We start from the raw sequence: 70,535 nt of genomic DNA on the forward strand, positions 1-70,535 counted from the left end.
CGCGCAAACAGAGGAACTACTGACATGGTCTTTGCCCTCAGACAGCTCCAAGAAAAGTGCAGAGAACAAAACAAAGGACTCTACATCACCTTTGTTGACCTCACCAAAGCCTTCGACACCGTGAGCAGGAAAGAGCTTTGGCAAATACTAGAGCGCATCGGATGTCCCCCAAAGTTCCTCAACATGATTATCCAACTGCACGAAAACCAACAAGGTCGGGTCAGATACAGCAATGAGCTCTCTGAACCCTTCTCCATTAACAATGGCGTGAAGCAAGGCTGTGTTCTCGCACCAACCCTCTTTTCAATCTTCTTCAGCATGATGCTGAACCAAGCCATGAAAGACCCCAACAATGAAGACGCTGTTTACATCCGGTACCGCACGGATGGCAGTCTCTTCAATCTGAGGCGCCTGCAAGCTCACACCAAGACACAAGAGAAACTTGTCCGTGAACTACTCTTTGCAGATGATGCCGCTTTAGTTGCCCATTCAGAGCCAGCTCTTCAGCGCTTGACGTCCTGCTTTGCGGAAACTGCCAAAATGTTTGGCCTGGAAGTCAGCCTGAAGAAAACTGAGGTCCTCCATCAGCCAGCTCCCCACCATGACTACCAGCCCCCCCACATCTCCATCGGGCACACAAAACTCAAAACGGTCAACCAGTTTACCTATCTCGGCTGCACCATTTCATCAGATGCAAGGATCGACAATGAGATAGACAACAGACTCGCCAAGGCAAATAGCGCCTTTGGAAGACTACACAAAAGAGTCTGGAAAAACAACCAACTGAAAAACCTCACAAAGATAAGCGTATACAGAGCCGTTGTCATACCCACACTCCTGTTCGGCTCCGAATCATGGGTCCTCTACCGGCACCACCTACGGCTCCTAGAACGCTTCCACCAGCGTTGTCTCCGCTCCATCCTCAACATCCATTGGAGCGCTCACACCCCTAACGTCGAGGTACTCGAGATGGCAGAGGTCGACAGCATCGAGTCCACGCTGCTGAAGATCCAGCTGCGCTGGATGGGTCACGTCTCCAGAATGGAGGACCATCGCCTTCCCAAGATCGTATTATATGGCGAGCTCTCCACTGGCCACCGTGACAGAGGTGCACCAAAGAAAAGGTACAAGGACTGCCTAAAGAAATCTCTTGGTGCCTGCCACATTGACCACTGCCAGTGGGCTGATAACGCCTCAAACCGTGCATCTTGGCGCCTCACAGTTTGGCGGGCAGCAGCCTCCTTTGAAGAAGACCGCAGAGCCCACCTCACTGACAAAAGGCAAAGGAGGAAAAACCCAACACCCAACCCCAACCAACCAATTTTCCCTTGCAACCGCTGAAATCGTGTCTGCCTGTCCCGCATCGGACTGGTCAGCCACAAACGAGCCTGCAGCTGACGTGGACTTTTTACCCCCTCCATAAATCTTCGTCCGCGAAGCCAAGCCAAAGAAAAAAAAAGTCCAATAGTGTTATGGGCAGAGGACATCTGTTCAGGTCCTCTCTTTCCCAGCAAAGGGGTGTAATTTAATTTGTACAAATTATTTAAATTATCTATTCTAACTCCTAAATATTTGATCCCACTTAGTGGGGGTCTCTGTCCAGGATTTGTTTTTGGAAGGGGGGGAGGATTGGTTGGCCCTCTCTACCTCTACTTTTTCACCCAGCAGATCCCTGCCCAGTATTTCAGGGATTCAGGTCTGGAAAAGATTAACTGGATTTATCCCTTCAATAACCTCTTTTAACCTGACTATCTTAATGTTGTTTCTACGGTTAAAGTTTTCCAGGGTGTCTAACTTGGTCCAGATGTATTCCCTCTCTCTCATCTTGGACTTCCAATTTCTCCTCTACTCATTTTGTCTTCATTAGCACCACTCTGTCCTCAGCCTCATTCATTCTCACCATTAGACCCTTAACATATAAAGAAATATAAACAGATAAAGAAATGTAAATAAATGGCAAAACAGAAAAAAAACCAAAGTGCAAAAGTAGAAGTCCTTAAATGAGTCCCTGATTGAGTTTGTCATTGAGGAGTCTGATAGTGGAGGGGTAGCAGCTGTTCCTGAACCTGATGGTGCAAGTCTTTTGGCACCTATACCTCTTTCCTGATGGGGGCAGTGTAAACAGTGTGTGCTGGGTGGTGTGGATCCTTGATGATGGCTGCTGCTCTCTGACGGCAGCGTTCCCTGTAGATGTTCTTGATGGTGGGCAGAGATTTAACCTGTGATGCCCTGGGTTGATCCCCCAATGATCACTGGATCATACACTTCTGGTTTTCCCTTCCTGAAGTCAACAATCAGCTCCTTAGTTTTGGTGACATTGAGTGCAAGGCTGTTTTGGTGCACCATTTGGCCAACTTTTTATTCCCCCTCCTGTAGGCTGATTAATTGCCCCTTATATAACCAATTACTGTGGTATTGTCAGCAAATTTGTAGATGGTGTTGTAGTACTGAGCTGCATAGTCATAGGGGTTTGCGAGTAAAGAAGGAGACTAAGATCGCAGCCCCATGGTGCCTCAGTACTGATGGAGATTGTGGAGGAGATGTTTTATTAATCCTCACTGATTCTGGGTCTGGAGGTGAGGAAATCCAGGATTCAATTACACAGTGGGGTGTTGAGTCCCAGGTCTTGGAGTATGCTGATCAGTTTTGAGGGGATGGTTGCGTTGTATGCTGAACTGTAGTTGATGAAAAGCATCTTTGCTGTCCTGGTGTTCCAGCGCTTTGTGTAGAGCCAATGAGTTGGTCTATTTACAAATAGACCTGTTTTTATTAACCACAAAATAAACTTTATTTGCAATAAATTGTGTTCAAGACCAAAAGCTGTTCCAAACTTTACATTCATAGTTTCAATCCTATTGCACAAGATATTTACAAAACTTGTGTAATTTAGTCGCTATAGACCTGTTGCTATGATAGGCATATTTGGAACGGATGCATGTCGCTGCTCAGACAGCTAATTTTCTTCAATACCAGTATTTCAAAACGTGTCATGACTGTTGATTGAGTGGCACTGGTTGATGATCATGTAGGCAGGCTACCACACTCTTTTTGGGCACCGCTACAATTGATGCCCATTTGAAACATGTGGGTACCCCACCTTGCTGGAGTGAGATGGTGAAGATATCCATGAATACATTAGCAAGTGGGTCAGCACAGATTTTTCATACTTGGCTAGGTACTCCGTCCAGACTGGATGCTTTCCTCAGATTTATTCTCCTGAAGACAGCACGCGTGTCACCCTCAAGAACATTAGAGGATCATCATGGGACACGGGAGTGCACGGCAGTGGTTCTTCCTTTTTCATATGGTCGAATCGAGCATAGAAGGGAGTTCATCTGGGTGTTAGTTTTGCCATCTCCTCCTGGGTTTGTTGCAGATTGTCATTAGGACCTTGTCACAGCTGTTGGGTATCCTTTGTTGTTCCCATTTTTGTTCAGAAACGCCATTTCACCCTGGAGATGGCTTTCTGAAGGTCATACCTTCTCCTTCTGTTGTGATCTCCAGAGTTAAATGCCTGTGATTCTGCCTGACATTGTTGGTTCTGCCTTTGCATCACTAATACCACCCTGTTGATTTCATCACGCTTCTCTAACACTATTGGTTCTGGCTCTCTTACATCACTGATTTTTCCACTCTGACTACACTGGGGGAATGTCATTGATTATAGCGATCAATGTCATGTGATGGGTGCTATTTATGATGTCACAATAATTTAGAAGCTGAACCAACCAATGAGAGCAGCTGCTGAATGGTTGCACGGAAAGTATTTTGGTTGAAGCTTTCAAAAACAGTGGCAGATTGTGGGCATTCGCAGGAGGTGACGGTGAGTGAATCCATGTCCTGTTTTAGAAACAAGTGGAGCAGCATCACCAATGGACATGTCCATAGTAGGTTTAGCAATGCGTAATAAATATGAGTTGAGGATCATGTTATGGATACAAAGACCTTTGGGTGAAGAGAAGAGTTGCCAGGATAGTCCCAGAAAAATTTGGTGGGTGGAGTGAGTGGTGGTACTTGCATAAAACTAGGAGACTGCAGAAGCTGGGGAGGTGAATGGGAATAGGGAATGGATTGGTGTGGTTTGAAGGAGATTTAACAAAGACATTTGAAATATCCAGTGCAGGTTTATTGAAAAAAACATTTGTACAATGCAAATGTACCCAAGTTCTTATTTGATGTTTCCAAATAGCTATGGAAAGTTCACTGCTAACTGCAATAGTAAATTCCACAAATACAAGGGAGAAAAAAGACAACAAATATCAAAGGAAAGATGAATACATATTCCCAGTTAAAGTTAGTGAAAGATAAATAGTATTACTTCTTTTGTGTAGAGATATTTTGGTGGTCCTGGGGTATTATAGGGTTAGGGTTAAGGTAGAACAGGGAGATTCAAGAACCTGATAGCTGCTGGATTAAAGACACCTTGAACCTGGAGGTGCCTTAGACTTCGGTATCTTCCACCTGAAGTGAGCAGCAAGAAGAGATTGTGACCAGGGTGAGGGGGTCCTTTATGATGTTGACAACCCTCTTGAGGCAGTGCCTCACATAGGTGCTTTGAATGGACATCTCTGGTCATGAAAGACTTGACTAGGTTTGCTGATATTCTGTGATCCTGGGTTCTTGAGTTTCAAAATCAGGTCATGATAGAACAAGTCACTAAACATTTCACTGTATACCTGCAGACATCTGATAGAGTGTTCAATGACAAGACAAATCTCCTCAGACTTCATCTGAGCTCCTGATACCTTAAACAACACAAGTATGACCCATCTAAAAGTTGACCCCCCCCCCCTCCCCAACAATTTGACCTGAAAAATTGGTTCAAAAAATTTGCTAACTTCAAAGTGTATGGATCAATGAGAAATTGTAAAAACAGGAGCACGAGTAGTCCCTGAGTGCCTGATGTTTTCATTCCATAAAGTTACCAAAGGGATTGCATGAGTGGGACAATACTGTTCGAAGTTTATGATTTGAAAGTTGTCAACTTTGAGACTTTCTAATGTCATTCCAATATTGAAGAAAGGTGGAACAGAAAAATAAGGCCTTTCAGCATAAACATTGTTTTTAGAGAATTCTTCTTAAATCAGTTCTTATGGACAGAGTGAATGAGCACAAGAATGTATACATAACTAATAGAAAAAAAAGGATTAGGCCATTAAGCCCCTCAGGACTGCTGTAACATATTACTCCCTGGAACAGTCTTCTCATTTCAGTCCTAAATGCTTAACCCAGTGGTTCTCAACCTTTTTCTTTCCACTCACATACCACTTTGAGAGGGAGCAGAAGAGATGTACCAGGATATTTCCTGGATTGGAAAACATTTCTTATGAGGCAAGATTTATCAAGCTAGGGTTTGGGCCAGAATGACTTAGGCCACGGAAGTGACCGCCATCCTATGTAAACACTGTTGGGACTAACTGCCCTGGGGCATTGGCAAGTGAACCGGCGTGGACTTGAAGGGCCGACATGGCCTGTTTCCACGCCGTAAACAGTTATATGGTTATATCTTTACCTCCTATGGACGGTGGGAGACCAGGTGAGTTCTCCAGTGTTTCGGAGTTTTCATTACAATCACAGCATCTGCAGACTCTCGTGTTTCACACAGGTGTAGGGTTTTTTTTTACACAGAGTAGTGGGTGCCTGGAATGTATTGCCAGGGGTGGTGGTGGTGGAGGCTCTTACAAAAGGGACATTGAAAAGAATATTTGACAGGCACATGATTGCAGGAAAAATAGAGGGGTTATAGATGTGAGATAGGAAAGGTTTAGTTTGTTCAGTAGCTTTTTGTAGGTAGGCACAACATCGAGGGCTATAATGTTCTAATATCACCCTGGACTCTGTCAGCACCCTTATCTCCACTCATTAACTATTATCACAGAATTCTGTTCCTGCAGGCCATGAGCATGTCCAAGAGGTTCACTGCTTGAAGTTCACAGGAGTTGGTCTGGGTAGTGCCAACCCTCTGTACCACACCTCTGTGCGCATTTTAATTAAAAATCAACATCAATGAATGAAACGTCCACACCTCATCCCATCCTCAAATTTTTCCCTTCCTGCTCGCTTTGGCGAGCCTCAGATCACCGCTGCGAGCGCACACTGCCTATTGGGACAGGTCTTAATGTGCAAAGATCATGTCATGGCTGTGCAGATGTGTAATGGCGCATGTCATGTGAGTGCAATTATGAGAGGATGTGTGTGTATGGAGGTGCATACCGTGTATGTTCAAGGTGTGGACTGGTGCCTACCGTGTGAGTATGTGTAGGTGTGTGTACTGGTGCATACTGTGTGTATGTTGGTCTGTGTATAGGAAAATACCGTGTATGTACAGGTGTGTGTACTGGTGCATACCGTGTAAGTGCAGGCGTGTAAGGCTGAAAACCTTCTGTCGTGCATCTGCCCACGAGTGAACGTTGACGACACAACTTGAGTCCAGTGACTGGCGGGGATTATCCAGTGATGGGTGGAAGGCGAGGGCATTAGCGGATGGTGGTCCCCTTCCTCTGCAAAGTCTTAAAATTCTCAGTCCCACGCTGGCCGCTCCTTCTCCACGGTGAAGAGAGCCGATAGGAATGTTGCTCTTCTTCAAGGACAGTTTGAACACATCCTTGAACCTTTTCCTTTCTCCAAGGACTGAACTCAGAACAAAATGTTCCCGTAAACGTTCGCTGACATTTACAAATGTTTCTATTTTGTAGATCCTAATTTCCGCGTGAATCGCCAGATCTTTGACTCCCTCAATGAAAACTGCAAGGCCCATTCCCCTCCCCGTAAATCGGGGTCCGAGGGCGGCCAGACCCATCGCCCCGCTGGGCCAGCGCAGCAGGCAAGCCGTGCCCACAACTCAGTGCAACGCCGAGCAGGAGAAGATCATGGCTGAGGAGCTATTGAAAGTCATGAACTTTGCAGCGTCGAAGATCCAGGCCTTGTGGCGTGGCTACTGCACCAGAAAGCAGCTGTACATCGAGCAGGGCGCCGCCATTCTCCTCCAAGCCCTCTGGCGGGGTTACCAAGTGAGGCGAAGGCTGCAGGAACCGGTGAGTAGACCGCTACGCATCCACTGCCAATACCTGCTCTGGGACCCGGGCAGCTCGGAGTCACTGAGCGGCCCTAAGCGCGACATCAAGCGGGCGCAGGCAGCGGACAAGCACCCGACGCCGCAGCAGCTACCTGCCAGACGGGATCCCCAAGTAGCCGGCGATTTCCCCAGCCAGACCCCGCTCCCCATCAAGCCGCTGTGCCGCCTGCCCTATCCGATCCGCCAAGCGCCTGCCCACCGGCTGAGCCACAGGCAGCTTAGGAATCAAGCTGCCACCACTCTCCAGGCGCACTGGAAGGGGTACCTGGCACGAAGAGACCTGGCCATCAAAATTGGAGCTGCCATCTACATCCAGTCATTCTTCAGGGCGTACCGGGTCCGAAGAAATCTCAACCCCACCCCCGAACCCCAGCCCGAACCACTGGACGAGGAGTCGGAGATGGTCTCCTTCAACATGTCCTTCACCCCAGGTCACCCGGCCGCTAAGGTTCCCATCCCCGGGAGCCATCAAAGCCACGGCAGCTCATTTTGGATCTGCCCCGACAACGGCCCCAGCCGCGGTTTTCGGACCTCCTCGGTCTCACGTCCCGAATACACGCTGTCGGGCAAAAGCCACACCTTTCAGGCGACCAGAGCGCGGTACGTACCGGCCTGGCCCCCGGGCTCCCGAGAGGAGAACGGTCACCGGCCACCCCCCTCGACCACGCAACGTGCCCAAAACTCCAAGAGGGACGACTTCGTTCCCGATTACTTTACACAAGGGGCAGGTGACAGCCGGTTTGGCGTGGACATGGTCTTCTGCTCAGTCCCGGCCACTCTGCGCTCTGCTCGGGCACTCAAGGAACATGGGATGAACCTGGAGTCAAGGTTCCTTTGCGAGGAGGAGATGAGCCGACCAGAGTGCATGGTAACCAGGCCGAGGTTCGCCTACGGAGAACCGGTGGCCGAGCCCACGACACCGGCTCCAGTTTCTCGGTACTTTCTGCCCTCCAGCCCCTATACTTCGGGAACCCGCAAACTCATCCTCGACAGGGAACCGGTGGACAGCCAGCTCAGATCGGTGCAGGAGACCGACATCTCCTGCCGCAGAGCCCTCGAGGACTTCGACCAGTCCAATCTGGAGGTGCCGGGAGAAGCAGCGGTGGGGCCGCCCGAGGCGTACCCCTCGAAGCGGTTGCGGGAGGAGAGCGCAGCGGCCGGAACCATCCAAGAGGCCTTTAAAGGGCTCCGCACCCACAGGAAGCTGCAGAAACATGACACGGCCGCATCTAAAGACCAGGCCATTATCAGGAGCTCCCCAACCATGAAGGAGAACGAAAAGGAAGGCATTTCCCCTCTGGTCAGCGCCAAGGCGCCGATCCTGGAACCGGGCGCACAAGCTGCACCGGACAACCCCTGCTCCTCTCCCGACGTTGTGACGGGGCCATGGAAGCGGGAGAGGACGGGTAACATCGTTCAGGCTCCACCCGCCGCCGGAGTATACGAACAAGAAGCGCCTGTCCTTGCGCCGCTCTGCAGCGCTGGAGTCCCGGTGCACGGGTCGGCCTCCAGCACCCCTGGCTGCAGGGACGGTCGTTCAAATCACATCGACCACTGGGCTCGACGCTGCCTCCGAACCAGGCGGCAGCAGCAAGAGAGAACCAGAGCCGCCAGCATTATTCAAGCGGCTTGGAGAGGTCACCAAGCACGGCATGAAATCGCCGGCCAGGCGCGGGCTGCGGCGAAGATCCAGGCTTTGTTCCGAGGTGACCAGATCAGGAAGTTATTAGGGAGCATTGGCAAGCACCCGGAGGTGGAGGAGGGTGGCAGCTCCGAGGGGGATCCACAGACGCTGTCGGGGGATAACCCCGAGAATGTCCACCTGCACAGGAGCGTGGCGCGGGATCTCAGAACCGGAGAGGTGGCGAGCCGGAGAGCGCAGCTCAAGGCCGAGGGACCAGCAATTTGGATGAAGCGCAATGCTTGCTACAACCCCCGCAAAGTGACCATACACGTGAAGGCATCGGCGGCAGAGATAGGCACCTTATAAGCACCGTCAAAGCATATCGCCAGCCAGAGATAAACAGGGAGATCTGCACTGTCCTTAGAATAAACAAAAAGATAACAGCCTACAAATACACCGGGTCGGTGGCTGCTTATTGTTGAGAAGGACTAACACCATGGCCTGTTATCCTCCCCGTCTCCTCCAGAGCTGTCCTTACTGCAACCTCGCCACCAATTTAATTTCCACTCATACACCCCCGAGTTTGCTAACTCGGGCAGAGGTTAATTTACAAGGTGCCGGTGTATCTCCTCTCACACTATTACACGTCAAATTAAAACTGGCTAATCACCATCAACTACACACGCGATCCCTGGGGTGGGGGGGGGGGGAACACCACACCTTGAAACGTCACCTCCATTCAAGAACTCCCTTCAATCCCTCAAAACCATCTCTGTCATTTCTCTCCCTGAGAAATCCACATTTTCCCCATTCTCGGAAGAAATAAATTTCACCCAATCTTCCTGCAAAAGTTACACTCAAGTTACCCCAATTTAGAGTTGCCTCTATTGTCCCGCGCTCCTTGCAATTAAAGGTTGACGCCCCACTCCCAAAGTGTTCATCCATTCCGACAATGAAAATTCTTTGCTTGGGTTTGGTGTGGGAGGTGGGATTCCAGTGACGGGAGAGCGAGGAACCTGACTACCTCTGCTGGGACATGAGTTCATAGAATTGCTTAAACCTCCACTGCAGTGGGTCAGAAACAGAATCACACGGATGAAGAAATTCTGAAATAAAACCAGAAGTTGTTGGAAACAATGGGCAGGTCAGGCTGCATAATATTTCAAGTCTGTGACCTTTCACCAGAATTCATTAGACCCCAGAGGACTAGGCTCTGGAACGGGTGCAATCAAATGAGTAATGATGTCCAGAATAACTAGCAGTTCACATTTTATTCCCTCTTATTTCTGATATTTTTGCCCAGAGTTTAATTAGCTCTCAGTGCAAATTCCATCAATCTCATTTACACCACACTTTCCTGCCATCCTTTCTCTCTCACTAGGCTTTTTCAGGTGCATTCTACACTAAGAATGTGCCTGAAGAAGCAGAAGCATCCCTTTAATGCGCAACGCTGGGCACCTGAAGGACACAGCCGCTCAGGATGCAGTTCTGAGCACACTCCGGCTCCTGGCCAGTGACAGCTGTGATCAGCAGCCTGACCCTGAGCTGAGCTGATTACCTCTCTCAGAGGAGGGTTAAGTAGCTCGCCTCAAGAGTGCCACCTGCACATTCAGGTGGCCTCAAAACAGCCACATATTGCCTAAACATGCGGCTTTACACGTGGGGCAATTGGCCACCTGAAAGTGCCTACTATTAACTCCACCCTGGTAACAGGCCCACAAGCCCTTGCTGCCTAATTGCACCCAATTGACATACAACTCCTTGTACATTTTCGGAGGGTGGGAAGAAACCAAACCACCTGGAGGAAACCCACGCAGACATGGGGAGAAAATGCAAACTGCTCACAGACAGTGGCAGATTCGAACAGATTCGGGGTAATAACGTTGCCCTAACCGCTACACTAACTGTGTTGCCCTATTGGGATGTGGGAAGAAACTAGAGAACCCCACAAGAAACCCATGCAGTCACAGGGAGGATGTGCAAACTCCACGAGGACAGCAGCTGGGCCCAGTCGCTGTGGGCCTGCCTTCCCACAGACTCAGATCCTTCTGAAAGATTGTTGAAGTGAAGGGCACGTGGCAGAAGAATCGTGTGAGCAGCTTTGTGAAGTGAGTAAAATTCAGGAGTAAAATGCCCTCTTACACTTCCTGCAATTGTACCACAAGATCCCACCTGGGGGAACCCTTCAGAAGTGACCAGATCTGAACGTTGGTAATTTATGAAAATTACTCTGGTTCTGGGGAACTCAGGTGCCATTCCAGGTATCAGTCTTGCAAACATGTCCTGCATGCCTTTCTATCCTTCCTTCAATAACAAGATCAATATGGATGAGATAATGTCTCATCATACTGAAATAACAAAAATGTAACCCTTCTACTTTTGTACTTGTTTCCTCTTGTAATTAATAGTAACATTCTGTTAGCTTTCCCAATTAATTGATGTCACCCACCTCCCTTTCCCACCATCTTCTTATTGTAGTAAATTAGATACAAACATAATGGTAAACTGCTCCAGAGGAGAATGATTAAGAGAAGTTGTAAGATTTAGAACTAGTTTTACAGACTTTTGCATCAGCAGCGTACTTGCAATAGTGTGGATGACTGGAAAACTGAATCACATTCAGCCCTGAGGAAAAATTGGGGCCCAGTGACTAGGTGCTTGGTTGAGGTATAAGACCAGAGAGACAAGGCAACAAATCTAATGCACCACATGACACTGCAGATATAGGACTCTGAAGCTAAACACAATCTGCTGGAGGAACTCAGCAGATGAAGCAACATCAATGGGGTGGTGGGGGGGGGGGGGGGGTGGTGGGGGAAATGATTGGTTTTGAGCCAAAACTAACAAGACTGGGGATATAAGATAAGCCAGTATACAGAGGACAGGGAATCTCCATGAAGGATTTTGGCTTGAAGTGACAACCCACTGATGATACCTCAAATGCTGAGTTGCCCAGCAGATTGTGTTTAGCTAACACATCAACTGTTCAACTATTTGCATAAGTGCTTGAAGAGAACAATGGGCCTCATTCCTGCAAACAATAGTTTCAAGGATTTAAATTAGATACACAAAAGTCTGCAGACGCTATTGCAATTGTAGTAAAAACACAGAAATGCTGGAGGAACTCAGCCGGTCCCGTAATGTCTATAGGAGTAAAGATATATTCTCAATGTTTCGAGTCTGAATCCTTCCTCAGGGGTTCAGGCCCGGAATATTGGTAATATATCATTAAATTGGGAGCTCTCACTTGCTTTCCTTGAGTTTTGGTTACAGGCTTCAGTGTTTTGACCAAGAGAGAATAAAGGCTCCTTTTTTTTGTACAAACATTCCTTTCAAGAACAAGACACAATTTAAAGATGACTGCCAGGCTTTTAAGGGATGATTTTCAAATGGAAATCTGGAATTTTCTCCCTTGCAAAACCTTTTGAGGGTCAGAGTTTAATTGGAGATTTCAAGTTTGAAATCATTAAGTTTTATTGGATAAGAGGATTGAGGAATGAGGAACAAAGGCAGGGAGATAGAGGGAAGGTACGTATCACCCATTCTTTGATAGAGGGGTGTGCAATTAATTGCCCCTCATTCTCCACTTGGGTCTGACGAGACAGTCTCATTACAAATTTCATTTGTTTCTTAATCTCATCTTCGAGTTATTAACATAGTAATAGCCAGCTATTCTGTTCACCACCGAGGCCCTATGTATCCTGAGTTATTCTGGAGAGCATTTATTGGAGAAACTTTGGAATAGATTTGGGGACTTGAGGAGGACATTTTTACCCTGAGAGTGATGAGTACCTGGAATGAAATGCCAAAGAGAATGGTGCAAGCAGAGTCACTGACAGAATTTAATGTCCAGACGAGCACCTAAATCACTTGGGCCTGGTGCTGGAAGAAGGGATTAATTACAGATGGATCCCAACTGGTCCTAATGTCTGCTGATGGCTCTGTACAGACTTTAAATGGTCTATTACAGGAGCCAATAGTGTTTTTAACAAAAAATCCTATAACCACAGGGTCTGTGCCCAAGATGATGGTATCTGTGCTGGGCAGCATACCGTGAGGGATTACAGACTCTGGGGGAGCAGGGTACCAGAAATGGGAAGAACACCCCACGTTGAGAAGGAAAACAACCCACACAGGCCTTCAGTGGCTGAGACTTGAAGTTGAAGTTATTACACAAGCTGTGACCTGCTGAAGACTTACAGTCAAAGGACCCACACAGGCTACGGGGTGCTGAAGATTGGGTCATGGGAATCGTGTATCGGAACCTGAGTTCAAGAGGGTGCTGAGGGCAAGAAAGACTCCCATAGGGCCTCGGGTGCTGAAGGCTTCTTTATTGTGTTGGAAGGTTGGATAGGAAGCTCAGGTTCCAGAACTGGAGCCTGAAACTGCAGAAGTCCTGGAGGGAGAATCCTTGGACTCTCTTTTGCTTTTCCTTCTCCCATTGTTAAGGGGAGTGGACAATGATCATAGTGACTCTTTGTTTGCCTTATGGCAGTGTGTTAGTACAGATTCTATCACCCATGTGTATATGTACAGGTAGGATGACTGTGATTGGCTGAGAGTGTAGCCACATCTACTGGCAGGTCTTAAAGGATTGCTCTAAGCCAGACCAGGTCATTCCGGACTGGTCGACCTACTTGTAATACGCTCCAGTCTTTTAGTTAATAAAAGCCTCGGTTTGGATCAACAAGTCTTTGGTTCTTTCGGCGCCCTCTACAGGCAGGCAAAAGTTCAAGTATATCATGTACATAACATTTTTCTTTTTTTTTTGTGAGCATCTTTTGAGGGGGAAGGCGTGGAGGGAGAGGACGTGGAGGGGAAGGACGTGGAGGGGGAGGACGTGGAGGGGGAGGACGTGGAGGGGGAGGACGTGGGGGGGAGGACGTGGAGGGGAAGGACGTGGAGGGGGAGGACGTGGAGGGGGAGGACGTGGACCTGTCCTCGGGCCTGCGCAAAGGAGCTTTTAGGTGGAGTGCAGTGCGCGCAGTACTGGCCCCACCCTTTACACCCATGGTTCGTGTGCCGTGGCCAAGCAAGCTGGGACGTGGCAGCGAGGTCCGGGCGAAGGGTAGATAACATTTTTAATGTATTATTATTTGACAATAAAAGGAACCTTTGACCTTTGGTGAGTATGGATAGTCTGTTTCCATGTTGCATGACTGACAGCAGAATAGGGTTAGAGACTGATTAGCCTCCTAAATATCCTGTGTATGTAATCACAGACATAGAGGGTTAACACATCATCAGAGAATGGGCAGTGTGTTCAGTTTTAACTTATATCTGGAAGTCATACAAGACTGATTAATAGTCTGTGATGTTCTCTGAGAATGTAAAGAAATAAAAGGAAATAAATTGTTTATGAATTAATCAAAGGAGTGAATTTCCAGGTTTGATTGATGAGATGATTTGGAATCAAGAATTAATTTGAGAATCTATTTATGGCAATTAAGAATGTGAAATAAACAAAACTAAATTAGAATGAGACTGGGGATGAGGTAAGGGACCACACTTACTGTCACATTCTCTCAGCTTCTCTGACTAGTCAAGTTCAAAGTTTATTGCCAGAATATATACATGACATCACATACCACCCTGAGATTCCTTTCCCTTCGGGCCAGGCAGTATTTCTTATCGGTAGTTGTAAACTGTACTCCAGAAAAAAGATACATCTACAAATGAGAGAAATGTTAACAAAGAAAGAAATGTAAACAGATTGTCTGTGCAATGCAGAAAAATATAAATATTCAGTAATAAATGATGAGAAAAGTAAGTCTTTAAATGAGACTCTGAGTCAGCACAACTTCCACTTCACATTTGTAGAAGTTTTCCAGGGTTTCTGGTGTCATACTGAACCTCCACAACTCCTGAGGAAGTAGAGGCACTGACGTGCTTTCTTCACAATGACATTAGTTTGTTGGGACCAGGAAAGGTCATCCGAGATAGTGACTCCTTGGAATTTAAATTTGTTCATCCTCTCCACCTCTGATCCCCAACGATCACTGGATCGTACACCTCTGGTGTTCCCTTTCCAAGGTCTACATCAGCTCATTAGTTTTTGGGGACATTGAATGGGAGGTTGTTAGTGCAGCATTCAGCCAAGTTTTAAATTTCCCCCTGTATTCTGACTCCATCCCCTTTTTTATACAGCCCACTACTGGGGCATTGTTGACAAATTTATAAATGGTGTTGTTGTTCATACTAAAACATGCAGTCATAGGTGTAAAGCAAGTAGAGCTGGGGTCTTAGAACAGAGCCCTGTGGTTCTCCAATGCTGATGAAGATGTTCTTGCCAATCTGCACTGATTGGAGTCTGGAGGTGAGGAAGTCCAGGATCCAATGGTGGTGGTGGGGGTAGGGGTAGGGTTGGGACCCAGGTGTTGAAGTTTGCTGATTAGTTGAGGGGATGATGGTGTTGAATGCCAAACTGTAGTCAATAAAGAGCATCTGGTAGTAAGTCCCTAGAAATCATACACTTAGAACATAAAATATTTGGCTTGCTTTCCTAAGAAAGGCCTAATCACTTGAAAGCAATGAGATTGTAACAATGAATCTGACTGTTGTGAGATAAGTATAAAACTAGTCCTCTTATCTCCAATGGCATCCAGGCATATGGCAGAATAGCTGTCCGTTACTATGGTAATGAGATAACGCAAGAGCTAGATTACGACACAGAAATTCCAAAGTGATGAGGCTTGCTCATCATTCTGAAGTGGAGAATTGTCGAGACCACTTCAAATTGCAATTACACCCTCCTCTGCTCCTGATTGGTTCAGTAGCAATAACTAGGTTGAAAATGGGAGTAATAGAGTGGTAACTAATAGTCCAGTTGCACTGGTCATGGCTGACCCAACTGGAGCAGACCTGGAATGAACAACTGATGTGGTACCATATCACTGGAGGAGACTGAAAGGAACAGGAGGGAGACAGATGCTGGAAACTTGGATTTTTTTTGTTTAGAGATACATCATAGACCCTTTTATCCCTCAAGCCTATGCCTCCCAAAATATACCCAATCAACCTACAAACCCATACGCTTTTGGAGGGGAGGAGAAAACTGGAGCACCTAGAGGAAACCCACATAGGTCATGGGGAAAACAAACAAACGATGCAGGCAGCACCATTCTCGAACCTAGTTCACTGATGCCATAATAGCATTGTGTAAACCGTGCAGCCCACTGCTCTCTTCAATTTATCTATTCACTAATCACAAGAACCTGGGATTACAAGGAGACCCCAGGACAACACTAGCAAGGAGAGACCTTGAGTCTGGAACTCATGAGAACAAAAGATTGACCATGAATGATCACCTTGTGTCTTGATAGTTGAATGATGCTCAAGATATGAGAGCTTGTAATGGTCATAGAGAGATACAGCACAGAAACAGGCTAATTTTATCATAGAGTCTGTGCCAACCATCAACCACCGGATGGTATTAGCATCAACTTCGGTTTCTGCTAGCCATCAGTACTGCAGCACCTCAGGCCTTGGTCTTCGACCCTGCACTACTCACTTTACATCTATGACTGTGCAGAATGGTATGACAATAACACCATCTACAAATTTGCCGATGACACCACGGTAGTGGGTTGTATAAAGAAAGGTGATGAATCAGGATACGGGTGGGGGGGGGGGGTAGATTTAAAACTTGGCTGAATGGTGCACCATTCAGCCTTGCCCTCAATCTCACCAAATCCAAGGGGACTTCCGAGGGACTATTGACTTCAGGAAGGGAAAGCCAGAGCTCTACAATCCAGCGATCATTGGGGTTCAGAGGTGGAGAGGGTAAGCAAATTTTAGTTCTTGGGAGTCACTACCTCAGAGGATCCTGGACTCAACACACTAATGGCATCATTAAAAAAACCGCGACAGCACCTCTACTACCTAAGGAGTTTGCGGATATTTTGAAATCGTGACAAATTTCTACAGATGTGTGGTATAAAGTGTACTGAGTGGCTGCTTCACAGTCTGGTATGGGGATACCAATACCCCTGAGCATAAAGACCTGCAAAAGGTAATGGACACAGCCCGGAACATCATAGTCAAAACCCTCCCCACTGTTGAGAACATCTACAGGGAAAGCTGCCATCAGAGAGCAGCAGCCATCATCAAGGATCAACACCACCCAGCACACGCTCTGTTCTTGCTGCTACCATCAGCAAAGAGGTATAGGTGCCACAAGACTCAAACCACCAGGTTGAAGAACAGCTGCTACCCCTTCACCATCAGACTCCTCAATGACAAATTCAATCAGGGACTTGTTTAAGGACTCTTGTGCACTTTATTGATTTTTAAAAATTCTCTCTTTATTGCACAGTCAGTTTGTTTACATTTGATATTTGTTTACAGTTCTCTATTTACATGTATATAAAGTATATACTGTGTACACTACCAATAAGTGGTAATTCTGCCTTGACTGCAGAAAAAAGAATCTCGGGGTTGTATGTGATGTCACATATGTACCCTGACAATAAATCTGAAATCTTAATCTAGCCTATTCTCAGTTCTCCCTCCATTCCCATTCCCTTTGTCTTCTTTCTTCTAGCTCTCCACACCTTTCCCTCTCCATTCACAAAGCTATCCCCTCCTCCCCCTGCTTGCTGGTGTGCTTTCCCTTCCCTTATTCACCTTATTAATAAGGTGTGCTTATTCGGACACCTGCCTACATTTTGCTCATCCCTTGATGAAGGGCTCAAGCCTGAAATGTTGGTTATGTATCTTTATCTTTGCGATATGAAGCCCACTGTTTCTACAGCATTGTGTTCTATGAATCCTAATCTCTTTTTTTCTCCACATATTCTCTTTGTAATAGTCTTTATAATTAACAGTTTCAATAAAGCTAAGTATATCATTTTGCCAGTTGTCACAAATACAGGTGCAAATTTGGTGGAGAAAAATTACGAGGAACAAAATCTTGTAAAAATGGAATAACAGTCGGGGTCACCCAAGATTTACTCACAAAAAATAACATTCAAATATTCTCCAAAGAGCCAGGTCACAAAAAGAATAAGAAATATATTTTTAATGTAGCAAATATTTGATAAAAACATTCTGACACACAATCTAGTCTGTTTACTTGGGAAGGATGGGTGAGCTTTGAACTTAATACCTGTAAAATTTATCTGATGGCTTGTTAATGACAGTGTCAGTGTCAATAAAGAGCGCTTCATTTAGACTCAATGACAGGAGAAAGCTTAATGTCATTTTAGTATGAGGCCATTGCCTAGTGATCTCCATTTGTTAAGACCTAATGGACAGACATGGTGCAACAACATGGGGAAAATATAGTAGATAAAAAAGTCTAGCTGGTTCATATCCCAGGTCTCAGTCTGTGCCAACAGTGCAATAATATGGATTTATTTAAATTAAGGACTAGTTTTCTAGCTGACCTTGGGTAAAGCAATGGTTGTAATGACACACTTCATGGTCTTTGTGTTCTCATCGTATGTCACAATCTGTCACCTTGTGATGTCAGCTTGACATGTGCTGATAGTAGCCAGCAAAGCGCAAGTTATTTTGTGAGAGGAGGACAGGAATACAAGGTATTCAATGATCTTCTCTAGATCCGTTTCTGTCACAACTTTTCTCAACAAGCTGCAACCCCACTGAAAGACTCCTGAACTTGGACAGTTGACTTCAGAAAGCACCCAAAGAGGAGATGTCTTGTATCAAGAGACAGCCATCAAACCCCAACCTTATGCAGCTCCAGGCTTAGACAACTCAGTCGTATTTGCTATCATAGTCCTTGCTTGTTTGAACCAAGTGGTTTGGAACGGGCTGTTCACTGCCCTCTTCCCCCTGCCCTTCAAACCCTTCATTGGAACATAGAAGATGTAGACTCACCAATTTCAGGTTGGTGAAAATTAGTGGATAGCAGTGTCTTAACTTTTTCTAGATAACTAAGACTCCACCAAAAACATCAATGGTGCAATGCTTTGCCTTGAACATGAGATTAGGATTCTCCACCCCATCAATTACTGATTAACTGTTCTCTCTTCTTGGTTTCCAGGAAAGTTATGGGGAGATCTGCAGCTCAGTTCATATAAAACAATGGTGAAAACTGGAATGTTAATAATGATTGACTTAGATGCTGAATACAGTACTTAAGAATTATACAAATTTCTCTTTATTGGAAAAAAAAACTTCATAAAGCAAGATGGAAGAAGAGTATTCTGCAGAAATATATCTCAACATAATAAATGATAAAAGGAATGATCAAAAAAGAGAACAAAATTCAAAGAAAAACAGAAATGAAGAAAGGCAACGAAGCAAACATAAACAGAACAGGAAAGCAGAAAGAAGAGAGAGTACGGAAAAAGAAGAGAATATTCAGAGACAAGGAACAGGAGAGGATGTTGGAATAGTCAAAGGGGAAGAGGAATCAAAGAGGAATGACAATGAAGGTATTTATTTTCCAAAATGTTGATCAGAAATATAAAATATAAAAGTAGAAATCATGTGAGGTCAGGAGGTTAGGATACTGGGATCAAATAAAGTAATTTAACTCCAGAAAAATTTGATAGTTGGCAATAAATTAAAGGCAGGATTCTAAATTATGAGTTTGCAAGCTTTTTATATTAAATAACTGGTGTAAGTTCCTGCCTGGAATTTATTTGAGAAGTTTGTAGCCTTTACTTGTGGATTAACTGTTAGCCGGGAATTGTGATAAAGGATGGAATCTGAACAGAGGATTCAATGCAAGTTTAATTTTCAATAAGGGATATCCAGGGTTGTATTGCAGATCTGAATGTTATTGAGACTCCCTGGGCTTTTACAGACCAGAGTTCATATTTATAAAATAAATTTCTTAGTGAGTTCGAATATGGAATCTAATCTAAGATAGAAAAGCAACAACAAAAAAAATCCAGATGCTGCAAAATCTGGAAATACTCAATAGGTCAGGCAGCAGTGGAGAGAGAAAGAGAGTTAATGTTTCAGCTTGATCACCTGTTGTCAGTTCTATCCATAAATTTTTGGATATTTTCAACGTTTTAAAATTTCTGAATAACAAAATGAGTTTGAAGCTTCAATTTAACAAGGTGTATTGGTACCCTTGCATATTGACTGGGTATGGATTACTGACTGGAATATCATGAGGGAGAGAAAGAATAGGTATAGAGGAATAAGCAGTTTGGCATTTAATATCAAGTGAGATGAGTGTTTTCTTTCATTTTATGGGGTTGCTGCCAATGCCAATCTATAATTCCAGCCTTAGGTGCAGGATAAAATTGGGGAATGAGACAATCAAGATCATCAAAACACCCTCCTTGATTCCACATGATTCCATCTGCCCATAACCCTCTCTCCACCTGCTTCCATCTGCCAGCTCCTGCCCCTTGCCTTCTCCAATCTGTTGCACCATGGCAATTTTTCCTCTTCCCTTTCTGACCAGATACAGGGTCTCAACCACATCAGAAACATGGTCCATTTGCTTCTTTGCTGATTGTTTTCCTATTGCAGGAATTTTGTATTTCTATTCTTTGCAACAGTTCATCTAGTTTATGCAAGATTAAATGTACTTTGAACATTATTTTTTCCCCCCGCTAATAACAGCGCTGTGTATCTGTAGGCCTTGCTCTGATGACCACCTTCAACCTCCATGTAGTGCTGCAGGCACCCAGCGCTGATCACTAGGGTGGCTTTTCTCCCTCTCAACTGAGGATGGGTGGCCGCAACATTCAACCCAATCCAGAAATGGGAATAGGCGTCACCAACCTAGACACTGCCCCTCAACAGCAAGGTGGGCTGGCTTCCCCAGACCCCTACAAGAAATACATCAAGACAATGGTTACCTAAACAAAAATATCTTTAATTTTCGTCAAACCTAATATTTAACTTAATGCTCTTAACTTAACCCCCTTCTAATACCATGCACCCGTGTGTGTGTTCAGGAAAGTTCTTCATTTCACTGTCCAATTTCACTGGGATCAGGCAATTTTTCATACTGTGCACAGAACTTAGCATTTGTAATTTTCACCAGGCTCTGGTGCTTTAACTTAAATTGTTATCACTCAGGAAGGTTCTTATTGATTTCAGAGAGAGATTCGTTGTTCGTTGGGGACACACACAAGGCTTTTTCAGATGCATTCTCCGCAGAAGCGTCCTTTTAAATTGCAGTGCTGGTGGCAGCGTTGAAAGCGCAGCGCTGGCCATTTGAAAGGACAGCTGCGCCGGGATGCGTGTCTGAGTACATTCCAGTTCCTGTCCCTTGGGCTGTCAATTCAGGATGTCTGGGACAGCCAGCATGGGCTATCAGCGTCCCCACACTGATCCCGCTGCCCCACTCACATGGCTGCAGCACCGGCGGGTGAGTGCGGGGGCTGGAGCGGCCGTCGGGGGAGGAAGCTGGAGGACCAACGGGTGAGTACGGGGGCTGGAACGGCCAGCGGGGGAGAAGGAGGCGCTCGAGTCGGGTACCGGCATTGTTTCGGCCATCCCCCTTCTTCCCTGCCGGCCGCTCCAGCCCCCTTCTCCCTACTCCCGAAATCAGTCACGACAGTATGGGGACTAATTTCGGGAGTGGGGAGAGAGCGGGGCAGTGGGATCAGTGTGAGGACGTCCCCGCGCTTACAGCCCACGCCGACCGCCCGTCCGGTTTTAGGCGGCTGCATTCAGATGGCTGGGGAGGCCACTGTGCTGCGGGGATTCTCCCTCTCAGAGGGAGGTTACCAAACTCGCCTTGCAGGCGCCTCCTGCACATTCACGTGGTCTTCCCACAGCCGTATTTTGCCAAAATACAAGGGGGCCAATTGGGCACCTGAAAATGTCTACAAACTGATCTCCTTCAATCAGCCACTTCAGTGTCTTGCCGAAGAAACTTGACCCCTTAGGGGTTTTCCAAAAGATAACCTCTTCCTCCAGGTGACCACTTCTTTTTCCCCTATTTCTGGAGAAACACATCTTTTTGAAATTGACTACAAGGGTTTAGAGCCATATGCTGAACTCAAAACCCGTCTTCAATTGCTGGAACTGCTGCAGTAAACTGACTCCCACCCCCCTCACACTTTTTTTCTCTCTGCAAAATCGCAGCTCTCAGTCAACAATTTAAAATTCCCTGCATCACTTAAAAAATAGCACAAGATTTTCAATGCACTGCGTAAACATGGTGATCCATTAACACCTACTTGTAAAACTGTCACGAGTACTCTTCCATTGTCTCATCAAAGCCAATTGGGGACTTGAAGTCTCCACCTAGGCATAAGCTCTTACATTTGAAATGAGATGTCTGTGACATAAACAAAAATCTCCTTTTTTAAAGAATAAAAAAATAATTTTATTAATAATAATTTTATTAACCCGTTACTGACAATAAATCTGAAAAATCTATTCTGTGAGAGGTAGGGAAGAATTCAACAGCATATTGATGGGATGCTTTTGTGTGTGTTCTCAGGAGAAGTTGTGAACCATGTTAATTCGGTGAACGTCGTTCAAACGCCACCGAGCTCCCAGGAGAATTGGATTATTAAGAAAGAGAAAACCGGGAAATCCATTAAATTTGCAGTGGCCCATAACAGATGGGACTCACTCGACCCAGGGTCGAAGGTGAGGTCGCGGAATGACCAGCATGACACGGATCACGGCCAGTTCAGGGGCAAGAGAGACAGCAGGGGTGGTGGGGAGAAGATCCTCGACCGGTCAGAGAAGGTGGTCCTTGCAGACACGCACCCAAAGTTGAAAAAGGGAGGGTCGGAAAAGCACCGAAATGCCTCCGAGGAGTGGACAAACTGGGTGGATCCTTACATCAGCCTCTCGTCACACCCCCCGAGGTACAGTCCGGAGAAAGAAGAGGTCACTGAACATCACCAATACTGCGCCTCGCCGGAATCCTTCACGGAACGGAACAGTAGAATCGCCCACATCATGCGGTCGAATCTCAGCGACCCAGAGCTGAAAGTAAATCAGCGCAGAGTAGAGAAACCACAGTGGGCCGAAGCCCCCGTGACGCGCTCCGAGAGGCAGAGGTTCCCCGACGTCCACCTTGACATGCCGGAGTTGGCTCCTCATCCCTCCTTGGAGAGCGAGAGCCTCGGCCCCACCCTACAGACGGCCACCTGGCCATCGGCTGGGCACACCGGGAGGAAATCGAGATCGAGAGAAGACATTGGGGATGGCCATAGCGCGCCCGCGTTCCCCGCCGAGAACCTGAACACCACGTCCGAGACTCCCAGAGGGACGGCAAAGGAGGTGGGCTCCAACCGGGGGTCCAGGGAAGACCAATGTTCCAGCGGTCGTCGGGGGGAGAGAGATCACAAGTGGGGAGGAGAGGAGATTCTCGGCAGGCGGGAGAAGGGTGCGGACCAAGAGTCCAGGGAAGGAAGGTCGGAAGAACGCCTAGCTGAGAGTTGGGGAGATCTCTATACCAACCCTTCTTCGCGCCTGCCGAAACACAGTGACCTGGTCGGCCCGGAATGCGGGGAGCAGATGAGGTGCGTCCCGGAGAAAGACTCGGACCCCAGCGGCAAACCCACCGAACCCAAGCTGAACACTTCGCCGAAGTCGGGGGGCACCGCAAGTCGCGAGGTCAGGAGGAAGCATCTCAAGAACAGGGGACTGTCAGCCGCCCAAGAACGGAGTGACATCCAGCCGGAGGCCCCGCAGAGAATGGACGCCGAGCTCACCATATCCAGGACACATGGCACGACCGTGGCCGCGGAGCAGGGACCCCACGCTCTCGGCGACGCCCTTCTCCCTCCCGAGTCTCTTGCGAGAAAACCACGAAAAGGCTCGAGGCATAAAAACACCGTGGTCGCCGGCGCTCCAGGGTCTTGGGGCGGTGGAGAAACGGGGAGCGCTGCGGTGCAGGGGAGCGACGGATACGGTGAGGGGAACATCAGAGCAGAAGGACCGAGTGGCGCGGAGAATTGGGAGCAGAAGTTCTCCCCGGTGATCCAATCTCAAGCAAAACACCGAGACCGGTGTCCCGAGAACGCGGAAAAGGAGAATAATCACCGAAGCAGGCGACCCAGATTCAGTCATAACGGCGAGAACCCCAGTGTCAGCCCTTATTCTCATGTCTTTACAGTCACCACCAAGTCCAACGGAACTGAAGTCATCAGCTCTCTGCAGGAACAACGGCTGGATTTTTCGGAAACTGCCCTATCAAGGCAGCCGGTGTCCGCCTACGGATCCCCAAACCAACTGAGTTTGAGTTCAGCGGCTCCAATCAAAGACAGCCAACAGGACATCTCCGATGGCCCAGACTCTGATGGCATCGCTTTAACATGCAAGGCACCCGACCCCGACGATCATGCGGAACCGAGCGACGCCGACAACTCGCGGCAAAGGTCCCGCAGACAAAGCCAGAGAGACCTTCACTGTGATCCCGAGGATGATGGAGAACGAGAGGTGGACGCCAACCCGACCTCTGCCCACTCCAGTTCATCGAGGCGCCAGGGGGCGACGACGCCTTCGCAGGGAATGGTGGCCTTGTCAGACGTCCTGAGACCAGTCGTCTTGGCATCTTGGACCCGCGGTGCTGCGGTGGTCTCCAGCGGGATTTCGGCCACCTCAGGCAACTTTGCGCACCAACCTCGGAAGAGGATATGGCGAACTCGGAAACGCTACCAAGAGGAAGCCAGGGCCGCTGTAAGGATTCAGGCTGCCTGGAAAGGACATCAAACTCGGGCACAGTTCCAGAAGCAGAAAGAAGCTGCGGTCATCATCCAAGCCGCATACCGTGGCTACCGGATCAGAAAGATTTTCACAGATTTTAGCTGGGCGATTGAGAACGAAATGCAAGTCATGAGGAGGCTCGGCTGGGGGTATTCGGTGATCTTCTTGCAAGAAAGAACGCATGGAGATGAGAGCCAAGCAGATTCAGAAGAGGACAGGCTTGAGTCATCGGACAGAATGATAACGGGCAGCCGGACAGTCACCGAGTAAGCGATGCCAACGACGAAGACTTTACCACCTACGTGCATTCGCCAAACCCTTTGCTGCAACATGGAAGTTGCAACTGGGACGGATTTAGAGTGAACCTCCCTTAGACTTTATTCCCTGCCAAAGGTAGCAATGCAAGTTTACATTAAGAACAACATTTGGAATAAACAAGCACCGTAAATAACCAAAGTTTTGTTGTTGAGACAACTGGACCCTCGGGGAGATGGTGCGACACCGGACAATGAAAATAGTCGGGATTGAGTTAAAAAGGAAATACTGGGGGAAATATTCTAAAAGAGAGGGCGAGAATTGGATAATGGCATAATGAGATCGTCGAAGGAACGGTGTGAAAGGAAGGAAGCGAGATGAGGAATTAAGGAGGGTTTGGAGGCTGAGAGAGGGGGCGATGGAGAATTGAAATGGGGATGGGGTTGATGGGGAAAACGGAATTGGGACTGAGGGATGGGTGATGGAGTGAAAGCTGGAGTCAATAACATTAAGGTAGGAATGAGAAGTGAGGGTGGGCAATGGAGACTGAGATGGGAAACGGAATCAGAATTGATTGTCAGGAACTGAAATTCGATGTTTTATTTCAGGTGCGAATGTTGCTATAAATTACATTTTCAAAAATTATAGGGCAAAAAGAAGAGAAAGCGAGGTGGTGTCTGTGGTTCATTGAGGAATCTGATGGCGGAGGGGAAGAAGCTGTCCTTGTGCCGCTGGGTGTTCGTCCTCAGGCTCCGGTAGCTTCTTCCCGATGGTAGCAGTGTACAGAAGGCGTGGCCTATGTGATGGTGGTCCTTGAGGTTAAAGGCTGTTTTGTTAAGACACCATCTCAAACTCCTCACAAGTACATCTGCTGGGCAGCCTTCTCTGTGATTGCATGACATCGGGGCCCCAGGACAGATCTTCAGAGATGTTGATACCTAGGAATTTGAAGTTGTTAACCTTTTCCACTGCTGACCCCTCGATGGTGGGGGGGGGTTTCCTCAGAGTGATCTATTGATCTCCCCCCCCCCACCCAATTGGGTCCTTAGTTTCGCTAACGATGTTATGGTGGCACCACTCAACTAACAGATGTATCTCCATCCTGTACACTTCCTCATGCCACCTGTGAATCTGCTGTCAACTGTGCTGTCAATGGCAATTTTGAAGATGGCATTTGAAGTGTGCCAAGCGGGTAGAGCAGTGAGTTAAGCATTGAGCAATTCAGGAGAGGGGGTAAAATGGGGATTGGAACAGAAATGGGGATTGTTCAGGCAGAAACAGGATTGAGGGGCATTGCTGGAAATTGCTGTATGTGTAAATATTTTAAAAAAGGGGAAAAGTTAAAAATGATTTTGGCTTTGTGAAAGGAGGCAGAGGGAAAAGAAACCTAGAGGAAAGGAGATGGGATGATGAAAATGGGGGGGGGGGGTGTTAGATGGGGGTTTGTGGATAATAGAAACACGGAAACCAGAGAAGTTTATGTTCATGCCATTGGGTTGGAGGGTGCCCAGATGGAAGTTGGCAGCAAAGTGGATGAAGTCATGAGGAAACACCAAAGTAGTGGGAAAGAGATGAGGGGCCTTGCCTGAGTTGGGTTGTAGCATGGATTGCTCCATGTAGGCACCAAAAAGGCAGGCATATCTGGAGCCCATGTGGGTACCTATGGCTACTTCTTGAACCTGGAGAAAGTGCAATGAGTTGAAGAAGAAATTATTGAGGATAAGGACAAGTTCTGCCAGCTGTAGGAGGGTGATGGTGGAGGGACAACTGGTTGATTCTATTGTCCGGAAAGAAACAAAGGACTTTGAGGCCTTCATTACAGGAAATGGAGGTGTATAGGTATTGGATATCCATGCTAAATATGAGGCAATCGAGTTCAGGGAATTGGAAGTTGTTGAAGTGATGGAGTTCATGTGAAGTGACCTGGATATAGGTGGGGAGGGACTGGACCCGGGGGGACAACACAGAGTCAGGGGAAGCGGAGACCAATTCAGTGGGGAAAGAGCACGGAGACACCATGTGTCTGGTAGGACAATTGTGAGGTAGAAACAGGCAGTACGGGGTTGGGAAACAACAAGGTTAGAGGCTGTGCCAAGGAATGATGAGTTCAAAAATGGTTTGTGATACAGTGGTTTGATGAATTTTGGTGGGGTTCAGTTGGAGGAGGTGTCTGAGAGTTGTCTGGCTTCGGCCAGATAGTCAGCATGCCAGACCAGAACAGCATCACTCTTGTCTGCAGGTTTGATGGTGAGTCGGATTGTGCAGAGGGCCAGGCATTCTGAAGGACATTCCCAGAATGTGGAGATGTTTAATTTGAGGGATAGTTATTCCTGCCATCACCACAGGAGAACGGGACCATACCACACCCCAATTAGTCCTTGTGTATGCTCCGGAGCCAGTTTTTTAATACAAACTTTGTTCAAACTACTGCTACAACATATCAAGGCACAGAATAAACATAAGAGCTACAACTAAAAACCACCAGTAATGTGGCAAAAAAAAAAATCAGGAGAAGCAGTAATCGCTTCCGCCTCTGTATTACACAGCAATTGAATTAAAGCATGATTTTCCCTATGGCGGGCGCACACGTGATACCCTGGGGGACCCACTGTTTCAGCCACTATCCTCTTAGACAGCGCACACTACTGCTCCAACACCGCATGGACCCAGATGTAACCCCGAAATAGGGGCAGGCAGTCAGTTTGTCCCAAACCCTTGACCACCCACTGCTTCCACCAGAGTCAGTATTAGAATAAATCGATTCGAGGAACATTTGGATTCTTTCAGCAGGATCTGACCGGATGGCTGGCGGCAGCATGGGGGGCTAGGGTGGGTGGCAGCGTTGGACAGGTGGTGGTGTTAGCACCAGGGGGGGCGGGTTTGATGGCAGCATCAGATGGGGGCGGTGGTGTTGGGGGAGGAGGTGGAGATGGTGGCATTATTGGACCAGGGGAGGGTGGGGGTGTGGCAGTGGAAGCGTTGGACTGGGGGGCACGATAACTCTTTGGGGGGGGCATGACCCACAAATGCTCCCCCATGATTGCTGACCCTCAACCAGTGAATCTGAATGGCAGCGCTGCCTCTGGTGTAGACCCACAGCAGGCGGAGATGCAGCACTCCTGTGAACAGCCCGTAGCCAATGGAGGTATTTGTTGCAATTCTGTGACCGTGGATCTGCACCCAAAATGGCGGCACCTATTAATTGGCAGCAGTCATGAGGGACACCAGGGGATGGGAAGACACCCCCGCCTGAGAAGGAGAAGCGGAGGAAACAACCCGTTGGGATGGTGACCACAGTGGTGGGCCAGTGAGGGGGCTCTGTGGCTGAGGGACCAGTGCACGCGGCGGGCTGCTGGTGACTCGCGGCGAGGATGACTGCTGTCAGGAGACTCATGCCAGGCTGCGGGCTGCTGGAGACTGGGTCGAAACTGGCTGAAGGGGTACCAGGTTTTGGAACCGGGATGCGACGAGGTACCGAGGGTGCTGAAGGGTTCCTGACTGTGTTGGAGGTTCGGATCTGGAGCTCGGATCGCCAATGATTTGGACTGGACTCTGCAGGGCTGTGGGGGTAAATCTACAGACAGTCGGTAACTCAGGGGCGGGGGGAGGGTAGGACTCCAATTTGCTTCTCTCTCGCACTGTAAATCTGCCCGTAAGAACTGTAGGCAATGCTGGATTTACGTGTGGGCTGTGCAGGCTGCCTCGGAATTCTGCCAAAAAACAATTTTTAGATTGTTTCTGAGTTTAATGTTTATTAACTGTATTGGTGAAAGATCATTTTCCCGACTAAAAAGGATTAAGAATAATCTACGGTCAAATTTGCAGAACAACTACAAAACAGACAGAGAGAGGAAGATATGTAACGAAAACAAAAATGACCACAGGCTATATGTATGCGTGTATGTATATATATAAAAAAATAGAATATAGGTAAGAATTAAGGAAGGAAAGAAAGGGAAGAAAGGAAGTATGGGGGGAATTAAGAGAGTGACCTTTGTTTTATATGAAAATTAAAATCTTTTCTGGGGGGGGCTGGGTGGGGAAGAGTTACGGTCACTGCAAAATCAGTTGACGCTTGCGAGTAAATTCGCAAATCCAAATGGAGAGGGGAGATGTGGTTGCCCGGCAAGGGATAAAGGGCAACTCAGGAAGGGGAGGGGATAGTGGGATTAAAGGAATTTTAGATAGGAGAATAAGGGAAATGTTTTATGTTTTAGAAATGTTGTCTTATAAAGTGTTCAAAAAAAGAAAGCAGAAATGGATAAGAAGGAAAGGTGATGATGAGAAAACGGAAAGGAAAGATAAACAAAATATTAAATGGCTATGTTGAACTAAATGACTTTAAATATTAATGGAATACATAACCAAATCAAAAGGAAGAAACTGCTAAATTTACTGAAAAAAGAAAAAATTGATATAGCATTCGTACAAGAAACACACTTAACTGAAGTGGAACACAAGAAATTAAAGAGAGATTGGATAGGACATGTAACAGCAGCGTCATATAATTCAAAAGCTAGAGGAGTAGTTATATTAATCAGTAAAAATGTACCAATCAAAATAGAAGAGGAAATAATAGATCCAGCAGGGAGATATGTAATGATAAAATGTCAGATATATTCGGAGTTTTGGAATTTATTCAATGTATATTCACCTAACGAAGAAGATCAAACATTTATGCAAGATATTTTTTTGAAGATAGCAGATACGCAAGGGAACATACTAATAGGAGGGAATTTCAACCTTAATTTGGATTCAAACATAGATAAAACTGGGAAAAAAATTAACAGAAAGAACAAAGAACCAAATTTATAATTAAATCGAGGCAAGAAATGCAACTTTTGGATATATGGAGGAAACAACACCCAAAGGAAAAGGAATATTCATATTATTCAGGTAGACATAAAACATACTGAAGAATGGACCTATTCCTGTTATCAGCTCGCATGCAAGACAGAGTTAGGAAAATAGAATATAAAGCTAGATTATTATCGGACCACTCACCCCTGATATTGACAATAGAGTTAGAGGACATCCCACCAAGAATGTATAGATGGAGATTAAACTCCATGCTACTTAAAAGGCAGGATTTTAGAGAATTAATTGAACGAAAAATTAAAATGTACTTTGAAATAAATACGGAATCAGTGAAAGATAAGTTTATACTATGGGACGCAATGAAAGCGGTCATCAGAGGGCAAATAATAAGTTATGTAACTAAGATGAAGAAGGACTACAATCAGGAAACAGAGCAGTTGGAAAGGGAAATAGCAAATATAGAAAAAGAATTAGCAATGAAGGAAGACACAACTAAAAGAAGAGAATTGGCAGATAAAAAAATAAAATATGAAACACTACAAACATATAAGGTGGAGAAGAACATAATGAAGACAAAACAAATATTATGAACTAGGAGAAAAAACGCACAAAATTCTAGCATGGCAGCTTAAGACAGAACAAACTAAGAGAATGGTATTGGCATTAAGGAAAAAAGACAAGCAAATCATATATAATCCAACGGAGATTAATGAAAACTTTAGAGAATTCTAAAAACAATTATATCAAACTGAAAACGAAGGGAAAGAAGAAAAAAAAGATGAATTTTTAACTAAAATTGAACTACCGAAATTACAAACAGAGGAACAAAATAAATTAATAGAACCATTTGAAATAGAAGAAATACAAGAGATAATAAAAAAACTACCAAATAATAAAACACCAGGAGAGGATGGATTCCCATTAGAATTGTATAAAACATTTAAAGATTTATTAATTCCTCCCCTTCTGGAAGTAATCAACCAGATTGACAAAAGACAAAGCTTACCAGATTCATGCAAAACAGCAATAATTACAGTAATACCAAAGCAAGGGAAAGATCCACTCGCACCAGCGTCATATAGACCAGTATCTTTACTTAACACAGATTATAAGATAATAGCTAAACTATTAGCAAACAGACTAGCCGACTATGTACCAAAAATAGTAAATCTAGACCAAACTGGATTTATTAAAAAAAGACGAACAACAGACAATATCTGTAAATTTATTAACTTAATTCATGCAGTAGAAGGAAATAAAGCTCCATCAGTAGCGGTTGCTTTAGACGCAGAGAAGGCCTTTGACAGAGTAGAATGGAATTATTTATTCAAAGTACTACAAAAATTCAGCTTACCAGAGAAATATATTAATTGGATTAAAGCATTATATAAGGGGCCATTGCGAAAGTGACAGTAAATGGATATATATCAAAACAATTTAACTTAAGCAGATCAACAAGGCAGGGATGCCCACTATCTCCCTTATTGTTCGCGTTAGCCACAGAACCACTAGCAGAACTGATAAGAACAGAAAATAAAATAAAAGGGATAAAAATAAAAGAGAAGGAATATAAAATCAGTCTATTTGCAGATGACGTTATAGTTGTAGAGCTCGTCGAAAGAACCAAAGACTTGTTGATCCAAACCAAGGCTTTTATTAGCAAAAGACCGGAGCTCTTCACAGGTGGCCGACCAGTCCGGAATGATCCGACCTGGCTAGGGACACAACCCTTTAAGGCCCAGACAATAGGTGTGGCTTAGCTCTCAGCCAATCGCTGTAAGCACAGTCTAGATACAGTAACTATATACACTATGTACATTGGTGATAGATCTGTACTATCACAATAGTATACTTAGCAGAACCAGAAATATCAATAAAAGAATTACATAAGAAATTGAAGGAATATGGAGAAGTGTCGGGGTACAAGATCAACGCAAATAAAAGTGAAGCAATGCCAATGAATAATGCCCTGGCGAACACTCATTCTGGCACTGACCCTGCTTCCAGTTGCATTAATCTGGCACTGACTGTATGTAAGGCAGACTGCAAGACTGAAGGGTTGACTGTAAGGCAAGACTGTAAGGTTGACTAAGTCAGACTGTAATGGGTGACTGTAATGGCTGACTGTAAGGTAGACTGTAATGAATGACTGTAAGGCAGTCTGGAAGTGTTGACAGTGAGGGTTGTCTGCTGGGTTGACTGTAAGGCATGAATGTAAGGGTTGACTGTAAGCCTGGGTGTAAAAGGGTTGACTGTTAGGGTTGGCAGTAAGTCTGACTGTTAGGGTTGACTGTAAGTCTGACTGTTAGGGTTGACTGTAAGTTGGGTGTGGGGGGGAGGTTGAAGGGCGACCAGAACTTGGAGGAGCAGCCCCTTCAGTAGTAGGGGTGGGGGCCGCAACCACTCGGCCCGTCCCGAGCGGACCCGGGCTCCGGAAGCCCCCGGGCCCGGCCGCGGTTGTGCGGGGCGGGGGATGAGAGCCGCGGCCTGCCCCGGGATGTGCCCCGAACGGGAAGGCTCCGAGCGCCGGCTGCACCGGCTGGAGCGGCGGACGGGCGCGGCGGTGAAGGAGTGGAGGCGGCCGGCGGCGGGCGGCGGAGGCCCGGGGGCCGCGGCCGAGTTGCGGCCTCCCGCGGTGCTACTGCGGACCGTGCGGCACCTGCTGGAGGCCGTGGTGCCGCTGGCCGAGGCCGAGGCCGAACCCGAGCCCTGGGCCCTCGTCCACCCCTTCGTGGCCGACCGGCTCCGCAGCGTCCGCCAGGATTTGGCCGCCCAGCGCCTCGGGGGCCGCCCGGCCGCCGCCATCCTGGAGCCGAGCCTTCGCTTCCTGCTCGCCGGGCCTCTCTGGCTCGAACGGCCGCCGCCCCGCCGCTCCCGGCCCGGGGAACCCGGCTCCGTCGACGCCCAGGCCCGCGAGTGCTTCAGCCGCCTGTTCGCCGCCTACACTGAGGGGGGCGACGAGAACCAGGCCGAGTTCCAGGCTCTGGCGCTGCTCTTTGAGCTGGGTAGGTCGCGGAGGGGGGAAGGGTGGAGGGTGGTAAGGGTAGTGGAGGGAGGGGAGTGGAGGGTGGAGAGGGGAGTGGAGGGAGGTGAGGGGAGGGGAGGTGGGGGGGAGGGAGGGAGGTGAGGGGAGTGGAGGGAGGTGAGGGGAGTGGAGGGAGGGAGGTGAGGGGAGTGGAGGGAGGGAGGTGAGGGAAGTAGGGGGAGGGAGGTGAGGGGAGAGGAGGGAGGTGAGGGGAGTGGAGGGAGGTGAGGGGAGTGAGGGGGAGGGGAGTGGAGGGAGGGTGGTGCAGGAGGCAGAGGGGAGGGAGGATGGGGGTGTGAAGGGGATGGAGTTTGGGGGTGCGGAGGTGAGGGGAATGGAGGGGGGAGGTGAGGGGAGTGGAGGGAGGGAGGTGAGGAGAGAGGAGGGAGGGAGCGAGGTGAGGGGAGTGGAGGGAGGGAGGTGAGGGAAGTAGAGGGAGGTGAGGGGAGTGGAGGGAGGGAGGTGAGGGGAGTAGAGGGAGGGAGGTGAGGGAAGTAGAGGGAGGTGAGGGGAGAGGAGGGAGGGGGTGAGGGGAGGGGAGTGGAGGGAGGGAGGTGAGGGGAGAGGAGGGAGGGAGGTGAGGGGAGAGGAGGGGAGGGGGGTGAGGGGAGAGGAGGGGAGGGGGGTGAGGGGAGTGGAGGGAAGGAGGTGAGGGGAGGGAAGGAGGTGAGGGGAGTGAGGTGGAGGGGAGGGGAGTGGCGGGAGGGTGGTGCGGGAGGCAGAGGGGAGGGAGGATGGGGGTGTGGAGGGGATGGAGTTTGGGGGTGCGGAGGTGAGGGGAATGGAGGTGGGTTGTGGGTGTGGAGGTGAGGGGAACGGAGGGATGTTGGAGGTGGGGAGGAGGGAAAAGGAGGGAGGTGGAGGGGAGGGAGGTTGGGGAGCGCAGGGGCGGGAACAAAGCGAAGGGAGATGGAGGGGAGGGAAAGGGAGGGTTGGGGATGGGGAGGGGAGCAGTGAAGTGGTACAGGGTCAACAGGATAGATCTGAGCTCTTCCTCCCTCTGATGCTCAATGAGCACAGCCTCTGTCTTGCATCCCCAGGGTCGGATAAAGCTGTCCATCATGCTTTGCAGTTGCCTTCCCACATCAGAGAGTCGTCTGAGATGAAGATGGCATTTGCCATTCACCGAGCTTTGGCGGAGGGAAACTATGTGCGCTGCCTGAGGTTGGTGCGTTGCCTCCCCTTCCTGGAGAGCTGTGTGGTTTCTCGGCATATCCCAATGCTCCGGCACAGACTGCTCCGTGCATTCAGCCACGGTTACAGCAGTCGCAACTGTTGCTACCCTCTCCCGACCCTGGTGGAACTCTTGGCTGTGGACTCTCAGGGCATAGCTGCTGATCTTTGCCAGCGACATGGCCAACAGGTGACCGGTAACTCGGTGTGTTTCCAGAAGAACAGCTACAAGGACCCTGACATCATCCCTGAATTCAAAGAGCTGGAATTGGTGATCAAAAAGCAAGGGAACAGGACAAGGTCGAGCATAATTCTCGGCCTCAAAATGAAGCTGAGTCCTGAGTGAGCAAAGAGCTTCACTTGCTGTCCTATAAATCATTGTTGAACACAGAGGGTCATTGAATGGTCTCATGGCCAGTGGTGTCCACATTGGTGATCACAGAGGATGTTGCACTTGTGGTCTCTGAAATGAGGAACTCGGTGATACTCTCAGCTCTGGGACAGTTTTAAGGAAACTTGGTTTTTTTTGGGGCTGTGGTTTCCCTCCCCCCAGGACTCTGCTAAAAGTTTATGGGCCCTCTTCCCTGTGAAGCGGTCAAGTTTTAGTTTCTTCTGTACTTCTCCTGACTACATTAAAATTTTTGTTTTAAATATTTGTGTTGTTAGGTGAAAACCAGGCTTTTACTTGAACGTGGTGTGGTCCCCCATGGGGCTGCTGGGTTCCTGTGGAGAATGGCTGATCTAATTTGTGCTACTCATCTCATGAGGATGTTTGACAGCACATTGGGGATGGAACTTTAGTCTCTATCTAAACCCTGATCAGTAAGTGATTGAGACGTTTGATGAGAGGGCATTGAGGGAACTTTCCTTTGTCTAACCCGGTGTTTGACTGCAAATCCAAACCATTATACCATACCTGGCCCTGGAGTGCTTACTGCTGGCTGAGAAAGGGTGCTCTCTTTTTATCTGCAGTGTTCGTCATTTGACTGTGAATTCCAAACTAAAGATGCCTGAACGTTCACTTATTTTTGTACACTAATGGGCTGGACTCCTCGGAGTTTGCAGTTCTCTTGGAAAGTAAAGCAGAATGGTTGCTATGTGGGTGCTGCCATCTACCTCCCATTGTAAATAAAGTTGTACCATCCTTCTATTTTGTAAAGAAATGTTAATTAAAAATGCTTTAAAGTTTATTTTACTGTATTCTGTGATCATGTTGAAAACCAATCTCTCTGCTTTTTAAGGTTGTATCTTAGTAAAATGACCTGAAGATAAAAACTAACGTCAAATGAAATGGATAGGAGAGTGCTACAGCAAATAAAGTTCTTGCCTCACTGTTTTAGTGAACCAGGTTCAATCCTGACCTCTGGTGCTCTTCACGTACCTGCACAGCATTGACTGCTGATCTCTTTGTTCGCTTCTCTCAAGCTACATCACAATATTCTCACCCAGACTCGCTTCCACGGCCACATTGCCTTCCTCTCTACTTTCCTCCTTTGTGGCTTCCAGCACCGGTTCCAGGCTTCCCAGATAAGGATCTCAAGTACCTGTACAGCATTAACTGCTGCCCTCTTTGCTTCTCTCACTGAGCACCTTGGCTCTGTCCACATCACGGTCAAGCATCTCCCAGTGGCCAACCATGTCAATTCTGCGCCCCACTGCTGCACTGACCTGTCGTGGCCTCGTGTACTGGCAAACCAAGATCTCCCATAAATTGTAGGAGCAACAGCTAATTTTCCATCTGGGGGCCACCCTCCAACTGGATGGCATTAACATTAACCTCTGGTTTCTGCTAACCCACTCCCCGTTCTCCCCCATCCCTCTGTCTTCTATCCTCCAGCTCTCTGACCACTTTCCTCTCCATTCACAGAGCCTTTCCCCTCCCCCTATTTGCTGGTTTGCCTTCCTTCCTTAAACACTTGATACCTCTTGCCTGTGGGACCGTGCTCCTCCCTGCCCCCTCCCCCCCACCATTTTGTTTGGACGTCTGTCTACATTTTGCTCACACCTTGATGAAGGGCACAGAGAGACGAGTCTGGACACAAAGCCTTGCAATCTCACGTAACTTATTATCACACATCAATTTATAAAGAAGCTTGGGAAATTTTGCAGGAATAAAACGCGTGGGAAAATGCCACACAATTCACAATTTTTAATTCACACAGGTGGTGCTGACATTCACACACTATAGCAGATGTAATGCACACCCTTCCTAGACCCCTGATCGTTGGGAAGCAGCTTTGGCAAACAGAAGCTGCAGGGGTATATGCACATTCTCGGACCCATGATTGTTGGGAGGTGCGGTTCTACTGCAAGTATCGATCGATAGCAGTTTAAACTATAGTGATATTATGGATCAGCTTCAGTGCAGTGCACGCCTTCCAAGCAAAATCCACAGTAGTGGTGTCCGGGGCTATCACCATGAGCAGGGAGGGAACAACGTGCTCTATCCTGGTACTAAATAGAGGGTTCTAGCCAATAGTGACGCTGAGTGATTTGAATTAGCCAACGGCAAGTTGGGCACTAATTAGTGGTCACTTCACTTATCTTCATAAAAGCTCTGAGGGCGAATTCAAATCAGGTGAACTCCGATCCGCCAGGGGGTACGCTCAGAGGTGGAGAGAGGCCGCTCCACCTCCATAAAGGCAATCCCACTGAAAGCATCTGCAATGGGGTGGGCTGATGATGTCGCGATGAAGTTGTCAGCCCACAACCCAACCACGAATTTTAAAGCGCTCAGTGTGTCCAGATACAGGGCAATAGCAACCGTGATATGTCTCTATATGAGTGATGGGCTGAAGTCTTTTGTTCTTTTGGGTGGAAAGGAATGTCTAATTAATTTTTCACTTCCGGTGCGTATGACGTCATGGTGATGGGCAGCGCTACTGCATCACTCGCCAACCACTTCCCTCAGCTCCGGAAGACGGCTCCTGACTCTGCTGTCCATAAAGGCAATGCTGGATCTGCTTTACAGGCAGTCACCATAAAAGGTAAATTCACCTTTAATTTTCCTTGAGCTGGCTTTAATGTGGGGTTGCACCATAAAAGGGCCTATAGATTCGATGAGCTGAAGAAGCTGTTTCTCTGTTGCATTGCTCTAAAAATATTTTTTACACCAATCGGGGAACTGAGTAACAGCTGATGAAGTACTTTAGAGTTGTAGTCCATACTGAAATCTAGAAAATAGAATGCTAATGTTTCATAGGTTAGAATAAAACATATAGTATTCGCTGCTGGAAAAAATGGGCTGTTTCGGGCTTGTCCTTTTAGCACTTGCATGCATAGCTCGCTCAGTCATTGCTTTCTAAGTACACATCCAAGTACTGCTCAAATATTTTGGGCTCTTTCGGCCTTTACCACCTTTTCAAGCAGTGATTACCAGTCGCTTGTGTTCTCATGAAAAAATGATGGTCCCTCTAAACCTATAATTTATCTTTGCTACATAGCAGGGGTTCTCAACCTTTTTCTTGCCACTCGCATCCCACTTTAAGGCATCCCTTTGCCATCGGTGCTCTGTGATGAGTAAGGATTTGCTTGAGGTGGGATGTGAGTGGGAAGGGAAGGTTGAGAATCACTGTTCTAGGCTCAATTGTTATTGAAATATTTTGTGTGAGAAAAATGGCCCATTCCCTTTGGAGTTATGAAACCGTGCACATAACGAGTCAATTAGGTTCGATATAAAACAGTGGTTTTCAAACCTTTTTCTTTCCATTCACATCCCACCTTAAGCAATCCCTTCCTAATCACAGAGAATCTATGGCATAAGGAATACTTAAAGTGGTATGTAAGTGAAAAGAAAAAGGTTGAGAACCAATGCTATATAGAGTACACTGTTTGACCTGCTGAGTTTCTCAAGGATTGTGTTTTTACAACTTGTAGAGAACATGCAAATTCTATACAGAATGAATGGTGCTATGTAGAAAAATAAAGGATTAACTGTACTGAAATAGGTGTGGATACACAAAGTATTTGAAAAGACTTTGCATTGTTTTCCTCTTTTGTATGTTTATTGTGAATAAAGTTTATTTGATGCAATTAAAAAAACAAGAATGGAACCTGGGCCCCTGGAACTGAGAAGGAGCAGTACCAGCAATTGCGCCACTCGCTCCCCAGTTAGGTCCACAGAGTAGTGCCGTGCTTCCAGCGCCTGTCAGTTTAATTCTCCGTCCCACCCTCATGTTAATTTCTCCACCCTTGGCCCTTGCATTACTACAACACAGGTTCCAGTTCAACTTTATTATCATCCAATTGTATAAGTAACAGCTTTTACTGGTCCTTGGTGCAAAACCATACAACGCATATCCAGACATAAGACATACAGTCAATTGATTACGTATCCAGTATACACACACACACACACACACACACATATATATATATATAAATATAAATAAATATTATCTATTAAATAGTAGAGTCTCAGAGAGTATGTATGGGCAGTTCATTTCAGTCATTCAGCAGTTTCTCTGGCCGACATTCTCAGCTTGATGGTTGATGGTTGACATTCCTGCATCTTTTCCCTGACGAGAGTAGCTGAAAGGTGCCATATGCAGAATGATAGGGATCCTCAATGATTCTGCAAATGCAACAAGCATCAATGATCCCGATAGATCACATCGATGAAGTTGTGGGTGGGGTGGGGGTGGGGAGAAAGAGACCCCACCTGATGCTCATGACCCTGTGGATTGACCTCCTATCCAATGCCACAGCAACTATTTTACATTGTGATGCCACTGGCCAGAATGCTGCCAATGGAGCTCCTGTAGAAAGTTGACAGGATGGTGGCTGGTAGCCTTGCCCAGCTCAATCTTCTCAGGAAGCACAGTTGCTGTTTCACCTTCCTGATGAGTGAGAAGACATTGTGTGTCCAGGATAGATCATTTGTTGAATGGACCCTGAGGAACTTGGTGCTCTCTACTCTCTCCACTACTGAGCTATTAATGTCTCTGGTCCTCCTGAAGTCCACCATCATCTCCTTTGTCTTGTCCATGTTGAAACTTGGTTTGTTGTTCTCACACCATTTCATGAGATTTTCCACCTCTTCTCTGCAGCACGATTCATCATTGTTGCTGATGAGGGGCCGACTACATTCAGGCAGCTTGATAAAAGCTGGGGCAGCATCTCATCTACCAACTAGTACCTTGGGACTCATGTTGAATTCAAGTTTTCAGTCAGCCGTCCATTTTCTGATGTACAATCATCAACTTGTAACATGAGCAAGCATGGAAAGGATAGAAGAACCCAACAAGTCTGGAGAGAAATGGCCAGTCAGTGTTTCCAGTTGGAATACATTATTGAGACTGAAGTGGTAAGGGGACATAGCAAGCATAACATTGGGGTGGGGGGGTGGTGCTGGTGGGGAGTGGAGAGCCAATAGGTGATAGGATACAGGGCAGAAGATGGGAAAGGAGGAGAGGCAGATGATGGGAGCACCTTCAGTTTATAGGGATTTCTAACATAGAGACATCGTCTTATTGCCCAAGTCACGATCTATTATGTTTTTTTTATATAGACCTTGCATGATTTTTCCGTCCTGACGTGTCTCCCTACCTTCTGGCAGTGGCTGTTCATACAGGAATGACCAAAACTCAAAATATCCATATCTGTCAGCAAGCTTAGACAGAATACCAGAAGTAAGGTATGTAAAAAGGCTGGACGAGACATATACGTGCGAAGTACAGTGTCACTGGCAATGTTGTCATTTACGTCCTGTTCATTAGCCCGTTGTTCACAGATCGCCTACAGTTCAGTTTACACTGCAGGCGATCCGTGAAAATAATGAGGGGTCAAGGAGGTAATATTTTGGAATGGGAATGAGTCCCTTCCCGTTCCAATCTTTTTACGCAGTCTGCTTTGCGGGAAATTGAGAATAATTTACTGGAACACAGCAGCTGTGTTAAAAATCATAATTGTAAAAGGGGAATTGGAACGGTGAATTCAGTGCTCATGCTGAAAGTGGTCCGGTGAGTCCTTTTACGTAGTGAGTCAGCTTCTCAGGGCAAAAGGGGCAGGACGTAAAGCACAGCAGCGCTGCCCTCTGCTGTGATGTACAACATACGCAGATTGTTAATTTAAAAATTCACAGGCTGAGGACATCATCACGACATCATCAGCCATTTTGAGCCGGTTTCAACACTTGTCATTTTACGCAGGAGGCGGTGCTGACACTAGGTCCCTGGGCGGAGGAAACTCAAAACAAAATGGACCTGCCAATCCACACTTTCTGCATTCGTGCTGGTAAGTGAAGTGTATAAAACATAGAACAATACAGTACAGTTCAGGCCCTTGGGCCCTCGATGTTATGCCGACTCGTATAGTCCTAAAAAAAGAACTAAACCCTCCCTACCCCATAACCCTCTATTTTTCTTTCATCCATGTGTCTATCTAAGAGTCTCTTAAATGCCCCCAATGTTTCAGCTTCCACCATCATTCCTGGCAAGGCATTCCAGGCACCCACAACTCTCTGTGTAAAAAAAAATTAGCCCTGATGTCTCCACTAAACTTTCCTCCCTTAATTTTGTACACATGTCCTCCGGTGTTTGCTTATCCTGCCCTGGGAAACAGGTCCTGGCTGTCCACCATATCTATGCCTCTCATAATCTTGTAGGCCTCTATTAAATCTCCTCTCATCTTCTACACTCCAAAGTGAAAAGTCCCAGCTCTGCTAATCTTGCCTCATAAGACTTTATCCTAATCCAGGCATCATCCTGGTAAATCTCCTCTGCACCCTCTCCATAGCTTCCACAACCTTCCTATAATGAGGTGAGCAGAAATGAACACAATACTCTATGTGTGGTCTTATCAGAGATTTGTAGTGTTGTAAAATGACCTCTTTATTCCTGAATTCAACCCCCTTATTAATGAATCCCAGCATCCCATTGGCCTTCTTAATTATCCTATTAACCTGTGCGGCGACATTGAGGGATGTATGGATTTGGACTCCAAGGATTGCTTAAGGTGGTATGTGGGTGGAAAGAAAAAGTTTGAAAGCCACCGTTTTAATTGACTCATTATGTGCACGGTTTCATAACTTCAAAGGAAATGGGCCAATGACAATTTTTCTCAAGCAAAATATTTCCGTAACAATTGGGTCTGGAGCAGTGATTCTCAACCTTCCCTTCCCACCCACATACCCACGTTAAGCAATCCCTTACTAATTACAGAGCACTGATGGCAAAGGGATGACTTAAAGTGGTATGTGAGTGGAAAGAAAAAAGTTGAGAACCACTATGTTACATCTAAAAAAATGTTATGTCATAGGAAAAATTTAAGGTGATTTTCATGATCAGCAGACCAAAATGCATAAAATACAACCAGAAGTGTTCAGGAAGCAAAACCTTTGTTGTCCAGTGTTATCTGGCCCTCAGCGCTAATCCTGTGGTCACCAGCAGGTGGAGCTCTGTGACCACAAACCATAAAACACAAGTTGGAGGAGGTGCCAACTATTGTTCATTAAGATTGTGGGTAACTTTTTGTCTCAGTGCCACTTTCCTCACTAAACCCCACGCCCCTTGAATCACTTGTCATTCAAAAATCAATAAATCTGGCTTGAATAAGCTCAGCGCCTGACTTCACACCCCTCTTTTGGATGAGGATTCACCCTTCTTCATTTAATTAACTTACCCTTTCAGTTTGTGACTATAACGCCTGATTTGGGACAACTTAACTTTGTTGAATGGGCTGGGAACACACCTGGAGCATTGTTATGTACTGTGGAGGGAGTGAAGCAAAAGATGTACCAGACTAGTTGCTCAAATGGCGGGGCTGATGTATGGGAAAAGACCGTGTATTCCCTCGAGTTTAGAAGAATGAGAGATGACCTCAATGAAACCATCAAAGTCTTAGCCATCTTCACAGGGAAGTTTTTCCTGGCTCCAGGGGCCATGGTCTCAAAATAACAGCTGGCCCATTTATACTGCGATTTGGGAATTCTCCACCCAGAGGGCTCTGGAGGGACAGTCATTGATAGTATTCAAAATGGAAACTCCCACTCCCCTCTGTAGCCCTGTTAATTCTGTCATGTGCATTCTTCCTTAGGTAGCGAGAACATACGGACACATCATATTCCAGGCGTGATCTCAATGGGACCTTGTATCATTGTAATAAGATGCCATTACTAATGTCCTCAAATCCTCTTATAATAAAGGCTAATATAGATTGCATTCTCAACTATGTGCTGTAACTGTACCTTCATTTTCTGTATTTAAAGGCACTTAGGATCCCGTAAACAGCAACAACCGTCAATGTCTCACCATCTGAATGTTTTACATTATGTTCCATTGGCCACATTCTCACCCATTCACTTCAACTTGACTATCAGCAACTGATATCCCCTAGCCACCTCATCACCCTCAATTACTTTCAGTTTTATATCACCAGAAAATGTGGCTATCATTATTACATTTGGATCCCTTATTCCACATAGATTGTGAGCAGCTGAGTTTCGTCACTGACCCCCACTACCCCTCTAATCACAGCTTCCCAAATAGAAAATTACTTCATTGTTTATTAGTAAGTTCTCGCATGCACCACACTCCAATGTTCTACCAATCCCACGGGCATCAGTGTCATTTAATTACCTTTTCTACTTGAGTAATCGTTGAATTTTTTTGAGTCAAATTTGGGGGGGGGGGTCAATTTTTATACGGGTTTATCTTTTGACCGTGTTAAGTACCTGCATCGTTCAAGGTGTTAGGAGCTCGGAAGGCCAGGTCCGGGTGGTAAGTCTGCATTTGGGCCATTGGGAGCTCAGATGAGTGGGCGGGGGTCTAGGTGAGAGTCTGTGGCTGGGCTGTCAGGAGCTTGGTTGGTTGGGTGTCTTGGTGCTAGAAGGGAGTCTGTGGTCAGGCTGTTGGGAGCTCCAGTGGGGGGGGGTCGAGGTGAGGATCCACTGCCAGGGCGTCAGGAGCTTGACGAGTGGCCTGGGCAAGATTCCGCAGTCGGGGCATCAGGAGCTCGGACGGGTGGGGTGTAGGTTCGCGGTCGGGCGTCGGGAGCTCGAAATTGGAGGGCAGCCAGGGAGAGGGTTTGTGGTCGGGACATCAGAAGCTCAGATGGGCAGGTGGTCAGGGTGTTGGGAGTCCGGATGGGTGGATAGTTGGGGACAATAAAGGGGGTGGTCAACTTTTAAACGGGTCATAAGAAAACATGCAATTTTTTGGGCCAAAAAATAGAGGGGGGAGTTGATTTTTACACAGTATTGTTGATTACATGGGGTTGTACACAGTATCTTTTGTGTGGTATTTTATCGAAGGTCTTGTGGAAGTCTGGATAATCTCATTCATACCAGAAGCTCTCTGCCCTGTTTTCTTAAGCAATATGTACCTCAGGGGTGTCAAACTCAAATTCACGGAGGGCCAAAATTAAAAACTTAGTCCAAGTCGAGGGCCAAACTAAATATTTATTGAAAATTTTCAACAACATCTGCATGTTTTCTCTTCTTTCAACTTATGTAATGTTAAACTTTTTCTTATTAAAATAAATGTTTAATAATAGTTTTGGATAAACTCTTTCCAGAAGCATTAACAAATGAGAAATAAAATATTCAATAAATAATATTTCTCTATAGAGGATTTGTCAAATGTTGCTAGTGTGCTGTCGAATAGTAAAATCTGAGGGCTATTGAGAATGTGGGAGAATAACATGATTCCTGAAACAATCCAATGGGTGACTGATTGTGGGCATGAACTCTAGCAGGGTTATTTGCCATGCCCTTTTTCCATTGGTACAGATATCCTTTGATTTACACACTTTTCAAGTTTTATGCCTAATGAGCTTGTATCCAGGTGCAGGATCATTTTTAAGCAGAAATATATTTATCACTGTGACATGAAACTATTGGAAGATCGTTTTATCCTGAGATTAAAGTTCATAATACTTAAATATGTGTGCGGGAGGGCGGGATTTGCGGGCGATCGGGTTGGACAATGACAGTGTAGGGGCATCGGCTCTCGCTGCAGGGCGGAATCTCGGGGGATCAGCGGCCCCGTCACCGTGAGTCGCGGGTCGGCCTGCGGCAGGGAGGGGGAGTGGGCAACGGTCCTGGCGAGGTCATGCCTGAGGCCTCCGGTTCCGGGCACTGGGAAGCAGCCTTGGCTTCCCCTGACACCGGCCAGGCCGCGCTGCGGTGGGGGAGCGGGCGGGGGGACACGACAGTGCGGGGGCATTGGCTCTCGCTGCAGGGCGGCATCTCGGGGAATCAGTGGCCCCGTCACCGTGAGTCGCGGGTCAGCCTGCGGCAGGGAGGGGGAGTGGGCAACGGTCCTGGCGAGGTCAAGCCCGAGGCCTCTGGTTCCGGGTGCTGGGAAGCGGCCTTGGCTTCCCCTGACACCGGCCAGTCCCCAAAACCAGAGTCCACGGTGAGACCCTGCAATGTAAACAGAGGAGGTGGGGGCGATTAGCGGGTGACGCTAATGCATTCTGGGATTTGTTGTATTACTGTGCATGCGCTATACTGGCGCGGCGGCCAGTAATGATCTTGCGGGCCAAATATAATTATATTGTGGGCCAAATTTGGCCCGCGGGCCAGAGTTTGACATGTGTGGTGTACCTTATTGTTTAGAATATGTGGATTTATTTATCATGATCCCAAACAGTAAGTGCAGAAAGAACAAGAGATCTAAGGCAAGCTGGCTAATTGGATCTGAACTTGACTCAGTAATATAGAGGGTAGTGGTGGAAGAACACATTTCTGGTTGGAAGTCTGTAACTAGTGGTGTACCACAGGGATGGGCAGTGGGACCCTTGTTTGCTATATTTAGTAAGAACTTGAATGTGAATCTAAAATGAATTAGTAAATTTGTAGCTAACAGGAAAGTTGATGGTTGCAGATAGAGAGATTGTCTAAGGCTACAGCAGGGTCTAGATTGGGGAAAGTTTGGCAGAGAGTTGGCAGATTGATCTTAATCCCAACAAATGCAAGGTGATGCATTTAAGGAAGTCATATGCATTAGGAAAAAGATAGGGAGTGGTCAGGTGCTCAGCAGGTCAGAAGGGTACCTTGATGATGGGCTCAAGCCCAAAACGTTGGTTCTGTATCTTTATCTTTGCTATATAAAGGACATGTCTCCAGAATGGAGGACCATTGCCTTCCCAAGATCGTGTTCTATGGCGAGCTCTCCACTTGCCACCGAGACAGAGGTGCACCAAAGAAGAGGTACAAGGACTGCTTAAAGAAATCTCTTTGTGCCTTCCATATTGACCACCACTAGTGGGCTGATCTCGCCTCTAACCGTGCATCTTTGCGCCTCACAGTTCGGTGGGCAGCAACCTCCTTTGAAGAAGACCACAGAGCCCACCTCACTGACAAAAGACAAAGGAGGAAAAACCCAACAACCAACCCCAACCAACCAATTTTCCCTTGCAACCGCTGCAACCGTGCCTGCCTGACCCACATCGGACTTGTCAGTCACCAACGAGCCTGCAGCAGACGTGGACATACCCCTAAATACCATACCCATAAATCTTCGTCCGCAAAGCCAAGCCAAAGAAGAAAGAAGATAAAGGACACTGTTTGACCTGCTGAGTTTCTCCAGCGTTGTGTTTTCACTTCAAGTACAGTGTCTGCAGTGTTGGAACCGGATGCAAGAGGGTGTCAAGGACGTTGGAAGTTTTATGATTGTGTCAGAGGTTTGGATCTGGAGCTCAGGTTCCCAGAGGTTTGAACTGAAGGTTGTGTGGATGTGGAGGCCGCAGGAGCGCTGGGAGGTGAATCCATCGACACTCAGTGCCACTAGTGTCACTGGGAGGATGGTGGGTGTGGGGTGGTGCGGACGTGCCGGGTGATGTCAAAGTGATGGTCCATAAAATTTTTGTGCAATGTTTCAGCAGAAATTTATAATTCTTTATATAAATATCCCTGTAGTTTATAACAACAAAAACATTTTCCATAAGCCCAGCTTGCATGGATCAATATTCCTACAATAGACAATAGACAATAGACAATAGGAGCTGGAGTAGGCCCTTCGGCCCATCGAGCCAGCACCGCCATTTTACAGATCATGGCTGATCACTACCATCAGTACCCCTTTCCAGCCTTATCCCCATAACCCTTAACTCCTTTGCCCACTAGAGCCTTATCTAACTCTCTTTTGAACATAATCAGCGAATCTGCCTCTACCACCCTCTGTGGCAGAGCATTCCACAGATTCACACTTCTCTGGGTAAAAAAATGTTTTCTCATCTCCGTCCTAAAGGGCCTACCCTGTATTCTTAAACTATGCCCTCTAGTCCTCGTCTCCCCCATCATTGGGAACAAGTAATCCGACTTCACCCTGTCTATCCCCCTGATGATTTTGTATACCTCAATCATGTCCCCCCTCATCCTTCTAAACTCCATCGGATATAAGTCCAGTTTTTCTAGCCTTTCAGCATATGTCAACCCCGCCATCCCTGGAACTAACCTTGTAAATCTGCGCTGCACACCCTCTATAGCTAGTATGTCCTTCCTCAAAATTGGAGACCAGAACTGGACGCAATACTCCAGGTGGGGTCTCACCAGGGCCCTGTACAACTGTAGGTTAAAATTTGATGCTAATTTACTTTTTGAACCTTCTAATGGGGTCCGGTCAGAACTGTTGTTATTTCCGAATGACAATTATGCTTTGAATCACGTGGTATCGCGCTACAAGCCTGCGCTGTTGTTTTCATTGCTGTTGGTGTTTTTATAGTCGCTGCTTTTGTCAAATTTTCTGGTGGTTTATTAATATTTGTGATTTACAAGTAACATTAGTACAAAAAACATTAAATAAAGATTCTGAGCCGTCTGGTATGGGAGGAGCTCCATGGAGGAGGGGAGGGTTGACACCATGAGTTTCCACACCAGGTGACAACAACCCTAGTGACGCTGGTGCTGTGGTGGGGGGGGGGGGCACTCTTTTGCTTCTCTTTCTCTGACTGTAAGGGGATTCCAGGCAGTTTGTGCTGATGGTGACTCTTTGTCTGCCTTACGGTAGATGAAAGGAAATTTTGTGCAATATTACATTTTTTATTTTATTGCATGACAACAAAATAATCTTGAATCTTGTCCAGCACAATCATAACCTTAAAGTAATTGATGTTGACTGTAAATTGTATATCTTGGGATTGAGTAAATTAAATGGATAGAACGGAAGGAAGACCTCCATCAAGGGGGAAACTTCCTTCCTCAGAGAGGTGCCCCAGGGAGCAGAGGGGGTGAACAGCAGAGACACATTTTAATCAGAAACATGAGGGAGAAAGGAATGGTGGGAAAGGGTGGTGCTGCGTAGAGCGGTAACACTTGGCATAGAGCAGCCACCTTCCTCTATTGGGCACGGTGCAACCTGCAGTTTCCACAATGGAGCAGCAGGGGGAGACTTTCACATTTGGGAGGCTTCACTGGAGTTGGGCATTCAGATCAGTGGGGCCAAAACAAAATGCTGGTATGATCAGAATAGATCATGGGCTAGGGGTGGGCGCTCTGTTCAGAGTGAGTGGCAGGGAAAGTGAGAAGTAAAGACTTAACTGGAGATGGTCCAGCTGTTATGAATTAATTGAATGATAGTCTGACAGACCATGTCATAAAGCTCAAGGAGGATGCAAATAAATTATATTTTCTTCATTAATATTATTCTTGGGCAGTGTCTTTAAATTGAGGAGGACTTACTTCCTGGTTCTTTGGGTTTTGAGGTGAGTAATGAGGCCAGTGTGATGGCTGCAGGCGATTCGAAGGATGGGGAGGGGGAACCTGATGGTTGGTAGTTTTGGAGATGTTGTACTCCTTCCATTATTGACTGGTGTTCCGTGTGTCCCTGAAGCACAATCTTGAGGTTCTCAGTGCCTTTAAGATGTCCCTTCTGTCATGAGCCAGTCTCCCTGGAGTCAATGTGGAAATTGCAAGTTTTCAAAGAGATTTTGAATCTTGTCCACTATCAACGTGCTAATCTGTTCCTGGATCAGAGCTTGGATAAATGGTCTGGTTTGGGAATCTGGTGTCTAGCTTGGCCTACCCCTTGCCCTGAGAGATTAGGGTCTCAGTGGATGTTATCCAGGGCACTCAACCTTTCAATGGATTGAAACCTTTGTCCCACTGAGGAAAAGGTATGTGATCATCCTCAAATATTGCAAAAAAAAACACACCGTCTGCTGGGCATTAGTGATTGTTGCCTTCTTCTAGGCCAGCGGCTCTCAGCCTTTTTCTTTCCACTCACATACCACTGAGCAATCCCTATGCTATCAGTGCTCTGTGATTAGCAAGGGATTGCTTAAGGTGGTATGTGGGTGGAATGATAAAGGTTGAAAACCACTGCTCTAGGTTCAAGAGTAATTTATTTCCAACAGTTGTCAGGCTCTTGAACTTCCCTTGTTACTGTAATCTTGGACTGCTGATTTTGCTATTGTAACTGAATATTTATTAACTTTTTAAATTTAAATTTAGATATACAGCACAGTAACAGACCATTTGTGGCTCCACCCCATTAACCTACAACCCCCGGTACGTTTTGAAAGGTGGAAGGAAACTGGAGCCCCGGGGAAATCCCACACAGACACAGGGAGAATGTACAAACTCCTTACAGACAGCACGGGATTCAAACCCCGGTCCCAATCGTGTAACAATGTTACGCTAATGGCTGCACTAACCGTGCTGCCCATTTATATGATCTCTTTTTAAATTTAATCACAGGTGACTATTGTAGGTTTTTTTCTTCATGAATAACTTGGTTAGCTGCAGCAAGTACATTTTACAATGTATTTGATAATAAACTTTATCATTATATGGTACTGAGAATCTACCAAAACAGGCTTTGGAAATGTACCATCAACATTCTCTCCACAAAATCCTTTGGAAGAGCAAAATAACATCAGAAATAGGAGGAGAAATCAGCCATTTGGCCCATTGAGCCTGCTCCTACATTCAATAATATCATGGTTGAACTGGCTGTGGACTCAGCTCCACTTACCTGCCTCTTCCCTAATACCCTTAATTCTGGCTAATTGCATCTTAATGGTATTTAATGAGGGAGTCTATACTGTTTCCTTGGTCAGAGAATGCCACAGGTTCATCACTCTCTTTATCTCCAAGCTAAATCTACTCCTCCGCATCTTGAGGCTGTTCCCCCCCCCCCCTAGTTCTGGTCTCACATACCAATGGAAACAAATTTCTGTCTTATCTATCCTTTTATTATTTTAGATGTTTCCATAACAATCCCTCTCATTCATTTGAATTCCAATGAGTAGAGTCCAAGTGATTCAGTCTCTCCTCATAAGGCTAGTCCCCTCAACTCTGGAATCGATCTGGTGAACCTCTTTTCCACCACCTCCCAAGCCAGTACATCTTTGGTCAAGAAAGGAGACAAGAACTCCAGGTGTGGCCTCATCAATATCCCATACACTTGCAGCAGAACCTCCTGCTCTTAAATTTGATCCTTCCTCAATTCCATTTACCTATTGCACCTGCAAACCAACCTATTGTGAATTGTACAATTCAAACCCCCCCCCCCCCCCCACTACTTGCAAAAATTGCAATCTTGCCCTTTAAATAATAATCTACTGTTTTCTTTCAAAGTTGATGAGACCTTGTATTTACCAACTGGTACAAATGTTTCTGAGACAGGGTGGTAGACCACATGAGGGGTGGCATTCATATGTACCTGCTGCCCTTGTGCTTTGAGGTTTAGGAAGTGGAATTAGAGTAGCCCAGGTGAGTAACTGGAGTACATCTTGTCAATGGTACACATGCAGGGGATGCCATTCCAATGGGCTGCTTTGTCCTGAATGGTGTTCAACACCTTGAGAAGCACTGGGCTGCACATAACCAGGGAATTGGAGAGTATTCCTTTACTCTTGTGATGTGTGCTGGGAGCTGGTAGAAATGGTTTGGGACATCAAGAGGCATGTCCCTTGCTGCAGGGCATCCAATCTCTGAACTGCTTTGTTAACTACTAACTGTAGAAGATTCAGCAAAGCTAATACCATTCAAGGGTCGGTAGCTAGATTTTCTTTTAGTCATTGCCCGTCTCGTTAGTGAAGCGAATGTGACTTGCTGCTCCTCAGTCCTGGCCTGGCTGTTGTCTGGATGTGGAATACAGGTATGGGCTGCCTCATTTGATGCGGAATTGCAAATGGAAGTGAAGAGAGGAGCTAACAAATAACCAAAATAGATGTCATTTGTAGCTAGTATTGATAGGATGGGCTGAACATCCTCTCTGCATGTGTTAACTTTCTATGGTTCTACTGTAGATGGCAGCCCCCCACTCCCCATCCCATCTGAGTGTGGAAGCGTGCAACAGCAGGCTTAAAGACAGCCTACAGCCACCAGTCTCCTGAATGCACCCACAACAGGCCATTCACGTTGTCCATGGTTTGTACTATTTTTTTCAATATTCTGAAACTGTGCTGTTGTTCTTCTACTTCATATGGTTGTGTGAGTTAGAATTAACCTGTCAGACTGCTTGCAGAAGAACTCTTTTCACTCTACCAAGTGTAATGTGACAAATACCTGTAAACTTAAACAAGTTTAAACCAACTTGATTTAACATAAGAACACAAGAAATAGGAGCAGGAGAGGCCATTTGGCCTGTTGAGCCTGCTTCACCATATAATGTGATCATGGCTGATTTGATAATAGACTCATCTCCACCTACTGTCTTTTCCCCATATCGCTTAATTCCCTTACTATTGTAACAGAATAAGTTTATAAAATATATGTTTAAAAGGGGGGATTAGATTAGGTAGTTCAGGTCACTTTTCACAAGCAAAAATCACATTACAAAAACAGAGACGGAGAGTAAAACCAAAAGGAGAGAGAGGAAGAGGGTGATAAAAGCTGCTGCAGTCAGTGAAAGGTTGGCAAAGTGAAAAGCCTGCTACATTTCAAGATGGGTTTTGAGTTCTGAGTTCAGGCCTATTTGAAATCTCTGTAGTGGCTGATTATTGTATTTCTCCTGAAATAGGGAAAAGAAGAACTCTTTGTGGTAACCTGGAAGAAGGCACGTTTCTTTGGAAAGACACTTTGGATGCTGATTGAAAGAAATCAGTTTGTGTGTTCAACAAATATCTCTCAGCACCCACCAAAGACCTTCCTGATTGGTAGCAATTTAAGTTAAGGCACCAGACCCTGTTGAATGTAATGATTATTTCATTCTGTGTACAGTACTGAAAATTGCCTGATAGCAGTGAACTTGGAGAAGTGAACAGTAAATGACTGGACAGCGGAAAAAGAACTATCTTGAACAATAAAACGCGCACGTATGTGCTTAGAATTGGGAGGTGGGTTAAGTAACTTAATAGTGATAAGTTAAATATTGATCTTATTATTCTGTGTTAAGAAAATCAAACCAATATTGTTTAAGTAGCCATTTCTTTCGGGCTCGTAGCAAGTGGGGGTTCGCCCGTTGTGATTTGAAATATCTGGAGTTTGGGAACTAAAACATTTGGAGTTTTGAGATCTTAAACCTTTGGAGTTTTTGTGATTTATTAGTAAATTGTTTTTCCAAGCTAATTTAAAGCTTGTGTGGGACAAAGCAGCAGGAATGGGATATTAGTGAATTTTTGGAACAACCATCACTTGCAGAGCTGCAGAGAAAAAGAAGACAGGAGCTGATGGTCTTTGCTAGAGAATTAAAGCTTGCTGAAGTCGAGGATTTTATGAGGAAAATAGAAATACAGAGAACTATAGTGAAATATTATGTAAGTGAGGGAAAATTTGCAAAGGAAGAGTAAAATGTTCCTGAGGAAAATTCTTTGGCAATGCAATTGCCAATTGGAAAAAATTGAAGTTGGAGGGAGAAAGAGAGAAACGGAGGTTTGAAGAAGATGAAAGAAATAGGCTTTTTGAATTAGAGATAGAGAGAGGGAGATAAGAGAACTGAAGCTCAAAATCCTAGAGAGAATTTTATGGCTAATAGGGAGGTTAATCTAATTCCTCCTTTCGATGAGAGGGATAGTGATTCATACTTACATCCTTTTGAAAAAAAGTTGCTCAGAGCTCAAGCTGGCCAAAAGGAAAATGGCCTCTTATGCTCTAAAGTGTGATAAAGGGCAAAGCACGACTGGCAAACTCTAGTTTGAATGCAGAGCAAGTTGCAAATTAGGAGGCTGTTAAACAAGCAGTGTTAAAAGTTGGTTCCAGAAGCATACAGACAAAAATTTAGGAATTGAAGAAAGCAGGGAACCAATCTTGTATGGATTTTGCATATGTATGTTTTGACTGTTGATGCACCTCAAAAGGAATAAATAATGATTTCAACAGAGCAAGAGAATTGATATTAATTAAGGAAATTAAAAGGTGTGTTTGCAATGAGATCAAATTAGACCTGGATGAGAAAGACAAGGCAACAAATGGCTAGGTTAGCTGATGAATATGCCTTAACATTTTCGAACTCCTCTCCCCCCGCAGCAGGCGGCCCTTCTGCCCCTCGCAAATCGCGACAGCGGCTTCTCCCCCCCCATGTCAGTGACCTCACTCCCCCCAGTTGTACCACCCCATCCCCAAGGCAACGACCCCTCTCTCCTCCCAATCTTGGCAGTCACTTCATCCGGGGTTTGCCTGTGACAAACCGGGTAACCGGGTCATCCATTTTTGTCTTCAAGCTGCTGGTGGATGACGTCTAGGTAAGTTCCCTGACTATCTCCGAGGTAGGGCAGGGACCTGGTTGATTTTGGAGCCCGCTGACTGGGTCAGATCCTTCCAGCTGCCTTGTGCTTGCACAGTTAACCCCATTTTAGGCAGCTTGAAAATGCCTACTGTCTTGAGGGAGAAGGCTGTGAATGTGGAGGAGATTAAAGAAATGCCCTGTGGATGTTACTTGAAGGGTGAATTGTTAATGAAGAAATGGAGACTTGTGAAGTCCCTGCAAATGAAGAATGGGTGGTGATTCATCAGGTGGTCATTCCTAAAGCCTACCGGAATAAAATTTTAAATTTGGCCCATAGTTCACCTTTGGGAGGCTATCTAGGGATAAAGAAGACCATGAATTAAATTTTGAAACATTTTTTCTGGCCTGGTCAGTGGAAGGATGTTATAAATTGTTGCTGGACATGTCACCTTTGTCAGATTTGTGGGGAAGCCTAACCAGTGTCCTCCAGTAGCTCCCTTGCAACCTATTCCTGTTGTTAGGGAACCTTTTACTGGGGTTATTGTGGATTGTGTGGGACCCCTGTCTAAAACTGGGAATCGATACTTGTTGTATGGCGTCCATATTTCCAGAATCTATACCACTGAGGAATATCAAAGCAAAAACAGTGGTAAAGGCTTTGCAAAAAATTTTCACAGTTTTTGGGTTAATTAAAGAGATCCAAAGTGATCAAGAAAGTGATTTCATGTCAGAATTGTTTCAGCAGTTGACTTATGAGCTGAGAATTAAACAGATCACTTCATCTGCGTATCATCCTGAAACTCAGGGAGCTTTGGAAAGATTTCATTCTACTCTTAAATATATGATGAGAATTTATTGTCTGGAGAATGGAAAAGATTGGGATGAAGGTATTTATTTGCTGTAAGAGAGTCTGTGCAGGATTCATTAGGCATCAGCCCTTTTGAAATTGTGTTTGGGCATCAGGTAAGAGGATCTTTAAGGTTGATAAAAGAACAGTGGGTTAATGAGGATGTTCAGTTGGATATACTGAATTATGTTTCTCAATTTAAAGATCGGCTACAAAATATGTGGATGTTGGCTCACGAGAAGTTAAAAATGGTTCAGGGTAAAATGAAGTGTTTATTTGACAGGAAGATTGAAGTGAGGAATTTTAAGGCAGGAAATAAAGTGTTAATTTTGTTCCCAACACATGACAATCTTCTTAGAGCAGCATTTTCTGGACCATATGAAGTAAAATCAAAACTGAATGATGTTAACTATGTGATTAAACACTGCAGATCATAGGAATAAAACTCAGGTTTGTCAAATCAACATGTTGAAACTTTACTATGAGAAAAATGGTAGTGGAGAATAGTTTGAATCAGAGGTGTTAGTTGTTGACAGGGGTTGAAGAAGTTAGGGATCATAAGATCATGAAAACAGAATCTTGTGAGGGTAACCTTAAAGAAACCATAGCTCCCGTGTGCCTGTGAATTAAACAATTTTGGAAAATCTGGAGGAAAAGTTAGGCTTTCTTAAATCACAAGCTGTTGAAGCCAGTTGCTTTTGAAAAATACAACTTCGTTTCCTGATGTGTCAAAAAGAATGTCAGTGATTTGTCACGATGTGGATGTCGGAGAAGCGAGTCCCATAAAACATCTCCCCTATCAATTAAATATTGAAAAGAGTAAAATAATGGATCAAGAATTGGAATGCATGTTAGAAAATGATGAAATTGACCATCCAGTTGCATATTTTTCCAAAATATTCAAAGTTCATCGAAGCATCTATTCCATTATTAAGAAGGAACTGTTATCTCTAATACTCGCTCTGCAGATTTGGATGTGCATCTGGGTATAATGATATTTACTGACCACAATCTTCTGGTGTTTTTGAGTAAGATGGAAAATAAAAATAGAAGATTATTCAACTGGAATTTGATCTTGCAAGAATATAATCTACAAATGAATCATATCGAAGTTACAAATAATGTGATCGCTGATTGCTTGTCTAGATGTTGAAATTATCATGTAAAGGAAAAGCTTTCATTATTGGGATACATTGCTGTTACATGATATAGTGTATTGTTAATACTGGAGTGAGGGTTAATTTAGAAATTTGTTTAGGTTATAAAAGAATTTTAGCTCAAGGGGAGACTAATGGAATAAGTTAATAAAATTTATGTTTAAAAAGGGGAATGAGATTAGGTAGTTTAGGTCACTTTTCACAAGCAAACATCATGTTACAGAAAAAGAGACAGACAAAGACAGAAACTGGAACAAAAAGGAGAGGGAGATAAAAGCCACTGCAGTCAGTGAAAGGCTGGCAAAGTGGAAAGCCTGTTAAAGACCCCATTTTAAGACAGGTTTTGAGTTCCAAGTTCAGTCTATTTGAAATCTCTGTAGTGGCTGGTTGTTGTATTTCTCCTGAAATAGAGAAAAAGAACAACTGGAAGAAGGCATGTTTCGTCAGAAAGATACTTCAGTTGCTGATTGAAGGAAATCAATTTGCGCTTCCAACGAACAAAGAACATCTCTCTTCACCCACCAAAGACCTTCCTGACTGGTAACAACTTAAGTTAAGGCACCAGAGCCTGTTGAATGTAATGAATATTTAATTTTGTGTACAAGTACTGAAAACTGCCTGATAGCAATGAACCTGGTGAAGTGAGCAGTAAATGACTAGACAGTGGAAAAAAAGAACCCTTTTAAACACACACACCTCGAATCAGGAGGGGGGTTAAATAATTTAATAATGATAAGTTAAATATTGATCTTATTATTCTGTGTTAAGAAAATAAAACTAATTTTGTTAAGTAGCCATTGACTTGGTGAATTTCTGTTGTTGCTATTTTTTGAGTCCTTAGGGCTGGTAAACACTAGAAATCTATCCCACCTTGTCTTAAATATGTTTACTGGTGTAGCCTCCATTGCTTCAATGGGGAGTGAATTCATAGATTTTCCACCCTCTGGGAAAAGCAGTTCCTCCTCATCTCCGTCCCAAATCTATTACCTTGAATCTTGAGTCTATATTCCCTAGTTATGGTCTCCCCACCAACGGAATCAACTTACCTACCTTAATCTTATCAATGCCTTTCATAATTTTATGTTTCTAGAGTGTGTGGAGGAGGATATAAGGGTCCCTGTCAGTATGAACTCTCTGATCTATGGGATATTCTAGGGGAAGCACTTGGAGTCTGAGATGCAGAACTGCTGGAAGACCAGCAACTTGGTAAAAGATGCACTTTGGTCTGCCCAAAATCTGTTGGTCTTCCAGTGTACTGAGATGTTGGTCCAGGAATGCTGTCGAATGGTGCATTCTAGGCTGCAGGAATACACGTTGAGGGACGCACTGAGGTTGCCATGGGGAAGGACCACAATCTAGAGCAGTGGTTCTGAACCTTTTTCTTTCTACTCACGTAGCAATTTAAGTAATCCCTATGCCATCAGTGTTCTGTGATTAGTAAGGGATTGCTTAAGGTGGTATGTGAGTGGAAAGAAAAAGTTTGAAAACCACTGTTTTAATCATACCTAATTGACTAGTCATGTGCACGGTTTCATAACTCCAAAGGAAATGGGCCAATGACAATTTTTCTCAAGCAAAATATTTCCATAACAATTGGGTCTAGAGCAATGATTCTCAACCTTCCCTTCCCACTAACATATTTTAAGCAATCCCTTATTAATTTTACATTTTCTAATTCACTTCTAGTACCTCATTTGCTCCTTGTTGCCTATACCTGCTGTACACCTCTCTCTTCTTCTTAACCAGATCACCAATATCCCTTGAAAACCAAGGTTCCCTATGCCTTTAGTCCTGACGGGAGCATGGAAACTCTGCACACTAAAAATTTTGCCTTTGAAGGCCTTCCACTTACCGAACACATCCTTGCCAGAAAACATAATCCCAATCCACTCTTCCTAGATACTTTCTCATTTCCACAAAATTGGCTTTTCTCCAATTTAGTATCTCAACTTAAGGACCAGACCTCTCCTTATCCATGATTAACTAATGACATTTTCGTCACTGGACCCAAAATGTTCACCTACACATACTTCTATTATCTGACCTGTCTGGTATTGCATCTTCTCTGATGGTGCCTCTATATATTTGATTTAGAAAACTTTCCTGAACACATTTGACAAACTCCAAGCCATCCAGCCCTTTTACAGTATGGGAGTCCCAGTCAATATGTGGAAAGTTAAAATCTCCTTCTACCGCAATTTTCTGTTTCTTACCATCTGCTAGCTTTCTACAGATTTTCTCCTCCAATTCTCTCTATTGGGCTGTCTACAATACAACCCCATCAGCGTGTCACACCTTTCCCGTTCCTCAGCTCTACCATATGGCCTCTGCAGACCATTTAGTGGTAATTCTGCCGCACCCGCGGGAAAGAGGAATCTTGGGGTTGTGCGTGATGTCATGTATGCGCACTGATAATAAATCTGATCTTTAGGGGAGACATCAGGGTTAAGTTTTTTTTACACAGAGAGTTGTGGGTGCTTGGGGTGGAGGCTGAAACTTTAGGCGCATTTAAGAAACTCTTAGACAGGGCTATGGATGGAAGAAAAATAGAGGGTTTCGAGGTAGGGTGGGTTGGGTACTTTTTTTTTTAATTTTTTTATTTTTCACACCATAAATCACATTAGCCATGATATACACTATTTCTTTTCACACATATACAGTGACTTTTTCTCCCCCCCCCCTTTCCTCCCAAACCACCCCCCCCACCCCCCCCTCTCATCCATTTTAGGTATACAATCTAGGTTGCATTAAGCCAGTCAGACAATGTTGTCATTCAACAAAATTACACCAGAAATTCTACTGAGTCCATTCTTTTCTTTCCTTCTCCTTCCATCAACTTAGGTAATGTTTGTCCCCGGTAGGTTTTCGCTATTGTATTTAATGTAAGGCTCCTATACTTGTTCGAATATTTCAATATTATTTCTTAACCAATATGTTATTTTTTCTAATGGAATACATTTATTCATTTAAATTTGGTAGTTTCTTCCTTTTAATTTGGTTATGTATTCCATTAATATTTAAAGACATATAGTTCAGCGTAGCCCTTTTATATTTTGTTTATCTTCTCTTTCCGTTTTTCCATCATTACCTTTCCTCCTTTTCCATTTCTGTTTTCTTATTTTCAACTCTTTATAAGTCAACATTCCTACAACATCTAACATTTTCCTTATTCTCCTATTTCTATCTTATTTATCCCCAATCTCCCCTTCACCTCCTGAGTTGTCCTTTATCCCTTGTCGGACAACCACATCTCCCCTCTCCATTTGGATTTGCGAATCCACTCGCAAGCGTCAACTGATTTTGCAGTGACCGCTATTTCCCCCCACCCCGCCTCCCCCAGAAAAGATTTCACTTTTCATATGTCACAAAGGTCCCTCTTTTAATTCCCTCCTTATTCTCTCTATTCCATTACCTTCCCTTATTAATTCTTGTCTATACTATCTATATTTTCCTCTAAGTACAGATACATTCATGTATGCTCATTGTCTCTATTCACTCTTATACCTCTTTACCTGCATACATATCAATCGTGATCATTTTTACTCTCATTACCCGTCTTCATCCCTCAGTCTATTTTTGTCTTTACACACATACATATCAATCGTGAGGTTGGGTACTTTTTTTAAGGAATATATGGTTTGGCCCAACATTGAGGGCCGAAGGGCCTGCACTATGCTGTAGTGTTTGATGTAACAATATGTATTAATGAGAGTGTATAGATATGACTGACTTTATGAGTGTAAAAAGCCTCGAACGGGTTTCTTGTTTGTAAGTTTTATTTTTGGTTAAAAGTAGGTTTCTGCAAGATCCCCTCTCATTCTTCCAGAAGGGGCTGGTTTGCTGTCGAAATGTTAAATGGAAGTTCTGTGTCATGTGCAGATGCACCGAAATTTGTACTTGCTGAAGTGGTGAGTTGTCCGGGCCATGATGAAGGGGTTGGGATTCTCCCCTTGATCTTGCGAGGGGCGGAGATATGGGGGGACTGAGCAGCGCTGGGACGGGTGGGCTCCCCGGACAGATCCTGCTGGCACAGTGATGCGACCCTGGAGAAGGGGCCGAGACCCTGCGCTGCCACCCAGCCCCTCGGTTGCGCGCAAGGTGCCCCCCGCCGGGGCAGCGACGCTGCAGGAAATCGGCGACGGTGCTGTCACTGCCGAGGCGGTGGTTCATTTCGTGTTGGGGAAAGTTGGCGGGTCAGGGGCGGGACGGGCCGGCCGTGGCAGCCCATTGGTAAAGAGACCCGTGACTATTGCCAAGCCAGCCAATGCTGGGTCTCGCTGGGCAGAGGGATCGGTCCCGGGCACAGCCAACCGCACGAAACCAGAGACACCCCGCAGAAACAAAAGCTTCTCCATCAAAGTCGAGCGGACTCTGCAAGTTCGTGGCTGGCAGGAATGCCGTGTCCTTCACAGCGAGTGCGGGAAGCGAGCGAGTAGCGGGCAGCACGGCTGGAGGGGAGGGGAGGGGGGGAAAGTCCGATCCACGGAGGAAGCAGCAGTTCCCCAGGAGGGGAGGCGAAATCTAGGTGCTCCGGGTTCAGCGCTCTCCATGGCCCCCTGCACCCTCTGAGCACACGGGCAGGCAGCTTGGCCGCATTTGAAACCCGGTTTCATTCCCGGCCGCGCCGTTCCCCACGGACTCTGGAAATGAGGCAGCTCAGTCGCTGCTGGTGGCTTTTGGCCAGTCTCGTGGGTTACTGTTACCTCTCCCGGTGCCAACAAAGACAGTAAGTGCTTGTGTCAGGGTGTGTGTGTGTGAGAGAAGTGTCTGTGTGCAAAGCGTGCTGGCGAGAGAAAGTGTGTTTGCAAAAGTAGAGGTGTGCAAGGGAGGGTGCAGTGCACCAGAGTGGGTGTGAGAATGTGGATGCACATGGCCATGTGTGTCACCGAGAGTGTGCTTGGAAGAAAGAGTCGGAGAAGCTGGGCATGAATGTGTGTGTGAGGTGTGACCATACGTGAGGAAGTATGAATGGGCTTGGGATTGAGTGTCTGAGAGGTCATGAGTGTGTGAGTGGAACAAACTGTGCGTGTTTGTGGGGGTGAATATGGAAGTGTTTCTTGGGGAAAGTGCATCCACATGTGAGAAAGTGTATTGTCGTTGATATCACGGCATACTGTGGCATGACAGGATATGGATCGTGTGTGAGAGAGCTGAACCTAATCTTTGCTGCTGTGTTCTAGGGGTTACCTGGTAACAGCTCCCTCAGTTCTCAGGGCAGGAGTTGATGCAGTCGTCAGTTTTACCATATTCAAGCCTCTATCAGAAACCAAAGTCCACGTCCAGCTGGTGGTGAAAGGAGAATCTGTGGCTCATAGTCAGGGCTCCGTCTTCGGTGAGTTCCCATGGTTTGGGCTTCAGAAAGATTGCTGCAAGTTTTTTTTCTTGCCTCATCCCAGCTGTAATGAAAGGTGTTTTTGTGTTTGTGGAACACTTCAGTAATCAAAATACATGGTATTTGTTTTTTTTTTCCGCAGAAAAGGGGACAGTCACATTAAAGGTAAGGCTGCAATTATTTACTGTCAGATAAATGCTTGGAGAGGGAGCCCAAAGACTAGTCAACTTTGTTCTGTGATGAAACTGACATCAATGTGAACCCTATTCTGATTCTCCGCATTTTTTCTCTCTCTCCTTCTCACTCTCTCTCTCTTTTCCCCATAGCCCAGACAGAATATGCACCTTCTCATCCTCATTTACTTTCCACTTCCTGTTTCCGAATCTATCACATTGTCTCTCTGTCATTTTCTCTCCTGTCAAACTTTTTGCCTCATTCTCCATTTATTTTGCTCACTGTCCCTGCCACCCTCTCCTCGCTTTCTTGGTCAACTGTTTTAAATTTAGATGTACAGCACGGTAACAGGCTCTCCTGGCCCATGAGCTGTTGCCAGTGCCCCCCTCCCCACCTCTATGCATCAATTAAGCTATCACCCCTGCATACTTTTGAATGTTCTTGCTCTATTTCATTCTCTGCTGCTCAATCTTGCTTCTCCTGCCTTCCTATTCTGTCTTTCTGACATTATTCCCAGCTGTTCAACTCCTTTTTGTTAAACTGGTTCCCCCTCCCCCCCCCCAACTAACTTGTGGCATCTACGACTTGCCCACTCCCTCACCCCATAAGCATCCCTCATCTGGCTCTGGCCTCCGCTGAAATAAGACCACTAATCCCGTTGGCTTCAGGCGTGGAGACAGACAGCGACACTTACATTGATTGAGCTGGCCGTGGAAGCAATCAGCCCCCTGCCCCTCCCACCCCACTCTTCTAGAGCAGCTAGTTTGAGGCTGATGGCCATATTCAAGAGACTTCAGCACCCTCTGGAGAAGAAAGCAAAATGAGAAGCCCTTCAATTCTTCCACTCATTAGTTATTCTGTGCCCATGCTTTTTCTAATATCCAGGGGTCAGGGAATACTGCTCTTCTGATCCCACTGCTTTAATAACAAGTGGAATGATGGCAGGAAGTGTAGCATCCGAAGGTGAGGAGGAAGGGGAGGAGAGCTGAGATGGAGTCCTTCTCCTTCGTCTATTATACAGTGTTGCAGGAGGTACGCCAGCCTGATTAGCAGCTGTCATGTTGGCCAAAGCCTCTAAGAGGCACCATTTGCACAGTGACTCTGAGCTGAAGCTTGAATCATGCTGGATGTCACTGGGCAGGAAAGGAGTCTTCCTCATTCCAAACCGTCAATCACTCATGAGGAGTGGGTGGTATGTGTGACAGCGAGAGCCATTGTTTTGTATCCTCTGCCTCTGAGACAGATGGTGTCCTTGTGCACCCCCATCCCAGAGAAAGCCAGTGTCCGTGAGCCTCCTCAATGCAGTGATGGCCATCATCTTTGTGCCCAATCTTGCAGGGAGAGTCGGTGCCTGTGCGCCCCATACCCCAAGGAGAATCAAGATCTGCTGGATCCTCTATTCCAAGTGAAGTCGGTGATTGGTTGTGTTTGACTCTGACTGCATGGCCAAGGCCCAAGAGAGGGAACATTCCAAATGGATATGATCAGGGTTTCATGAAATTGACTGACAAACTTGAATCTATTTTTTGTTTACTAAAAGGAACCTGTCTTCTCGTGTTTAGTGAGATACATCACACATCATACACCCCAATGAGTTCTCTAATATTCCTTTTGAGTCTGATATTGTGATTTTCATACTCCCTGGAGAGTGCTTGGATGGAGATCACTTGAAAGCATTTTGGAAAGGAACCTTTCTGCCCTCTTGGCTTCACGTTTCCCAGCCAATCATCCTTTTGTGTGTCTGGTGTGGGTGCAGGAATATCAGCCTTGTGCTCGCAAAAAGATTGGAGTGAACTATTTTGATGACGTTTTATGGTTTGACTTTCATTGCTGCAGCAAGATCGAGGTTGGTATTTCTGCTGTTGTAAATGATGGCCACGTTTTCCTTGCCCAGTCTTGCAGTGAGGTTTATCCAGGTACTGATGCATTAGGGTTGGAGATGAGGCCTTTGTTTGGGAGGTGTTGTTCCACTGAGACCTCCGTTTTTCCTAGCCATTAAAGTACATTATCAGAGTCTGTTACACAGTGAGTAGCTGAAGTGAAACATAAAAGTCTGCAGACGCTGTGATTGTAGTCAAAACACAGAAATGTTGGATGAACCCAGCCGGTCTCGCATTGTCCATAGGAGGTAAAGATATATTTTACAATATTTTGGGCCTGAACCCTTCTTCAAGGTAACCCTCAATGAGTTGCTGGGTTCTAGCTGAGATCATGGTGTTCCTTCTGTCTGGTAGTGGATCCTGGTGTGGTGGGCTTGCAGTTGGTGACAGAGGCGTTCCATCTAATGTCTGCAGGAGCACTGTTCAGCTACGTCAAGAGCTAATTGATGACTGTTGACCTCAGTGATGGGTAATGATGTTTAGCTGTCAATTGAGTGTCTTGGTGTGAGGCCAAACACAATCTGCTGGAGAAACTCAGCAGGTCAAGCGGCATCAATGGGAGAAAAAGAACGATCAATGCTTCAAGACAAAATTCATTAAGATTCTTGAGACAGAGTTTTGTCTTGAAGTGTCGCAATTCTTTTTCTCCCACTGATGTCTCTTGGTGTGGGGGGGGGGGGGGGGTTCACACTTTCTCAGAGGTGCGTGGAGTTCACCAAGGGCACAGCTACTGCTGGGGAAGCCTTTGGTGCTGTGCCTTACCGGTGGAATCTTTGGCCTTCAGCACCTCTTGCTGGAAGGTGAGGAGAAGGCTTGGCCACTTGTCCAGGCAGTTTAGGAAATGCACCTTTTCCCAGAGGAACTGGGATTCCGTTTCGATGATTTACTGATCAGGCCGAACGCGCCTGCTGAGGTTTTCAGACAGTCTGTAATTTCCAACATTGGAAGCTTTTTCACTCCTTGCTCAATGGCACTGGTTCAGGCTGTGGTGGGTGCCAGTACAGTGATCCTTAACAAGATGCTCCAGTTGTCAGGTTGGTCAAGAAATCCACAGGGTCCAAAAGAGAGTTTACACTTTTTATTAAAAAAATTATCTCAGTGACAAAACAAAGTCGGGACTTTCAGTGATTATAGCGAAGGTCTGCAAGGCTTGGGTAGGTTGTTTTTCATGGTATGTCTAGATCAGCCATTTTCAACCTTTCTTCGGCTATGGCTCCTATCGGACTCTACTCAAAGTTTATGGGGCCCCTTTCCCTGTGAAGCAGTCAAGGTTTGGTTCTCTCCTACCAACAACGTTAAAAAAACCATAAATAAATATTTATGTTACGTGAGGTGAAAAGAAAACAAAGCTGTGGTCCCGGGCGAGCTGTAGGGTCCCCATTGAGAAAGGTTGATGATTGATGCTGAAGTTGGTTGAATGTAGAGATGAACTGAAAATTGTCCAGACTTCATCACCAATATTAATCATTGATTTACAGTATTCAATGACACTTGCATAAGTGTTCATTCATAGACCTAGTGCCATGGCATTACTGGCTCCCCTGAAGCATAAGGAGCCTTTTATTAAGTGTCTAGGTCTTCTGCCTTGCCGATCCATCAAGCAATACTCTTCCCTAATGTTCAGCCATTCCCCCCCCCCACCTGAAAATCGAAGATGAGTATTTGGAAAACATAGCTCACTTTCCATATCTCAGGAACTACCTGTCAGTGAAAGTGGATAGTGAGGGCGGGTACCCCCACGCGCAAGCACAGCTTTTGGTCAGCTGAGGAATTGTGGGCTCAAAGAGCAAGGGTCAAAGTTGGCCCTAATGTCATGGTCTGCTGAGCAGTAATGACCTGGGAATTAAGGGATATGGGGAAAAAGCAGGTAGGTGGACCTCAGCAATGATCTCATTAGCCCCTTTTACACAGAGCTTGAAAGCCAGGTTTCATCTGCCTTTCGAGCATGGTGTGAAAGAATCGCATTGTGGATTGGGGGGGGGGGGGTGGTTCTAGACTTGCCCGTCTTCGATCCACCTAGGTTGGTAGTCTCAGCAGTGGAGCATATTTGACTTGTGACTCTTTTATCAGTTCTGTGTGATCACGCAAGCCGGCTTTCAAAGACTGGCCATGGCTACGGGAATACCGAGGCTTTGCAGAATAAAAGGGGCTGTTGAATGGCGGAGCAGGCTTGATGGGCTGGATGGTCTACTCCTGCTTCTGAGACATGGACTACCTGCATCAGGCACCTCGAACAAATGGAGAAGTACCAGTAACACCGTCTCTGCAAAATCCTCCATACCTTTGGGAGTGTAACTGAAGCAACATCTTCTCTCTCTCTGGGCCAACATCCCCAGCATTTAGGCTCTGATCACACACAACCTGTCCTTGAGGACAGAATGCATTGTCTACACACCTGATTCAAGACTCTGAAAAAGTCCACTCTGTCCCAAGCTTTATAACAGCAAGCGATTTCTAGGAGGACAGGTTTTGGGATGTTCACCAGATTTTGGGATGTTCACCAAATCTCAGTATAGACTGGGAAAAATTGATTAATGGAAATTCTGGCCCATATGGAGAGGAAGGAACCAATTATGGCTGCAAGCACAGGCAGGACATTTACAACAATAGACGGAGCATTCAGGAGTGGCAAGGTTAGCATAGCAGTTAGAACAGCACTATTACAGCACCAGCGACCTGGGTTCGACTCCGACGCTCCCCATGTCTGCGTAGGTTTCCTCCCGCTCTTCAAAACGTAGGGGGGAGGGGTTATAGGTTAATTGGGATATTTAGGCGACACATGTTCATGGGGCAGAAAGGCCACAATGAAGAAATCTGACACTGATACAAAACTCAGCTGTGTGGTTGACCGTGAGGAAGAGAATTCATGGCGACAGGATGATATCGGTGAACCCGTGGATAGCAAAGGATCGAATACGGAGAAATGTGAGGTAATGCACTGAGGGAGGGGAAACCAGGCAAGGCAACACACAGCAAGCAGTAAAATGCTAAGAAACCTGCTGATCTTGGAAGGTGTGTCCAGAAATCGTTAAAAGTAGCAGGACAGGTGAATAAGGGTTAGGAAGGAGACACACGGGAGAAAAGAGGATGTCCTGAAGCACCAGAGAGTAGTGGAAACCACAAAGGGGGAGCAGCGAGAGAGGGACTTCCAGAACTCCTGTCAAAGAGGAGAAAAACTTCAAAGGTGGCATTTAAAGTAAAAAAACAGAGGGGTTCAGCAGGCCTCGCAGCGTTCATAGGAGGGTAAAGGTATATAACCTGTGTTTCGGGCCTGAGGCCTTCTGGCAGGTCTTGAGGAGAATTCGCAGTAGTAGTAAACTGTAGAGGCACAGAGGAGGAAATGGGATGTGGCCAAAGTTCTGTTGTAACACCTAGTTACTCCATATCAGCCTTCATAAAGAGTTTTGGTTCAGTCGATCAACCTTTTTCTCCCACTGGCGCTGCTTGGCTTGCTGAGTTCCTTCAGCAGTTGGAAGGCCTTGGTAGCGTTGTAGAAAACTAGAGTAATTGTACAGTTGTGGCCAGCACATTAGAGAAGGATGAATATGAAGTCCAGGCAGGGTTAACATCTCTCACTGCAAAGAGGTAAATAATTTGGAAGTGGATGGAACTTAATTGATGGAAGGAAGAAAATTGAATTGAGAAAAAAGAATGACTTCATTCAGTAGCGGATTGGAACTCAATGGCTCAAAATGTGGTGAAGAACCATTGCAGTCCTATGGCCAGAAGCCGAGGTGGAATTAACAGAAGTCCATTGAACTATGGCCAATGATGACCTTCTGTAATTCCCATCATTCTATGATCTGCAAACAATTTGGAGCTGACACAAAATAGCAAATAGTTTAACATTGTATTTTTTTAAAGGTTATTTTGAATAATGAAAATAAATAATTCCAGACAATAGGCTGAACAATATTCCTGATCCAGACGCTCACTGGTGCTTTGTAGAAAATTGCCTGCAGTACTAGTTTCTGTCAACAGAGGCTCCCAGTGAGGCAGTAAAGCATAAAACGGGACCCTTGTAATAGCTGAACAGGCCAAAAGTGAACGTCCAGAGAGGTTAGGATTGTTTTGAGATTGGATTACCTTCCTATGTGTACGTACACTTCCACTGAATTGAATAGAAATAACCAAAGCCTGTAATACAACTATGTAAACAAGATGTGTTGTACTTGCACCCTCCCACCAGTGGTGGTACCATAACTACTTGTCAACTCCTCTAAATTCCCAACTCTGGTTGCCACAGAGTTTGAGTGTCTTTGTCGGGATTATTTCCGAGAACTTTGGGACTCAGTGGCATAACCATCATTGGTTTTCCCGCCACCGGCCGCATCCTGAAGGCTGCCGCCATTCAGATTTCCATCCGAACCAGCCACATAAATACTGAGACAACCTGAACAGTTCTGCAGTGAGAGAATAGTTTCCTGGCTTTCTACTGCCTGCAAAGCACAAACCACGAAGGATGGAGTACTTGGTGGATTAGTGCGTCACTAACAATTCAAGAAGCTTGATTTCATCCAGGACAAAGTCGCTTGCTTGACTGATACTTCTTCTACCACCTTAAACATTCATTCTTTCCACCGAAAGCTCAAATGTGGTTGCAGAATATTGCATAAAAACTTTGCAATTATTCACCTGGCCTATTCCAACGCCTGGTCTATCCACAAGACTGACAAAAGCTTCAGGTGCATAGAAAGACCATCGTCGGTAGGTTGCACACCATCCTGACTGCTGTTTGGTGTAAATCCTAGCACAGGCAGGTCCCATTTCTGTCCATAACCGAAGTTCTCCCCAAGTCAGAAACGTCTGTTTTCTACAGTCACCCACATCTACTGTCTTGTTTCCCGCTTGGTGTGAGGCTGGTGTTGGAGTCGAGCCTTAAGGATCTTGGTTCTCCTATTTATTTTCCCTTTTATCTTTCCCCTGTCTTAATGGAGCTGCTTGGGTCAAGGGTCATCACAGGCTCTTCCTCACTGTGCCAAATACTATTCAGGAGCAAGCCTCTTTAGTGAGACCAATAATGTGGTCCATCACAGGGAACATTCCCTATTACAGCATCAAGTGAGGCTGAGAGGAGTGACCAATGTCAGGCCGGGATTGGTGCATGCATCTGGTGAATTGAATCTGGGCACTTGATGAACATTCACTGTTGGGGTCTGTAGAGTGGTCTGTGATCACTTCCTTATTAATCCCACCATCCACTCCCCTCACATTGACCTCTTTCCTTTATATCCTAGGTGCCGCAAGGATTTAGTGGACAGGCTCAGCTAAAAGTGTGGGGCAATCGACATCTCACCGACGATGGATACATCTTCCACAACTTCACCACCGTCACCATTGACTCCAAGGGATCGTCAGTGTTTATCCAGACAGACAAACCTGTCTACAAACCCAAGCAAAAAGGTGGACCTTCCTCGTCCACCCCTATGTTCCCTGTCTCCTGAGTCCCGGCCTGTGTCACGCCTTGAATGCTGAGAGACCAGGAGGAAGAAAGGGAGGAGAAGGGGGATGGAAGAAGAGGGAGTATGCCCTCATTACCCAAGCACATCATTGTTGCTGTCTTCTCCAATCATGAGTCATGAATTCAAGTCCCTGGAGGGGCTGCACTGAGGGAGAACTGCATTGTTGAACTTGATTCAATCCATTAATTTCCCTGTATTAATGCCCTATAGACACGTATTTAATCCGTGAGCCAGCATCCTTTCTTTTCTCTCTCTCTCTTTTATTCATTACCTTTTCCCTTTTTATTGCATTTATTTATCTTTTTCTCTATAATTTGTTGGTAACTGGAGGGGAAAGATTTCAGTGGGAGAGTGTCCACATTTTTTTTTTAAACCTGCACTCACTCTATATGACATAACAACAACTCCTTGCATTTATGTAGGGCCTTTAACTTGACTCGCACCACATCACAGTTTGAGCTCCGCTATGTTTGTGCCAGGATCCAAAATGATATATTTCAAGGAATGTTTAAAGGTGACAAGAGAAGTTTTGGGAAAGAATTCCAGAGCTTAAGAGCCATTGAGGCCATGGTCACCAGTTGTGAGGTGATTAAATTTGGGGGTAACTGGCGTGCCGGAATTGGAGGGCACCAAAATCTCTCGGAGTTGGAGTCCCCAACTGTAATCTGGGCAGCACACAAGACGAGTTTAGTAAAAGCATCAATTGTTCCATTTTATTTCATTGTTGCCTTTCCCTTTCTTTCCTTCACAGTGCTAATTAATGTGTTCACCGTCACCCCTGAACTCCGACCCACCAATCAGAAGGTAGGATTTCTTGCTTTCTCTGCCAGTTTTGTGCATAAATTGATTAAACAGAAGGAGTGACTTCTCCAATGCAATGTGAGCCCACAACAGCAGCAAGGCCCTCCTCTGTCCTATTGCTGAACCCTAGGTGATTTAGCCTGTCTGTAGCAGGAGAACAGTGTCTGGTTCAAGGGTGTCTGGCTCATCCGCAAAATTGACTTGTTGCTCTTGGAATCACCTCCGGCTGACTCTCAGATTGTCATCGTCTGAATGAAGTCCTGGATTCATCGGGAATGGGTCAGAAGCCTGGATCACAGCACTGCCTTCCTGCAAACTCACATCAGCTCCACGTCCAGCTCTGAAACTATGGTTTGCACTGGCTCTTCCCCAAACCACGTTCCTATCTATCATCTGGCTCCTTACAGGATATAAGTTTAGAGCATTCCTGCCTTGCCCAATGACGTTCGTAAGCATAGAGATTAACATGGTAGCACTGTGCTTGTGACTGGACCGGCAGCGAGAGCTTTGGATTGTTGTTCCAAGGACATGAGCTTGAAACTCACCAGGGCAGGGTAATATAATTTAAAGTAATTAAATAAATCTGGAATAAAGATAATGCCAGCCTCAGTGAAAGGGGGCTTGACACCACCAGGTTGCTTTAAAAACTACCTGGTCATTAATAATGCTGTCGATCAAGTGAGGTGCTCCTTACCAAAGTTCTAAATACGAATTCAGAACTACACACGCAACTGTTTCTGAGTTTCGGGATAATTAGATGCAGAATAGATGTTGGCACTGTCAGTGATGTCCTCATGCTGTGAATGAAAACAAAAATATTCTAATTCATAAATATTTTATTGATTTGGTATCATGGTTTTAAAAGGCAGTAGTGTTTGTCTCTGCCTGGGGAGCATAGCTGCCAAGACCAATATGATTTGCCATTTCCTGGCTATTCTGGGAAGATGGCGATGAGACTTTATTTCCCTATTATGTGTTAATCCTTGCAACTGTTCTGAGACAAATTAGGGTTTGCATAGGCTCTTTTGAGGGAGTTTTAATAAAAACACACGCAGAAATACTGGAGGAAATCAGCCGGTGTCGCAGTGTCCATCGGATGAAAAGATATATTACGAACGTTTCAGGCCTAAGCCCTTCAAGGAACAGGAAAGCGTCAGAATAAAGACAGGACTGGCAGGGGGAGGAGTGCAGACCAACAAAAGAAATTTATTGGATGTGATAAGAGAAGTGTGAATTGATTTTGACTCTTAAAGGAGACAGAGGGAAAAGGGGAGAGAGTGAAGAGAGAGCTGGGAGAAAGGTGACAGGGAAGAAGGGGGGGGTTAAAAGAAACTGGATAAGTTGATGGTAATACCATCCAGTTGGAGGGAGCCCCGACGGAAGATGAGGTCTTGCGTGAGATCGTGGGCAGACAAGTGTCAGCAAGGGAATGGGGTGGGGAATTGACATGGGTGGCCACTGGGAGTTTTAATGTCAGAGTCACATATAGACTCAGGGGAAAGAAGATAAGTTTCGTTTGGTCAGGGGCATCAGTGAGGCGGATGAGTTTTCTCACAATTCCCTACCTTTTACTGAGACTGGGTGCAGTTGAAGAGGAGATTGAGTTGTGCATTGAAAAATCCAGCTTAATAAAGCACCTTGATCCTTGTGGTGACTTTTCTCCTGTTTTCATTTTGCGTGCTTATGTTGAAGGACACATGAGCGCTGTTGGGATCAGTCATTAGGAGTGAACAGGAAAATTGGGTACAACTGTAGAATGGCTCCATGACCTTGTGGGTTTAGGTATCATTGCTACTGATCCTGTCAGTAATTCATGAATGTTACTGAATTGAGTCATAGAAACCACATTCATTTATCACTCTCCCTCTCTTGCAGATTGAGGCCTACATCGTGGTGAGTTCCCTGGTGCTAACTTCAATCTGAGGCATGCATATCCACATCTGGGATGTTGATGGTTCACTTCAAGGCACTTGGTTGTCTCTTGGTGGTTTTCTCTCTCCTCTGAAAGAGTTGGACACAGAGTGTTACTACTCTATTTCTCTGACCTCTCTCTCTTTCTTACCATTAATCTCTTTCTGTTTCTTCTGCTTTTCTACCTATCACTCGAGCAGACTGAAAGATTCTGTTGGAAAGGATGACTCGAGCAGTGTTAGTGCTGCCACTGAGTCCTGGTGTTTTGCACCAATGTTCTGCCTGGTCCCAGCAATAGCATTGAGCCTTTGGTTGGGAACTCTGCACACAACAGAAGCTGATCCATTGGGAAGACATCTACAGGTTGCATGCCCCGTCCAGTCTCGGTGGCGCCATGCTTGCCTATAATTAACAACAGGAAATAGGAGCAAGCGTTTGAATCAAGTTCAGATATGGAAGACTGAAACTCCCTTCAAATTGTGTGGGGTATCCACGCACCCACTCCCATCAGTGTGTACCATCATTTCGATGTTTGAAGGGGCCATGCTCAGTGAAATGCAGATGTTGTTTAGGCAATATCCTGTTATGGATTGAGTTTCTCTTTTCTCTCTCTCATTGCTGGTCTCCTCCCCAGGACCCCCGAGGCTCTCGGATGATCCAGTGGAATGAGCTGAAGCCCGTTTGTTGTGGTAAGTTCCTGAAATTCGCATAAAGTTATCATCAACAGTTAGTGAGAATGTTGGCATCCCATAAACTGTCAACAATCATTCAACTTACTTAATTAGACCTAAAATCCCTATTCCATCTAACAGGGACCCTCTCTCTTGGGCAGTGAATACGT

At 45.8% G+C, this 70,535-nt stretch overlaps 4 protein-coding genes and 1 long non-coding RNA gene across 10 annotated transcripts in view; all 5 read left to right on the forward strand.

Annotated features, from left to right (window-relative positions):
- Window positions 1-3,717: 3,717 nt before the first annotated feature.
- Window positions 3,718-9,151, forward strand: LOC138758611 (uncharacterized). 3 transcript variants are annotated; one of them, XM_069927818.1, is made up of 2 exons: window positions 3,718-3,823; window positions 6,696-9,151. In XM_069927818.1, exon 2 carries the CDS (start codon window positions 6,738-6,740, stop codon window positions 9,063-9,065), a length of 2,328 nt encoding a protein of 775 aa, XP_069783919.1. In that variant the 5' UTR covers window positions 3,718-3,823; window positions 6,696-6,737; the 3' UTR covers window positions 9,066-9,151. The 3 variants fall into 3 exon arrangements, with proteins under 3 accessions (XP_069783919.1, XP_069783920.1, XP_069783921.1); XM_069927819.1 differs by lacking the exon at window positions 3,718-3,823 and adding an exon at window positions 3,867-3,887; XM_069927820.1 differs by lacking the exon at window positions 3,718-3,823 and adding an exon at window positions 6,229-6,248.
- LOC138758610 (zinc finger CCCH domain-containing protein 13-like) lies at window positions 7,010-24,764 on the forward strand. Of its 3 annotated transcripts, none has more exons than XM_069927817.1 (3): window positions 7,010-7,034; window positions 18,706-19,099; window positions 22,087-24,764. In XM_069927817.1, exons 2-3 carry the CDS (start codon window positions 18,853-18,855, stop codon window positions 24,576-24,578), a joined length of 2,739 nt encoding a protein of 912 aa, XP_069783918.1. In that variant the 5' UTR covers window positions 7,010-7,034; window positions 18,706-18,852; the 3' UTR covers window positions 24,579-24,764. The 3 variants fall into 3 exon arrangements, with proteins under 3 accessions (XP_069783918.1, XP_069783916.1, XP_069783917.1); XM_069927815.1 differs by lacking the exon at window positions 7,010-7,034 and adding an exon at window positions 18,182-18,548; XM_069927816.1 differs by lacking the exon at window positions 7,010-7,034 and adding an exon at window positions 18,214-18,238.
- A 3,893-nt stretch (window positions 24,765-28,657) lies between these two features.
- On the forward strand, window positions 28,658-34,769 carry sac3d1 (SAC3 domain containing 1). Its single transcript, XM_069927821.1, has 2 exons — window positions 28,658-32,386; window positions 33,447-34,769. Exons 1-2 carry the CDS (start codon window positions 31,855-31,857, stop codon window positions 33,923-33,925), a joined length of 1,011 nt encoding a protein of 336 aa, XP_069783922.1. The 5' UTR covers window positions 28,658-31,854; the 3' UTR covers window positions 33,926-34,769.
- Window positions 34,770-38,323: 3,554 nt separating this feature from the next.
- LOC138758613 (uncharacterized) lies at window positions 38,324-42,126 on the forward strand. The gene is made up of 4 exons (XR_011354358.1): window positions 38,324-38,884; window positions 39,089-39,214; window positions 39,729-39,817; window positions 41,618-42,126. It is a non-coding gene; the product is annotated as an uncharacterized lncRNA (long non-coding RNA).
- Window positions 42,127-58,743: 16,617 nt separating this feature from the next.
- The window catches only part of cpamd8 (C3 and PZP like alpha-2-macroglobulin domain containing 8), a 133,385-nt gene continuing 121,593 nt past the window's right edge, over window positions 58,744-70,535 (forward strand). The window contains exons 1-7 of one of the 2 annotated variants that reach the window (XM_069927823.1): window positions 58,744-58,860; window positions 59,315-59,466; window positions 59,609-59,631; window positions 66,758-66,923; window positions 67,734-67,786; window positions 69,659-69,676; window positions 70,329-70,383. In XM_069927823.1, the coding sequence (XP_069783924.1) occupies window positions 58,781-58,860; window positions 59,315-59,466; window positions 59,609-59,631; window positions 66,758-66,923; window positions 67,734-67,786; window positions 69,659-69,676; window positions 70,329-70,383 (547 nt within the window). In that variant the 5' untranslated portion in view covers window positions 58,744-58,780. The remainder of the gene's footprint in view (window positions 58,861-59,314; window positions 59,467-59,608; window positions 59,632-66,757; window positions 66,924-67,733; window positions 67,787-69,658; window positions 69,677-70,328; window positions 70,384-70,535) is intronic. The other variant, XM_069927822.1, reaches the window with a different exon arrangement.

The sequence above is a fragment of the Narcine bancroftii genome, chromosome 3, assembly GCF_036971445.1.
Source record: "Narcine bancroftii isolate sNarBan1 chromosome 3, sNarBan1.hap1, whole genome shotgun sequence".
NCBI classification, from domain to species: domain Eukaryota; kingdom Metazoa; phylum Chordata; class Chondrichthyes; order Torpediniformes; family Narcinidae; genus Narcine; species Narcine bancroftii.

Bases quoted from the DNA above. Each gene is read 5' to 3' on its own strand.
- LOC138758611 (XM_069927818.1), top strand. From the start codon at position 6,738: ATGAAAACTGCAAGGCCCATTCCCCTCCCCGTAAATCGGGGTCCGAGG.
- LOC138758610 (XM_069927817.1), top strand. From the start codon at position 18,853: ATGGAAGAAGAGTATTCTGCAGAAATATATCTCAACATAATAAATGAT. The intron at 19,100-22,086 runs GTATTTATTTTC...GTGTGTTCTCAG, and splicing joins AAAGAGGAATGACAATGAAG to GAGAAGTTGTGAACCATGTT.
- sac3d1 (XM_069927821.1), top strand. From the start codon at position 31,855: ATGAGAGCCGCGGCCTGCCCCGGGATGTGCCCCGAACGGGAAGGCTCC. The intron at 32,387-33,446 runs GTAGGTCGCGGA...TTGCATCCCCAG, and splicing joins GGCGCTGCTCTTTGAGCTGG to GGTCGGATAAAGCTGTCCAT.